This window comes from Cebidichthys violaceus, unplaced genomic scaffold (assembly GCF_023349555.1).
Source record: "Cebidichthys violaceus isolate CVI_PGR_0920_01 unplaced genomic scaffold, fCebVio1.0.p SCAF_11, whole genome shotgun sequence".
Classification (NCBI taxonomy): Eukaryota; Metazoa; Chordata; class Actinopteri; order Perciformes; family Stichaeidae; genus Cebidichthys; species Cebidichthys violaceus.
Window position 1 is genome coordinate 2722082 of NW_027176274.1, and position 68204 is coordinate 2790285.

The following is a 68204-nucleotide window of genomic DNA, read 5'->3' on the forward strand; positions in this document are numbered from 1 at the left end:
AAGCCAGAGAGCGTCAGTGCCTCACCAGAGACAACAGCATCAGGCTCTCTCTGAGTCTGTTTTGCTGGCTGATTGCTCCTCCGGTCAAACCCAGTGTTGAAACCTGCCAACAACTTGAGTCAGTCCACTGGGTCAGCAGATCAATGATATGTATTAATTAAGTAATATGTGTTCATTTGATATTCCACCTACGAGACTGCTGCACATATTTTTGTTTTCTACAACTTGTCCTGATTTATTAAATATTTTAGTTATACACATATCACAGCAAAACTGTGGTGTGTACTGTAGTGCGTAATTATGTTGTAAATGTACCATAAAGTACAACAAATAAACTGTAAACACATTTGTAAAAACATAGACCAATACAAATATTATAGGAACCTTAAACTGCTGTTATCACAACAACAATCATTTAAATATTAAAAAAATTCAACATATCTTCGGTAATAAAATTGGAATGCTAACACCACCGAGTCACTGCCGGCTCATTTTACAGTAACACAGACACATTCAGCGGAGCGACAGTGATACAATAGGAATATTAAAGTGAGTCTTTGTTTGGGTTATCCACAGATTAACCTTGCTGCTCCCTCAGTCGCTCTCTTGCCGACAGCGTAGCATTTAGCCATTATGTTTGGAGAGCGGTGCCAAGTTTGCTCTAGATTTGAACTAGGCTTAAAGATTAATGCCGTTTCTCTTTTTAGGCTAATTGCTGGCCATGCCATTAATACACACACTCATAATTCAATCACTTTGTCCCTGCAGGCTCTCGCTGACGTTGAGAGAAATTAGCCGGCAAGAACCACTCAACACTGATCTTCATTAGGAGAGGTGTTTGCTTTGTCCACTTTATATGGAAATTACTATTCTGTTATGTTAATCGGTCATATAAGTTCCCTTATTCAGAGCTTTGCTGTCCACTCGTGCCAAAAAGGAGATAATGTGACATCATCTGCGGTGCATTTTGTGTGTGTTTGAATCATGAGGTCAGAGGTTATAGGGTAAAGGTTACATTTACAGTCAAGGATAAGGTTAAAGGCCATGTTATCAATATAAAAGTATTATAGTTTAGTGATACAGCCCTGGTTTTGTGTGCATATAAGCTCTGCACACTACTGTATGTGATGTGCCGCCACATACTGTAACTAAAACAGCACTCAGGGACAGAGGCACAGAGAGCATGTAGAGCTATAAAGAGCAGACATGGCATTCTTTGAATCTAAAATGCAGCAGTGTCTCTGTTTTACCACTTTGTAATGTGACAAAAGCAATCCGCAGATAATGATAATATATAATTAGGGTTGATTGTCACTGAACAGTGGGACTTCCATTTCAAGTGCAATCCTCCTCTTTATTGTAGCAGATTTTATTGACCCTGTTTTTAGCATGCAGCTCGAAATAATTATTGTGTGTGTGTGTGTACTGTATATGTGTGTGTGTGTGTGTGTGTGTGTGTGTGTGTGTGTGTGTGTGTGTGTGTGTGTGTGTGTATGTGTGTGTGTGTGAGTGTAGAAACTGGTACACATACAGTGCAGACAGTCTAAAGGGATGTGCCCGGCAGTTATCGTGTGCACCCTCTGTTTTTTTTGACAAACATCGTAAACACATGAGCCAGCCCAGGGGATACGACCAGACAAAAGCAATCAAGTCCTATCATTGAATTAACAACATATTGCTGTGTTGTATTGCAAAAGCAATTATCCCATGTCTCATGATACAAAGCCAAGCACATGCGAGCACTATCCCGCTCAATTAAAGTAGTGATGGCAGCGCTCTGCTGTGAAAATGATTGCATTTCAATTGGCAGGACTCTTGGAGTCCACAGAGCGGTATTATGTATGCTAATGCAAGCTGTAAAGACGGATCTGGGGTTCAGGGGGGGCCGCCGGAGCAATTACACTGCCTCAGATTTCGGACAAGACACTGTGTCCCTGGGCATGCAAGGCACTTTTATGTGCTTTTCCATTTTAAAAATATATTTTTGGAACATCATAGGAGGAAAAATGTGAAGCCTGACACATAGTGACACATAGGGTCGGACTGATGCAAAGGGGCAATATGGAATCATCTCTGAGACAGTTCTCTATGTTCATATTTACAACATTTTCCCAAATGTCAAGGGTCGGTCAAGAGCAGTAAACCTAGAGGCTGGAAGCAGGACTGACGTGTTTTGCTCAGAGGCACTTTGGCAGAGTTACAGCAAGGCAAATTATCTCAGAATTTAGTTAGATTATTATTGTAATTATTATAATTAAACAATCAGTGCTACAGTAATTGCAAAAAAAAAGAAGCTTTTAAAGACACAATTCATTATCCAAATGTACAAAATGTGTAGCTGCTCCACCGACTCATAAAAGGTAAAATCGCCCCAAATCAGAAAAACACATTTCCTCACCCTGTCGTGGATTGTTTCGGTTGTATGTGCCAATGTTTTGATCCAGTTGGACCTCACTGTCAACAGCAACGGCAGCAATGACGGTCATGATTTGGGCGCACTGATCCTTTAAAAAGAGGAGGACTGGAACTTGTAGTCGCTTCTCAAATCATTTGATGGTGGCATCAATACCTTCTCATGCTTCTCATGAATTAAAGGGATCATTAGGTTGATTCAAAATAGATGAACTATGGTAATCAAAACCATGCAATGCTAAATACAACAAGTGCATGTAAGAGGCTAAACGGTACCGCTGTAGTACGGGACACACTCTAACTAAAGCAACATGATTGTTCATTGTTCAATTGTTTATGATGTTTCTAATTAAGTTTAATAATCTTCTTACTAAAATAAACTTACTTAGAGTCATGACACTTCATTTCAGGAGTTTCCTGTTCTACTGATCCAGTCCAGTTTCCTGTTCTACTGATCCAGTCCAGCACGTTTGCGTAGTCAGAACCTCATGCGATCGGCATTACCACCGAATCCCTGCAGGGTTTTAATAACTTCTGGTGTTTAAGAGCCTGTAATAGCTTCGTCCGATTATATTTATTAGATTAATTTCTACAGATTTAATTGATACATGAATATTTTAATGTTTACCCCTCACATAGTGTACAAGGCCTTTGGGGCCCCAGGAAACCAGGAGGAGGAGCAGAGTAAATCCTGTTCCCGGGGAGCCCCTTGAAACCCACTTCTTTTTTTTTTTTTTGTAATTGAAACGTATGAAAATGTTTTAATTATTCAATGGATTCATAGTTTAATCAGACTTTTAGATTAGTCTGATTATTCTGGTGCTGAAATATACATGAACTACTGATTATGGTTAAGTAGGTGAGAATAACAGTAGATTAAGTGTGGCAGAGCATTAGAACGTGTTTGAGAATGATGGTGTCATTGTGTTATTCTCCTGGTAATACGCCGCTAAAAGCTACATGCTGTTGTGTGAATGCGTACTTAGTTGTTTATTGAAAAGACAGGTGACTTAGTCTCTCTCTCTCTCTCTCACTCTCTCTCTCTCTCTACCTTTCCTCATCGCGGTACTTTTAATGAACCCAACCTCACAGTGATGTATGCACAACCTCTCGACGGAAACACGGGGCACGACTGGAAGTTGATCGACCCCTTAAACACTTTGAAACGTGCGTCAAAGCCCCCGTCTTTGTATGCTAGCGGCCTCCTTTGCGATCACGATGAATTGCTCTACTGTTAAATAGACTCAGCCTCTATAGGAGTTGAATACATTAACACAGTCCCTGATACTGATGTTTGACCTCAACTCCCACTCACAGTACACACAACATTCCTTCCAGTATGTGTCTGTGTGTGTGTGTGTGTGTGTGTGTGTGTGTGTGTGTGTGTGTGTGTGTGTGTGTGTGTGCACACAAGGGTTTTTGAAGGCAGATATGGACATCAATATTTCTCATATACTTTCACATTAAATATATTTTATTTGGACCATTTTCATCCATCAAAATATGAAATTGGTTTATTCCAGAGATTTTTAGGAATCATCTACTTCTTCATGAGACAAAAATACGTTGAAGTGGAATCTGACAAAGATGTCCCCCTACAGTCTGTTCAGGATTAGGTCCTCCCATGCTTCATGATAGACAGACAGACAGACAGACAGACAGACAGACAGACAGACAGACAGACAGATGCATTATATGTAGTATAAACTACTGTATGCCAGCTTTGCCTTTGTCTGTCAGTCTTTGTATGTAATGGTAAATGGACTGCACTTGTGTAGCGCCTCTGTAGTCTTCCACTCAAAACACTTTAACACTATGTCATCATTCACCCATTCACACCCATTCATACACTGATGGTGTAGGGGCTACCATGCAAGGTGCCACCTGCCCATCAGGACTCCAACTAATCATTCATACCCGTTCGTACACTGCAGGCACAGCTTGCGGGACCAATTTGGGGTTAAGTGTCTTGCTCAAGGACACATCGGCATGGAGTGGCGGAGCCAGGGATCGAACCGCCGACCCTCTGATAGAAGGAGGACCCTGCTCTGTACACACAGTTCACTTCCATGGGGCAGCAGTGGCCTAAAGGGTAGCCCATGACGAGTTAGCCCCGCCCAGATTTGTGCCCTTGAGCAAGGTCCTCAAACCCTAACTGCATAACATAAAGGCGCAGGTAACCATTTCAGTTAAGGATGCTCTAATGATGACAGAGAAGGCAGAAGGACGGGAATAGAGAGAGGAGAGGAGTCTAACAGGGAGACTATATCTATGAGAGGACCTTCCTCAGCGACCCTGGCGGTGCTGTCATTCCTGCAGCGTTGAGTCATGGGGGATGTTTCTGGGTAGTCTCGAGGCCCAGCAGCCCTTTTTTGGGAATGTCATGTTTTAACAACTCTGATGCCTTTTAATTCCCGCTTCTGAAAGTCTGCCTGGAAGTATTGGAATGTGTGTGAGGCAGCAGGCCAGACGCTTGTGTTTGGAAATAAACTGTCTGTCCGATCTGATTGGCCTCATTCTCAGGGACGTGGGAGCAGCAAGTCTGCGAATACACAACACTGCTCACGCACACACGTGTGCACGAACATGGACGGCCACGCTTACAAACACACCTTACAAGAGGTCGCTTTTACACAGCCAAACATGCACATGCGCCATACTTGCACTCGCATGAACATAGATGAGGAAGTGTGATAAAGAATAATGTGCAAAGACAAAACCACTCATGGCTACAGACGCAACACGAGTACTCTACAGATGTAAGCCAATGATCTACACACACTAAGCAGAGATCCTGGATGAGTGTGTGTGTGTGTGTGAGAGAGAGAGAGAGAGAGAGAGAGAGAGAGAGAGAGAGAGCGAGAGAGAAAGAGGCCAATGGAAAGGCTAATTCTTTTTTTGATATTATTCCCACAGCAGTGCTGATGAGTCTGATGGAATGGCTGCCGTTCAACTGCAGGAGGCTCCTAGGAGACTGGTAGAGTTAATGGACCATGTGTGCTCATATTATCATCTGTTTGTGTGTGTGTGTGTGTGTGTGTGTGTGTGAGTGTGTGTGTGTGTGTGTGTGAGTGCGTGTGAGTATTTCAGTCTAAAAAAGGAGGACCATTGGAGGAGTGTGATGAAATAAGCTACAACAACATAAAAGGAACCTAATTGTTCCCTAAAGGCACAGTGTTGGGAAAGTGACAGGAATAACTCAAACCTCGCACATCCCAGCAGAAACACTGGCAACCGCTTGGATTAAAGATTGCTGTGGAAAAAAATGTCTCGAGGAAAAGTCTGTGACAGACCTTTGAAATCATGGTTTGTGAATTGGGATGTTTGAAATCAATCAATGTATGACCACAAACCATGACTTGTTCCTGGGGATTTAAAAACATTAGATAAGAAATGGGGGAACTTCCTGATATCTTTATATAAATGTCTATACATGTTGTTAATCTCCCAGCCTCTACTGCGTTGACACAGTGGGGTTCCCATGTAAAGGTTTCAGGCAAAGAAGTTGAACATTGTTGCTCAAGTTTTTTCGTCATCCATTGATGCGTTGGCCAATCAAATACATGTAAGTGCTCATTCCTGGTGTATATCGTTATGGTGTCAATGGCAAATGTCTGCTGTTTACCTTAAGCATTGTTAAGACAGACAACCGATGATAGTAGCCATGGTTCTCATGTCAACAGCTGTTTAGTCATCTGTCATTCCTTCCCCATCCAACAGCTCCTCAGTGTATTCCCGCCATTCCCCCGCTGCACTGGTTCTTCATCCAAAACTCCGAAAAGTTTTCAGCAATGACTTTTCAGTCTGTTGCGTAGTGTTTTGGCGTCTGATACGCCTTCAATCTCTTCGGTCTATGACCCATTTTGGACTTCCTGGAATGTGTTGCATCCGTACTTGCAAGTGACCAACAAGACCAACGCAGCATTCTTTAACGCTGTACTATTTTCGGTTGGAGCAACTGCTAACATGGGGGAAGGACTTTATATCTCAGGTTCATGAAGCATTACATTTGGCTTCATGTTCCTCCGTGTGCTCCTTCCAACTTCTGACAACTGCCCTAGAAAGGCCAATGTTTCCCCTCCAGAACCGCTTTGGGTGGCGTGCCATTTGCTTATGACGCACCAATTGGGTTTCCAGAGTCCCTTGCGGCTGTTTCCAGCTAAGCCTCAACACATGTTCCGGGGTGTACCAGGCCTGTCTGATGGCCTCCCCTTCAGTCCGATCCATCTCACCACCAGATGTAGATAAGCTGACATCCAAGCCCGCACTCGTCAGTTGTGTGATGGCCCCAGTTCTGATGAAACAGCTACAAAGTTCGTTGAAACCATCATTCAAGCTGAGATTCTATAATTCATCTAAAAGTTAACGGTATGTATCTGGCATGTATGTGGTCAAAAGATTACTGATTATGCCTTTCATCGTACAAACCGATATATATATCGGTCTTATCCTACTTTTAAAGTGCCAATGGGTCATCGCTGCCAAGCTTCTGTAAGGCCCGTCAAAGCTCATATAAACACATCAAACAAATACCAACACCCTGGGACTGAAAACACAGAGAAACAGCTGTGTGTAATTGTGTGTGTCCATGTCTTAATGTGAATTGAATTTGTAATTTGCTCACATGTGGACACCATACTGTCTTAGTTAGGTACCAAGGCATCTTGGCAAAAACCGTGTTAGCTGGAAGGACCTTTATGAATACTGAGACCAGTAGAAGAATGAGCTTTTCACCAACACATTAGTTCACAGTGTAACTATGAGATAAACACAATGATGACAGAGGAGGACTAGAGGATGGGAAATAAGAGGAAACGTATGAATTCTGAGAGGAGTTTAGGCTTGCAGAATAAGTACCGTTTCTCTAAGCTCAGAATTACGTTTAATACATTTGCAGCAGCCACAGTTAACCACTAGCTCAAGAGGTCGGTGTGTCCCTGAAGGTTGAAACAGGCTGTTCATGGTAGGCATGCTGCAATGGAAGGTTACTGGAGTAACTATCTCTCACAGCTAAAGGCCCCTCTGAACCACATTCCAATCACGTTGAACCAGAGATATCTGCGTCCTAACAGCCCAGTATCCATTCAGTTATGTTCATATTGGGTGATTTCACGCCTCACAAATTAAGTCCGTCGCCAAAACTCAAGTGGCAACGCAGGATGTAGTGGTTCCCTTATGTAGCAATGAGGAAAGTGGAAGCGTAGAGGTTAGGGTGGTGGATGGACATGTTGTCGGACTTTCGTGCAGACGACCGGTGACGGCACAGTCTTGCAATTAACCTTTTTGTTAATCTAAACCACAATGTGCCCTTAACTTTGTGTTTTAGTTGCCCGACCCTAACCGGAGCGTAATCACGGTTGTTTGCATAACCACGATATTTCGCTAACCCATGGCCATTCACAAATATTATAGAAAGTGAGATTTTTTAAAAAGTTGACATAATGCGGGGTTTCGGAGATCGTCCAATGTTTAGTTTTTTGACACTTTGTTTGGCTGTAGGTTGGTCCTACAGGTCTTTGTACTTATGAATATGTAGAAAGTAGAACTGTGCAGCCGGGCTGGATGCTGCTTGCCTTTTTTTCTCTGCAAGGAAGAAAGGCACACTTTTTGGAGTAGTCTAAATTCAAATGACTATGAGTGTGTGAAGAGAACATAATCCTTGCATCATGCAGTTTCTTGGTTCTGGACTGATTTAGCATTAAGTTCTGCTTTCATGTGTATCCAAATACAAAAAAAAAATATACATTTTGTGCTTATCTTGGACAGTTATCTTTACAAATGTGTACATGTGTTGTTGTGTTGCATTTTGTATGGTTAGTGACAAGTTAAAAAGTAAGAGAGGCTTTAAGATAATAAAGCTGATAACGTGGTTTAGATGATTAGTTTGACAGTAGTTAAATAAGGGGGGGGGGGGATTTATGCATCAAGCCATTATGTAAAGTGGAACATTTATTTCTTCAGGAAATGGTCGCAGTGACGTAAAGATTATATAAGTGCTGATTTATAATAATAAAAGACACAAATATGCGTATTTGAGTGTCCTGATTGAGGAAATGGGACATAATGTTGTTGTTTTTTACATTAAGTTTATTTCATCGTGTACATGCTAAGTTTTTATATGGCTAAAATCAAATCAAACTAATAAAATCAAATCAGCGAGTCAGCTACTTGAAACTGTTTAAAACGTGGAAGCCAAAGTGGTCCATTTGGGTAGAAACATGTAACCAAACAGAGGGTCTATTCTCCTCATAGGCCTCATTTGCATTTTCCTTGGTGTTAGCAGCTCTGCTTCACAAACTCTTTCCCTCACTTACACATGCAGAGACACACACACACACACATACACACTCATAGTGAAGGGTGTGCGTGGGCAGAGAGAGGAATCCCTGATAAGCCAGCAGCCTGGCGGAGGGCATAGAGAAAGGAATGGCAGCTATGTCGGGCATTCACAACACTGTGTGGTGTCACCAAACAAAGCCTTCCCTTCTCCCGCCTGTCAAAGACACCATTGTGGCGTGAGGAGAGAGCCTTTATATCACACACACATTCCACGCATGCTCCCCCCCCCCACCACACACACACACACACACACACACACACACACACACACACACACACACACAAACACGTATAAAAAAACCTACCATGTAAACATTTTTACAGATAAAGATGCAAACACGAAAGCATTTATATTCTCCATACAATATTAACAATTCATACGCAGCACATGCATGCACAAAGACAACGTTCATATGGACAGCTACAAACACAACGCAACTATGAGACCATGCACAAGCGGGGTGCAAACACACACACACACACACACACACACACACACACACACACACACACGCACACAAAGGCACGTGTTGACAGGATGGAGACTTCCAGCGGAGAGGCTGGCATTCCCAGCATGGAGCCCCCAGTGAGAGTCACCTGTGAGTGGGTGGGAGCGAGGGGAAGCTTCCCCGCTCACTGGAAGTCTGGGAAGTTAATGACAGCTGACAAACTCACCGGGGGGTTGACAGCGAGAGTGTATGAGGGTTGTTCCTGTAAGAGAGAGGGAAGCTGTCCGTGAGTGTGAGAGCGAGCGAGAGATAGAGCGAGAGAGTGGTGTAGCCTCTTCCTGTTGCTCTGACAAGCTCCTGACTGCTCCTGCCACCTCCACCTCAGCCACAAAGGACTCATGGGAAGGTGGACATGACAGGAGGGCGGGACTCACATATGTCTCGTGTCTGACTTTGCAGAGTGACTCTGCAAACACCTGTCAATCACTGTCGAGAGCTACAGTACAGCTGGAATGCTTGTATGCGGTGTAACAGTGTAGCGTAAAGGAATGGGATCATGTTTATTAAGATTTGAGTGTGAGGAAGGTGGACAACACCAACTTTGTCTCATTAAAAGATATTGGGAAACCAATCTGCCTGAACATCACTTTGCTACCCACATTTCTTGATTGCCGATGTGTGGAGAGGGGTGGGTGGGCAGCAGATGCTGACAGGTTGAGATTATTTGGGGCTGGCTCTCCTGTCAGCCTCGCAGAGAGCTTCCCAGCATGAGGGTAACCGTCACAGAGGAAGCTCCCGACTTCACTTCCCCGTGTTACAGTGACAGGGCCTACCAGGACTCCGGGACTGGACAAGAAGTCATGCTGAGGGGCTTACTGGCTGCAGGGTGCCTGGTTAGATTGGTGGATAAAGACCTAGACGGTAGGGGCTGAGTACAAGGACAATAGAGGGACAGTGGAGGGACAGTAGGGGAGAGGGGAATTACCTGCCAATTAGGCAAAGTTAATGTGAAGAATGATGGATGTCAACCTGTCAGAACCCGGGAGGTGGGGGGATCAACTGGATAAGCACCATGTTATCCCTCAGATTACACTCTCTACTGACATGATCACACGCACCCATGCACGCACAGGCACACTTTCACTTTGTACACCGATAAACAAGGCTACTGCTAGTCTAATTTACATTAGCAATACATTTAATATTGTAGTCCATAACCTAATAAACCTTTTTAATTTTGGAGTTTGGCATAAAGCTACATTTTTATTTGTATTTTATAAAGTTACATCTGGAGAAAAAACTGGAAAAAAAATGTTTTAGTCATTTTTATTTATTATTGGTCAGCAATCATCTATATATATATATATATATATATATATATATATATATATATATATATATATAAGGATATAGGGCTGGAGAGATTTTTGGTCTCTTCAGGATAATCTTTGATATTATTCAAAAGACAAAATCACAAAGGTGACCTCTTTTCAACTTGATATTTTAAAATGGTTGTGGAAGTTCAAAGAATATAATCGGTTTTCTCACAGCAGATGGGTTATGAAGATTGCTATCAAAGAAGAGGAGGTCCTGAATTAATTGCCTTCGGTCCATTTTTGTGATGCCAGTTGGGCTGAACATGAGGTACAAGGCGGTTCAAAAAGTCCCCACAGAGCTCGACATAAACAGGATATCTACAAAAGTAAGGAAGCTGAATTGTGCATGCCTTTCAGTTCATATAGTAAAGTATACTGGAGGCTTATCACTGACCTGAAGAACATTGTGGAGATTATTCCTAATAACACAAGTTTTATGGGAAATGGGACAAATAATGTCCCATTTCAAGCTAAGCTAGTAAAGCTAGTAGCCGGTTAGCTCCTGTCAGAGTGCTCACACAGGCCACGGACATGTAGGCCAGGTGATCTGGAAAATCCAATTTACCACTACCAGACCATTTGATGTGCTATCTTTCTGTTATATTGGGTGTTTCCCTGCCTGTCACCTAATGCATGCTGGGATAGAGGTATAAAAGACAGAGGAAATATACGGATAGATGTGTTTCGATTGGCTTCCAATTAGGCATGAATTTGATAAAGATGATAGTGATGATTATCGCATCTGTTGATTTCCGTTGGGGGTTTATGGATTACTGACAAACAAATTGAACATATGAGGAAACATGGAATCTTGATAAGCTTGGGAAGTTTATTATGTTTTTGACATCACAAAAGTCCAACTAGAAATATTTGATTTGTGGTAAATAAAATGCAGACATCAGATTCAAAATGTCTGCCTTCAAACATCGTACCAGTGGAGCTCTTGTTGACACACAGACTCCCTGCTTTTGTATTATTCTGTAATGCTGCACAGCTTGTAGCTCCACATCTCCCTCGGGACTTTAATTGTTTCAATCCTCAGTGGAAACCTGGTTTCAGTGATAGCGTTAAAGTAAAAAAAAAACAACAAAAAAAAAAAGCAATCTGTGTCAATGGTCCAGGAATGTCCCTCTGTGGCTCTGGTATGTGTGGTATGGTCATTCTGGGCAGCATGGGACAGTAGCAGCAGGTAGGGTCACGAAACACAGGCCGGGATGATTGACAAGCAGGTGCCAGAGCAAGGGATTCCCCACTGCTGAGGAACTGTTCCAGCTGCTTTTCTACTGATTCGGCCCAGAATAACCACAATGTAAGGTTTTATTTTGCCATTTCTCAAACTGTATAGTATTTATATTGTTATTATAGTAGCTCTTTTCCTTCAGATTGATTTCTGCCATTATTTCTACACTGATGGTCGATGTCTTTTATTTAGTACCGCTGAATTAATCTAGTTGATAAACCGAAAAACAGGAAACAAAGCAAGACAGGACAGTGACAGATCATTTTCTTTATGGACAATCAGCACTGATTCAGCCCAATTAATAGACACAGCATAGGTGGCAGAGAGAGTGTGTGTTTCTGTTTGTGTGTGTGAGTGAGGGAGAGAGAATATGAGAGAGAGTGTGAGAGAGAGAGAGTTTTGGGGAGCAGATTTAAATCGGCTGCAGTGTCCTTGAGAAATCCCCTCATCTCGAGGTGCACCGCTCCACCCTGACCTCTGACCTCCCTGTGGGTTGACGAGAGAGAGGCTCAAAAAAAGAACCACACGACATTCTGTCAGTTCGCCATTTGTTCAGCACATTATAAATTGTGGCTTGACTCGGCTTGACAAAACACTGTTATGCACTGAAAAACAAGACACTGGAAAGGAAAAGCTTCTGTTTAGAACACATGAGTAGTTCAATCAGCTGATGGACGCCTTACTAAAAAAGAGGACAGTCAGTCTACCTTTCAAACTAGAGCGCATTCCTCCCTGACCAGTGTAAGCGACTGTGTTTTCATTGAGTTGATATCAGTCTGTGCTAGCAGACAACATCCATAAAACACTGTGTTGTGGAGGAATTTTAAAAATCTGAGTTGAAAACTGCCTCACCCTGGTTTATGGGATTTATTTATTTATTTATTTATTTTTTTAAATGATTCTGTTATGACCCTGAAATTCCAGAAAACAACTCAGCTAAGATTTACTATTTCAAAATATACATTTTACCTGAGACAGAGAGAGAAAGCTATTAAACACTGAACTCTCCCTTTAAGGAGCCACTGAGAATGTCACCTCCGAGAATGTCATACAGCCTCCAGGGGAATGATTGAACATCCTATAAAGATTGAAATGTTGTTGTATTTTTTTGTTGTTGTTGTCATGGCTTGGAGTGGGCCAACTACTGCGATGAATAAAAAAATAAATAAAAAAAAGTCCATTAGCTACATTCCAGAAATAGCGTACTGGCGTAGGAAAAAAAAGTCACAAGAGTTGAATCCCTGCTGCAGGCAGAGCTGTGACGAAGCAGCGCAGTGGAGACTGAGCGGGGGAAACAGGTGTTGGTTGCTAAATGTGCTTTCAGTGAGCAGAGGAATGACAGCTATGTACTGGCCTCCGTGGTTACTGGCACGTTACCCAGAGTGGAGCTGACAGAAAAACCTACTGCTGCTGCAGCTACACTCCGGCCTTTATGAATGGAGTGCCTTTCCCTCCGATGGGAAGAACGGATTGTAGTTTAGTAAATGGACTTGGCGGCAAACAAGAGCAAAAGGAAAAAAAAAATATGAAGTTATTATATTCTGCGTGTATTCATCTTTATTTCCCCCAATTCCAACTGAGCTCCCGGTTTTTTCCCCAGCAGTTTCATTTCATTATTTCCTGTCGTTACCACAGATCTAGTCAGACCTCGATGAGGCGAAAATTCTAAAATCCATCTTCAGAAATCTGGTGAGGGGAGGGGCCGCTCTGTGTGTGGGCAGGCTGAGGAATGTCGCTGGCCTGTGTTACGGGTGGATGTTCTTGCTGTACATTGTAAACAGGCGTAAATGTTGATCTTTTTCCTCCGGTGTGAGTGTGTATTGAATTTTGATTTAACAGCCTGACCCTCAGCTGCAGGAGATCCAGCAGACCTGATCCTTTGCCACGCTCGGGATCGCAACCTGTGCAAATCTTTCCTCCCTCGTGCCGCATGAAACCCTCCTGAAGGGATGCGAGCGGAGCCTATACTCAAGGAGCTGTTCAGTGCGTTCCCTTTTCGGCGAGAGAACAGCTCAGTGAGCGACGCTGATGTCTCTGAAGCACTGAATGTTGGTTATTTTTCAAATTCAGTTACCTTGACTGCAGCAGCTGTGTAGAAATCTAACGGCAAGTAGGAAATAAAGGCAAGGAAGATGAAAGTAAAGCAAAGAAATCTACATTGATACTTCAATAAAACCCCTCCAAAAAAAGCAATTTAAAGCTGCTCTAATCAATATTTTTATATTCACAGCAGATCAAATGACGTGTGATGGGAAAGGATCAAATAAAACATTGCACATATTGGGATTTCCATATCATCGTCTACTCGATGCCTCTGGTTACTGACAAATAGTTTAATGCAGAATTTAGAAAAATCTCTGTCTCAGTTGATCCAACAATGTTTGATGTTATGGAGACGGCGTTAGCAACTTGGTGGAGACCAGCAAAGCCTTTAGCAGCTATAAGGAGACTATATAAGGAGATACATTTCTCCCTCAAGTGTTGAAAAGTAAACAGATATTAAACAACTTCATCTACATAATCACCACTGCTCTTACATTGTTGCTTTAATGTACCTCCATTACATGATTTTGTTCATTAGACCTGCAGCATTAGGTGCATAATCGGTTAGAAAAGAGGACATGTGATGTAATGATACGACTATTATTATAGTTAATAATAACGCTGAGGTTTAACCGGTCGCCTCCTCTCCCTGGGTGTTCCGAGTCCAACGAGCAACCAGGTGTCATTCAACAAAGACGACTTTGCGAATCGAGCGTAATCAGCAGGACGAGTGTTCTCTGACACTCCCAGCACGCTTCATTAGGCTGCCCTGTTGACACAAACAGTGGTGAAAGCTGAGCCCCTCACTAATACCCCTAATACCCCTAATACTCGCACGAGGAGGGCAAATTAGCTCTAATTACCGCAGTGGTTTGTAGGCGGGGAGCTGGCTCTCAGAAGTGAGAACAGGATAGTTTGAAGGGAAAAGGGAAGAAAAGGGAGTGAGGATATGATTGCCATATAGGCCTCTTTAACCTGCCTTTAGTGTTTCCTCTCCTCTCCCCTTCTCTCCTCTCCTCTCCTCGCCGTCTTGATCTCTGTTTTTATATAGGTTTGTGTTCAGACAGCTGGTGTTGTGTTGCTGATTGTGAGACTAATCATCCGCTCAATTACTCTGGAATGTGTAGCTGGGCCGTGTTATGACTGATCAGCTCTCCCTCTCCCTCCCTCTCTCTCTCTCTCTCTCTCTCTCTCTCTCTCTCTCTCTCTCTCTCTCCCACTCTTTCTTTTCATCTGTTTTTGTGGACTCTCTCCACTTTGCAACTCTCTTTCAGCATCTGTTTTCTGTTTTCTGTCTCCTGTTCTCTCAGTGTTTCTTCAGCACTCAGTTCAATTTGGTTCAGTTCAATTCAGTTCAGTTGAGCGGCTGGCCGGTCACAGATAAACTGGATTTTCCCATGGGACCATTAACAAAGCAAATTGTGAAAAAATGAATCACATTCATGGCAGGATCAGCTATCGGATGTGTCATTTCTCACTCGCTTCATGTGAGACAGAGAGATTATGTTGCTCCTTATTGTAGGTAACTTTATGGCTCAACATTTCCTCATACAAAGGCTCATATGATATCTTACGGAGAGTTATTTCTCACATTTTCTTGCGTTTTCCGTCTGAATGTCCAGCAACGTGACAGTGTGCGCTCATCACATGCATACGGTTTTTCAAAATGAACTTCTGTATTCACAGGAAACATTTTTATGAGGTTTAGGCAACGATCGGGTTTGGGTTAAAATAACAACAGAAGTCAAATAATAAACCAATATCAATGAACTTTAGATAAATGAAGGAAAACGCTTGTCTTATCTCCCCTCCAGCTTTCCTCGGCCCTTCTTCTGAATGTGGAAATTACACATATAAAATATATATAAAAAATGAAAGCGATAAGAACCCGGCTGGGGTTTAGAGTGCGGGAAGTTCAGTCTGACTCAGGATCATGAAAGGTTCAAACGAGGCTGTCCAGGTCAGGAGAAAATGTGAATTCCAAGAAAATAAAGAGGAAATAAAGCGATCTCCTTACAATTCTTCAGATTAATGCCATCTTCTGTTACAGAAAAGAAATACATTTTGGTTACAAAAGAGGCAATCATGGCAATGAGGAGATGAGGACCCAAAGCCCCAGATCGGCCTCAGGCTCATCCTTTTTTCATTTGGTGTCTTTTGTGCCTCCAAACATGTGTGTGTGTGTGTGTGTGTGTGTGTGTGTGTGTGTGTGTGTGTGTGTGTGTGTGTGTGTGTGTGTGTGTGTGTGTGCGCATACGGGCGTGTGTGTTTGGGCTTGTAATTGTGTTTCTCTGACGTTTACAAGTGTAAGTTTGAGATTTAAAAAGATAAAATATATCCATTTGGAAAGATTTACCAGACTGTAACACATATTAAATTCATATTGCTTTGTTTACTGGCGTATATATTATCAATTAGTCATATAGGGTTGCTAAATACATATGTATACATACATGACGATGTCAGCAATTATCGTTTTGAAGATCTTAAGTATCAGCACAATGCAACAACAATTTAAACTTTAATTAAAAGCAAATGCTACACATGCAACATTTCCTAAACGTCTGACTGCCCCGTTTTTATTCCCCTTTTTGTATAATTGAAATATGAATTCACTTTCATGCAGCCTCCAGCTCTATATTACTGTATATCTTCTTCCTGCAGTGGAAGTGCCTGTGGTGATGTTCCAAGCCTTCCAGTGGGAGGCCTGTTAGTTAGCATATAAGAACACTACATGCTGATTGCAGAAGCTATATGCTAATGCTAATAAGGAGCTCTGAAGGAGAGGAGAGGAGAGGAGAGGAAAGGGAAGGATACTTAGCAGGAAAGTCTTCTAAAGTCTCCTTTTTTTCCCCTTTGGTCTGGTCTTTTTTTCACCTGGTCTCTTGCTTTTCTTTTCTGTATGAATGTGTAACATTTACATGTAAATTAAAGCCTATTGTTTTACTGCTGAAAGGAACTCAAACAGGGCAAACATGTCCGTATCTCAACACATAAATGAAAGATAAACCCACAACTGGAGGATGTTTAGGAAGAGGTGCAGGGCTCGGTACCATCGTTGAACGATAGTGTGATGACATTACATGGAATAGTACATGAAAAGAATACTAAAAACTCATGTCAATAAGTCTTACTTACTCAGATTTTTCTTAGATAAGGGTGATGTTTTCAGCGGATAAAGGGTTAACACAGTTAAGATTATCAAATGTCTGTAAACATGGCCGTGATTAAAAATCCCTTATCTTTGACAGTTTTAATGGCAAAATCAATGCAAATAAACAATCCATGAATTGATCAATTGTGTGTTTTGTTGTTACACTTCTGTGTCTGATAGTGTTGTTCATACTGAGTGCTGTCCATACAAAGTAATAGACAGCAACGTGCAAGTTGGCAATTACACACTCAGACCACTGAATGCATCACAGTCTCCAGGGCTGTATTGAACAGAGGCTTAAGTGTAGATACTGTATATATATTTATAATGAGATTTATTGATGATAATCATTATTATCAAGCTAGACACTCAACAGCTTGTCCGCGTGGTTCGGATCGCCCTTTGTTGTTAGATTTCAGTAAAATCGTATCATCCACCCGATCCACTTGGTGGATGTGGAAAGTGTTTTTGTTGATAATGACCAAATATCATCAATTCTGAGTGTTGGATTAGCCTTTTCCACTAAGGTTTTTCATTACGATTGATTTGTTGATACTTTGGATGGAAATGCAGCAGCTGAGCTCCAGATATGAAATCCTGATGTTTGGCGGAGAATGGGCGACGTGGGGGAGGAGGGTGGAATGTTAGCGGGCTGCTACTGCTGATCCACCTGGTCAGACTGCTCGCCACACACACACACACACACACACACACACACACACACACACACACACACACACACACACACATATACACAGAGCCACGATGGCACAAGCTCAACCAGCTGTTGATTATGTCAGGGTGGGTTCAAACATTGCTTGTCCTGGCACTGGACCGAGCCTGAAGTAAGTATTTAAAGCAGCATCCAGCTCATACCAATGTCCATTATGATCACTTCTTCAAGAATGTAGATTCAAACACTGATCTCCAGGCTGTGATTTTTTTTTTAATTTCATTTGAATATGCATGAGATCTTTTATAACAGAATGAAACCAAACCAGCGTTGTAACTGTGTACACCTGAAATCTGTCTTTCTGCTTGTGTCTTTGAACGTCTCAGTAATCTGCCACTCTGACAAACTTCCTGTCCAGACAGGAAATGCATTCCTTGGTGTGTGTTTCTCAAGTCTGGGAGTGTGTGTGTGTGTGTGTGTGTGTGTGTGTGTGTTTTCACATGCGTGTTTGTGTGGAGACAGACATGTCATGCTATCTTACAATAACTGTCTGTGGAATGCAACCCACTTCCCTACAGTGGAACTCAGCTCCTGTCTGGTTCAGCTGTGTTTGTACCTGAAGTATTAAAGTTATGCAGTCGTTCTTATTTTGAGCAAGAGCCCAGTTGCCCGATTTTCCTTCTTTTTAGGTGAATGGCAAAAGCACTACATGTTATTGTTGTTTGGTATCTTCCTAAAGGAAACTTTTTTTTCTGATTTGACGTAATGGAAAAGTTATGTATGATCTCTTGGGAGCAGGAATTGAATGAATTGAACACATTTTCGACTGATGTGCTCAATATACCCTCTAATAGAGGATTGGAAGAAAATGTTTGTCTTGGATTCTACATAAGTTTAGTAAATGCATGCCTAAAAAAAAAAAAAAGAACCTTCACGTGCAAATACAGTTCAACAATTTATTACTTAAACATATAATACCAATATTTACACTACACAATCCCTTAAGGCAAAAAGTAAAGAAGCATTCAGGCAAGAATTTTAGCAAAAGTCATCCAGCGAACAACAACGTAGCATGGCAACACTGTACACACACAAAAAACATTTAGAGACATCAACAAACATTTACTGTACAAAACTAAAATGTGGATCAAAATCAAGCCCTTGAAACAGAACCACTTGGTCTCACATTGCATGAAAGAGAAATGCAGTTTTTTTTGTGCCGTCAGAGAAGAAGAGGCTTCCCATTCTTAAAGCTAGTAGTCCGTTTTTTTTTTTTGTTTTTTTTTTAAATCATTCTTCGCGACCCTTGACCTGCAGCCAAAGCAGGAGATCACTGTCATTTAAGTCCAAAGCCTGAGTTCACCTCCATAATAAGTTCTGTTGACAGTGCAAGACTCATAGTCTAAGCTACAGTAAGCCTTCTATCTACATAGTACATTACAGTGCTGGTTTTACATTGATAGAGCCACATAGTAGGTCCTTTTTGGTGTGAATTGATTCTTTTTTTTCCCCCTCAATGTCAGTACATCAGTTAGAACCACACTGACGTCTTTGCTTTGGTCTGATCCAGAGCTGCAGGAGAGAAAGAAAGAAAGGGGGATTACTACTGAGCCGAGTGTCACTTGCTGGGCGAGTTACATGACGGGTGAAGTTTAACAAATGCTTGAAAGTGAATGCATCGCTTTCGTATCTACCTGAGTCATACACCTCCAAGGATCCGTGGAGGGCCGAGGGAGTCCAGGTGACGGAGGTAGCCGTGACGGCGCTGCTGCTGCCGCTGCTGATGCTGCTGCTGCTGCCGGGGTCCATCTCCGTCTTCAACCCCTCGCTGAGTGGGGAACTCCCAGTGCCGGCGGTCGGCTGGCTTTGGGTCCTAACGCCGGGCAGCAGCAGGGGATTAAACCTGGGATCCAACGGCGAGCTGTGGGTCGGGTACGAATGGAGCATGGGGTGGTGGTGCCGGGTGTGGATGTGGGGGTGAGGGTGAGGATGGTAGACGTTGTGGACGTTGGAGTATCCGCTTGAACTCGGGGGGTTCAGGCCGTAGGCCCAGCTGTCGTGGAGGGCAGCCGGAGGGGGGAGGCTGGCCTGGGAGAGCACGTGGTCGGCCCACAGAGCTCCATCTGGGTGGTTGAAGGAAACGGGGCTGGAAGAGAAGTCTGGGTGGACTGAGACAGAGACAGACGGAAGGCAAGGACTGGCCTGGGATGGATAGGTGCTGTTCCACACTGAGCTGCTCTGACCCTCAGAGAGAGACCCATCTGAAACAACCGCATCACAACGACTTGAACACACGGCAACACAATAATTCCAGTGTTTTAAGGAATATAAACATTAACTAAGGGTCTGTCAGCTATGTATTTTGCTGCACCCCTCACCTTTCCATAAGCCAGACATGGCTGAGGCTGACGGCTGAGTCACTCTGATCGGTTTGGTCTCGCTGTTGAAGGTGCTGGACTGACTGAGAGCCCGGGAGAAATGCTCGTCTACCACGTCGCCGATGTCGCCTTGGAAGTAGGTGAACAAAACGCAGCTGGAGCTCAAGTACTCTGCCTCTGCCGGTTGAGTACCATCCTTCAGGTCTGAATCGGATGCGGATCTACGGCCCGATTCGGTTTCTGGTGCCGCAGGACCCTGTCGAAGGCCCTGATCCCTGGAAAGCATCCCCCTTCCTCCTCCTTGCTGCTGCTGCTGCTCCATACACTCCTGCATCTTACTGTAAACACTCAGCCTCCTCTGGAGAGAGAGAGAGAGAGAGAGAGAGAGAGAGAGAGAGAGAGATTCATTTGCAGATCAAAACAGAAGTAAACTACATTTTAATAGAATCAACAAATAGTTAATATGTTAGTAGAGCCTAAATTTAGATGGAGAATAAAGAGTCAAATCTTATTACACATGCTACCGTTGTTTTCCACACAATAAAAACATGTCTGAGTATCATAATCACGGGGAGCTGTGGGAAAATGAGTTACTTTTTTCCCCCCACACTGCATTCCAACTATTTGTAAAGCTCAGTGTGCCCCATCCACATTCCTGAGTGACTGACCGGCTGTCATTACATCACCATTTGACCGCAGGATTAATAGTTCCGTGTCATTACGCCTGACCTGAAGTGAATACCGAACATCAGGCCGGAATTTGAAATCGTTCAAAAACCGAAATTGAAGTTAAGAGGGGTGATCGTGAGGGGTAATGGAAGTTTGAAGTGGCGTCCTGAAGAGAAGTCAGGCAATAGAGTAAAACACTTTAATGAGGAAAAAAACCGAAAAGATACGATTTCGTATTTGTTTTTGTGTTGTGAAAAGTCTACAACATATTCCTTTAGGGGAGGTCACATTCTTAACTTTATGGTAGGCCTATATATATATATATATATATATATATATATATATATATATATATATATATATATATATATATACACACACACACACAAAGTTAACTTACACATTTTCTTCAGCAGCCTATCAAAAATAGTTGTCCTTAATTAGTTATGCCACACACTTCTTTAGTTATCGAGTGAAATGTCCAGCATTCAAAACTAAAAACAGTCAGGTTGTTGTGTCACTCGATAGCTTCTAAAGTTGTATGAATAATATCTCACCTGTTGTTGCTGGTGATGGTGGTTGTAGTACGTCGCCTTGTATGCCGCTGCGGGGAGGTAGTGCGCTCCATAGCTTTGGTGGTACATCACATCCAGGCAACTCATAGCGACGGACCCGAGCGGTTAAATGGAAACGAAACGCGCACAACACGGCCGAGGGCTCCTCACTCCTGGGACTTCAGACGGGCTGTTTCCCCCCGAGCTATCGGTGCCTCCATATATGCCTGAACGCGTACAATGGCCATGTCGTTCCAGTTTGCATACAGACAATGCGCGTCCCGCTGCGCTCTCCACCAGCACCACCCGGGGCCACAAATGGATCAAAACGATATAAGACACACACACACTGTATTCTAACAAAAAAAAAAAAAAAAAAAACTTTTAAGGCCGCCTCCGATTGGGTGAGTTATCCCTTCCCTCCGTCTCTCTCTCTTTCTGTTTTGGAGGGGAGTTATATTTAGAGAGGGCTGGGGCCATATACTCACGCCCACCGAGGGACAGTGTGCATGGAGCACGGGGAGTTTAGCAAGGCACTAACACACAGTCATGAGCGCAATGGTTCAATTCCCTTCTGGTGGCACTCATTAACACGGGTTTGTACTCATACTGTGGGTCTTATACAGATCTTAGATCAGAGGTGTTTGACCTCAGGACTGCTTGTCACAGTTTAGGGTAACTTTGGTATTTTTCAACCTGGACCCTGTTGTTTGTGTCTAAGTGACTGATGGGGACGGCCATTTTTAAAATTGGTCTATTGTTGTGGGCGCACGTTGCAGCCAGACGGGCTGCAAAGCAATCATGTCGGGCAATCGCGCACCATCAATGTAGGTCTACCAAAGTGTTTTTATTTTTATTTTTTTACCACTTTCAGACTGTTGTTAAATGTCTGACTACATTATTGAAATGAAAGTTTTCTCTCTCCGATTGTGTTTGTGTCATAGGACTTGTTGCCGGAACAACAGTTCAACAGTTTCAGAAAGAGATTTCTCAGAGCTCCACACACAACAACAAACAGGACCAAGAGTACGGTAAAGAAACACGTTTTATTTATCTCCAGGGCCCATCCCATAATACTGTCAGACACACTGTAACAGCAGACATGCAGATATCAGACATGGAGGCAAACACAGATGAAATCCAACCATTAACTTTGCAGCGGTATGACCATTAACCATTCAGCTTCCAGGGCACCGTGATTACCACTTATCACTCTTCCTCAGCGTTCCCTCTCTCTGAATGAAGCTTCCTGAGCGACTGAGTGAGTTGAGCTGTTTGCTGCCACCTGTTGGCGAAGCCGATGACATGACGCGGCTGTCAGTTTGACCCTTTGTGAGACCCGCTGTGAGCAACACATCTATAAAAAGAAGCAAATGACCACAAGAAGAATGTGCTGATCTTTAGTGAATATTACACTTTGAAGTCAACAGAAAATACTGAAGATGATCTCAAATGCACAGAATTAATAATGTAATCACACTTTCTTCCCACGTTCACCTTTTCATCTCCGCTCACCTCAGTGTTTTACTAATATATTTTATATGAAATACTTTATTTTGTAATGTGAAGAGCTCTTTAAGGACAGTTAAAACTCTTGAGACGGAATGTCTTCAGCCCATCTTTAATCCATGGGCAGCTTGGTCTTCCTGGGAATAAAGCTAGCCTGTGTGTCGGCATCCCTTCACCCTCCATGGCCGTCAGCTCATGTCGGCACTTTTGTCAAGCTGTACATCATTTTTGCCTGCCAACAACAACGTGTGGTGAAGAGCAACGCACAGCTTCCCGTTATCACGGCTGGCGTTTCTCCAGCCAGCTCCAGGACTTGGGTGCAGAGGTTTTCTCCCTAAAAAGCCTCAAGATGAACTTAAGCGCCGGCGCCACTTGCTCAACATATGGTCGTCTTTCCTGAGCAGCAGAAGGTTTGAGCCCTCCGAGGAAGAAAGTGATTTCACTGCCCAATCTGGCTCAGGCGCTCCTCTTTTTCCTCTGGCTAGATACCTTCAGTCAGATTGAGTCAAGGGAGAAACTTCACCAGATTACACAGTATGAGAAAAAAAAAGTGATCCAAAAAGAACACGCAGGGCAGAATAAGCCGAGGAAGAGCAGGTCATTAAAAAGGGGCTGACATGAAGATATGCAGAATTTGGGGGGCGTGATTACAAAGAGGTTTTAAATATTTAAACATAAGAGCCAATTCCATTTTACAACGCCCAATTTCACAAATAACAAATCACCGCACTCAGCTTTTATTTTCACCCGCCATTGTTTTTCAATTGAGACAGCAGCAGGGTGCTGCAGAGGCAGGCGGCGATGAGATTGATGGCGCCTGGCTTCTTTGCCGTTATCTTGTTCACCAAGACCAAGTACGACGCGAGTAGCAACTGACCTTCTGTCTCACATTCACTAAACTGTAAGACTTAACAACGCAAGTGGCGACTTTCGCCTCTGGAATCTGTAGCAGAGGTGTATAAAACGTGTTTTTATAAAAAGATAATTAGGTTGTAGACGACCCTATAGCGCTGCTGAGCTGCAATCAGTACTGTTGAAGCCTAAACCACACACACACACACACACACACACACACACACACAGAGTATAGTGAAAATATACACGCTGCCATCCCATTTCCATTCCCACACACCAACACCAATCCATCATGTAGTCACAATAATTGGCCTCTCGGCTTGCCCCAATAGGAACAGCACAGGTGTTACTAATAACGCTAACGAGGGCTCCGCTGTATTAAAAAAAAAAAGCGCTCGAGTAATCCACGACGGTGTGACAGTGAGCCAGCGTGTGCAATACCAGGAGCCTGAAACTGAAGAGGCTAAAAGGAATTCAGGCGTCAGTGATAGCATTGTTTCCACCTGTGGACATTGGGACAAGTCTAAATGTGATAAAAGGCTTTTAGGTCACTAACAGTCACTGGTTCACTCCTTTTTTTCCCCCAACATGTGGATGTGTGTGGGGCCCTTTACATCCAAGCTAACAAAATGCAGGCATTAAACACATGTTCAGTCCAAAGAGGCATCTACAAAGTACATTTTTGAGTTTACATTTGAATGGCAAAGAAGCAAAAATAGTTTTGTTATTTATGGACTTGCTTCAGACACGTTTCTCTTACTTTGCGGTTTACTTTTCTCTTCTCGTTCTCAGCTTTTATCAGTGTGCGTTGGCCCCACTGTGGGATCTGGTTAAATGCAAATGTTTAACAAAAACAACAGGAAGATGTATTATTTACATCCTGCACTGCACGCTGGTTTGCCAGGTGCCGCATCTGATGAGACCTCGGAGACGTCGTCGGTGACGAGCGGGAAACAGTCTCATCATTTTCACTCATGTTTCATTCACCTTGATTTTTTTTTACAAAGGGAGCGTGAATTATTCAGTCTCGAGCCGATGATGCGATCAGACGTTAGAAAGTGGGGCAGCATTTTTAACTTATACACCAATCACAAAAAAAAAAAACAGTTGGAGTTTTGTTTATTCAGAGGAGCTCAGCCTCGCCCATGATGAGAAAATGCGATATTAATATTAATATTGGCAAAATCTTGACAGATGATTCGAGTTGAAAGTGTATTTTTGTGTAACCTTTTAATAAAATGTCTTAATTTTCAAAAAAGCAAGTGCTCATTGTGTCCTCCTGGATTTAAATTGTATTTAAAGAACAGTAATAGTAACAGCCAATGTGTGTTCAATTCTACAAAGAATAAGCAATTCAAAATCAATCACAACAAAGTTGGAGACCGGTTGCCAGATTTGAATAAACCGGCGTCAGCATCACCCCCCATAAATCATTCAAATACTTTACTGCCACCTGGATGTCTTGACTGACAGATCGCTCACCGCGACAACAGCGGCAGACGAAGAGACTGATGATAACATTGTGCAGAGATGGCAGTTAGTCCGTGTCTCCATCTAGTGTTTTCACAGAGGGAATCGTGTCCCTCGCTGCCTCCGCCTGCTGTGTAAGTGGGGCAGTGGAACATTCAGAGTGATGCCTGGAGACAGTGCAGGAAGTATCGAACGCACACATTTTTAGCGGCGTCACACACACACACACACACACACACACACACACACACACACACACACACACACACTTGATAGTGCGTATTACAACAGACAGATACACGCTATAGCTCTCTGACACAGACGCCAGACCTCAGGGTTTTTTTTTTTCTTCCACCAAACATCTGGAGCAGCCTGCGCCTCTACTCTGCTTCTTAATGAGGCTCAGAGATGATTATTAGTGGATGTTTTTTAGAGGGGGGAAACGGAGGGAGGAGAAGGGAAGGGACAGAAATTAAAGTGGAGTTGGAGAATTGTTTGCTTTTCCTGCTGGTTTAAACTCTTCAAAGAACGAAGGGCACCTCCAGTGCTTTAGATCTAAAGAAGTCTCTCACGCTGACTAAACTTCCACTACTTTAGATCACAGGCGCATTTCAGAGGAGCGTTCCTCTCTGGGAGGGAGGATGTTTTAAGGGATATATCCCAAGAAACCCCCCCCCCCAAAAAAAAAAACAGATCACAAGTGTTGTGTCCCAGATCTGAGTCTCAGAGGAAAAAGAAAGTTCGACCCTCGAACTTTTGAGACATTGAGGATGACAATTAAAAACATAATTTGTCAAACTAATTTTCATCAAAAAAACAACCGCAGCATCTTTTGCCATATTAAAGAGATCTACCTTTTTTTTCAACCTTACAGTGCCCTCCTGATGGGGCAGGTGTGTGATAACGCTGAGCGCTGTTGATGATGATACCTCGCATTAAGCAGACTGCAGCATCATGAGTTTTGCGTTTGCGTTTGCTCTCGTTCTTTTTTTGCCCCCCCCCCCCCCCCCCCCCCCCCCCCCCCCCCCCCCGGGGGGGGAGGGTCTATAGAAAGGCACACCTGCCTGAGCTGACTCTCTCTCCGGACGCTCTGAAGATGATGACGGTGATGATGATTATAATGACGACGTTGATGATGAGGATAATAATAAGGCCAACGACGTATCGAGCCGCAAGATGTTTTATTCTTGTAAAATCCTACAAAATAACACCATCATTTTGAGTTTAACATTGTGAATCATGTTTTCCATAATATCATGGTCAAGGGAAACATATCTAAAATGCTAATGGTTGGCATATTGGTCCATTATTTTGCACATACACACTTATTAAATGGTGTTTGTGTACTTTCATGCAGTTGCTACTTTAGTGTTGCGTGTGTGAGAGGTGGGGGGAGGAGTGCGAACTATACAATCTAATTAAAGAACCATTAGTGCACCTTCAAGAGCATGGGGGTGATGCAATATCAGAGGATTTTGGTCTTATTCAGAAAAAAACCCAAACACTTCTTGCTATGTATACAAGCGGAATTGGCCTCTAATTCAAAACTAGGACATGTGTCTCGATGTGTAATATAGTTTAAATGAGACACAAAAACAACACGGTTGGATCATTAGCGCTGTAGCACCAATGTGTTTTCTAATGAGCAAAAGACAGTCATTTGTAAGTTAATGGAAATGGAATTTCCATGTTAAGCCAAAAGAAGAAAAAAAAACATTTATTCTGTGAAACAAAAGTGCCGTGCATTTGCCTTTTCATTATCTCAGTAATCTCACATATTCAGATTTAATTGCTCCAGCCATTATTGCGCATTTTACAAATGGAGATGGGAGGTTTAATTGCAAAGACTAGACAAAGAAAAGCACTCCACAGCGTGCACAGTGTGTGTGTGTGTGTGTGTGTGTGAGACAGCCTGCGCCCGCACTGTCTGTCTGCTAACAAAGTGACCAGAGGATACTGGCTTCCCTTCAAGAGTCGCCGTGCTGACCTCGCTTAAGAAGCAGATAATTGCTCATACTCTATCCTGCAGTTTTTTTTTTACTCCTATTCTGCTCGTGTAGCGATAAAGGAAGCTGCACAGGCTGCCCGGCAAGAAGTTAATGACATGATGGAGACTCAAAGACAGGGTCGTGTTGACGGAGGGCGAATCCACTTGACAGATGTGTGTGTGTCCCTTTGGAGGGTGAAACTGGGTGGAATTTTCCTTTTAAACAAAAGCTGGACATCAATTTAAATGTTAAATCTGAAAATCCACAGCTAATTGGAAAAAAATAAATACTGCATGTGTTGGACATACTTCATACTTTGGATATGTGTGAAATTAAGCATAGACCGGTTCCTTTCCATACGATTCTGCTCTATTGCCTTTTTGGAGCTATTTTGATGTCTGGTTTAAACACTGACATTGGGGAAGAATGTAGATTTGATTCCTATTATCTGTGACAGTAGTACAATGCTCTCCAGTGGAGAAAAGACGGAGCATGAATGCAACGACACAAAGGAATAAGTGGAGACACAGGAAGCTTTTTTTTTGCTGTTCTGGCACCTTGAGCGAAAATGTGGAATACACGGCCAATCTCAGCCTTTATTTTGCTTTGGGGGGGGGCCGCCCCTCCATATAGAACTACTGATATCACTCCAACACAATGAACACTGCTTCAAAACAGAATGTGAGTTTTCTTTTTCTAAGACAAGCTCAAATCTACTGCATATCCTCTTCTGTTTTCAGTCTCTTGTGTTTTCATTTGTAAGAGAATGTCGTGTTAGCTCTGTGTGCTCATATTTTCACACACTAAGCTATTTATAAAAGGCCATAAATACTTGAAAAGGGGGAGGCTTCGATTTTTATATCACCGAAGACATGAAGATACATGATTTAATCTTAAAAAGTTACAAAAAAAGAACATTCCGTGTAATATGTGTCACCTGGAGCATGTCCAGTGTGTTTTCAACAAGAACAAGAAGAGCCTTCTTATTATAGCATGTCATTATTTATTCCACAACACTAACACCAAAATAGAAACTGGTGTAAAAGGTGTAAAACTGCTGAAGGTGATTGTCTGCCGTTCCACTTTGATGGTTCTCAGTTGACACACTCCTTACCTGTCCCGCTGTCATTACAAATGACACTGCTCTAATCATAAAGACTTCCGTCTCAAATGTGATACCTACTGTAAAACGCACTCATTAAACACACATTATGTGTGACATTCAGAAACAGGACAATCTACAAACGCATACATATGTGTTATTATCACAAAAACGTGAATGTACTACAACTATCTGATTATTAAAGCTTCCAACTTTGTCTGTTTCCTCCCTCACACAACTCAACGAAGCCTGTTCGCACTCGTCCTCTGTTGCCCTTCCACTTGTAATAACTCTAATTCCCTCATGCTAATGGTGCGTCGTCTGTGCCTCGGCTCCTGCTGGGACCACCAGCCTACTTCTTGTGGTCGCAGCCTGGCCCCGGGGCGAGGAGGACCACGGACTGGAGAGACAGAAGAGGGAGGGAGGGAGAGAGAGAGAGAGAGAGAGAGAGAGAGAGAGAGAGAGAGAGAGAGAGAGAGAGAGAAAGTGGGAGAAAGGGCGGAACAGGGTTCTGGTTTGATGCGTGTGTAGGGTCTACCCTCAGACAGATTGTCCTCCTCAGGCAAAAACAGGACCTGTGGGTAAAAGAGGGTGTCATTGAACCGTGTGTGTGCCTCACTGAGTGTGACGCCCAAAATTGGCGCCAGCAGCAGATTTAAACAATAACACCTCGCTGTTTGACCTTACTCACAAAACCACCATCAGTCCGTAAGGTTTGTGTGTGTGTGTGTGTGTGTGTGTGTGTGTGTGTGTGTGTGTGTCTGCACGTGTTTGCATTTATACCCCACACCTGCATCTATGCTAAATCTCAGTGTTAGAGGTGTGTGTGTGTGTGTGTGTGTGTGTGTGTGCGTGTGTGTGCTCCGTTGGAGGATGGGGAGGTTGTGAGTGGCAATGATGATGAGCAAACACTACAGGGGAGAATAATCCCTCATTACCCATAATTCCCCGATGCTGCGCTGCGCCGGTGAGCGCGGCTACATTCGTCCCACGGGCAGAGTCGGGTGGAGGCACTCACTCGATTTATTAGACCATCCCAAACTCCCTGCCCCCTGCCTCCCCGCTGATTAGCATCTCCTCGTCTCCTCCCGCTCTCCCAGCCACCTGCTGTCTTCCATGTGTCCTAAATCCTCTGCACTATACTTACACACTTTGTTTCTACGCTGATCAAAAATGTCAAGTGAGGGATAATTCCTCTTACAAGTCCTCCATCATGTCGAAAGTGGATAAACCCAATTAGCTCGTATCTTATCTTTAAAGGAACAGTTCGACATTTTGGTGAATAAGATAATTCATAATTAGATGAGAAGATCAATGCCACTCTTATGTCTGTCTGTTTTTCGAAGCCACAACCAGAAGCCTGTTAGCTTAGCTTAGCATCAAGACTGGAAACAGCTATAGCCTGACTTTGTTCGAAGGTAAAAAAAAAAATTCAGCCTGCCAGCTCCTCTAAAGCTCTCTGATTAAACATGTTCGCTTTTGTTTTATTCACACAAAAACCCGAGCAGCGCACTGACCGCCTGGTGTCTCGTCGTCACGGTGAGGTTACTAGGCTCACAGACTAACCATGTTTACTGTTACTGTGGCCAAGAAATAGTATGGCATAGCACCAACCCCACCATAACTAAAACATGTGGAATAAACAAACAAAATACATTATTATACTGAGTCAAGATAATCGTCAGCTTCATGTCTAGCAGACAGACTTAATAAGAGTTGTGTAATTTGTGTCATTTGATTTATGGCAACAACTAAAAAGAAGTGAATAAGCACATTTCCACATTTCCACGGGTGACCATGGCTAAGTGGAGAGCAGGGCTGCCTTTCAATCAGAGGGTCGGAGGTTTGATCCCCGGCTCCAGCTAGTCTCATGTCAATGTGTCCTTGAGCAAGACACTTAAACCCAAAATTGCTCCTGTGGCTGTGTCTACGGTGCGTAGATAGATTCTGAACTGTAAGTCGCTTTGGATAAAAGTGTCTGCTAAATGACCGTAATGTTCATAAAATGTCAAGCTATTCCTTTATAAAGGGGACCACAGAGTCCACGGTATTTGTGAAAGATCCAGTTTTCCAAGTGGTTCCAGACTTTCTGACGATCTTGTATATAACTTCTCCTCTTCTCCCTGCTCTTCTCTATCTTTGATTCTTCCCTGAATTTGCCCTCTGTTCTCCTCTTCCTCTAATCCCCCTGGTACTCTCTGTGTCCTCTCTGCCTCCTTCTATCTATCTCTCCCTCCATCTGTGTAGCGGTGAAGCATCCATCCATCAGAGCGACGAAGTAGTGTTGAAATCCCGCGCCTCCCATCACAGCTCCTCATCTCTCCGCGTTAACATATAAACATATTTCAGCCTGCTTCCATGTCACAGGCACAAGGAAGAATGCAGCATATCCCGTATCCTATTATCATTCATGATTTACGCTGGATAAATATGGGGAATGAGATGTACATCCTGAGGAGGCCCGAGGGAGCTTTGTTGAAATTCTATTGCAAATGACAAAATAGGAAGAAAAAAAAATAAAATAATGGAATCTGTGGTTTAGATCCCGCATCGCCGGACCCAACAATTGGCTTCACCTTTGGATGTCCATGAATGGGTTTATCTGTGAAGAGGAGAAAAACACAGTTGTTTGCAAGAAGAACTCCGCGGTCATCAAGTGAACGGATCTGTGAGATTTGTTCCATGATACCTTAAAGCTGGGAAGCTCGATGTGCTTTATGGCTGCGACTCCCACTGATTGAGCAGAGATCTCATTTCACACATGAATGTCTCTCTCTGCTGTGTGTGTGTGTGTGTGTGTGTGTGTGTCCATACACTCTGTAGTTAGTGCCTTAACATTACATGTATGCTTGCCCCGGGCTATATTACATCGAGGAGGAGGAGGAGAATGGGAGAGATAGATAGTATAAGAAAGTAGAGACAAAAATGGAAGAATGTGATAAGAGAATGAAAACGAGAAGAGAGGCTTTTTCTCTGCATTTTCCTTATTTGTCGTTTAATTTTTAAGATAATAAATGCCCAATATATATATATATATATATATATACATCACATGCTCCTACTACCGGACACAGATACAGGCTTGGTACCTGCAGGCCCTCTGGGTGCTTGGGGCTAGATTTATCACCACTGGGGCCCTCTGATGATGAGGCCGTTTAGTGGGGGTCCCTGTAGTCCTCCACTGATTAGCGCCAAACATCTCCCCTAATAACCTTAACAAGAACAACGCCTCAGGACGACATGCTGATGCACACAGGCAAGTGCACACACACACACACACACACACACACACACACACACACACACACACACACACCTACACACACACACCTCTTTGGAGATAGAGAAAAGAGCTGAAGGCTACCCATCCTCCTCCCCTTCTCCTCAAAGTCACCCCTCTCTCCTCTGTTCCAGCCAAAACTTGGCATCTCTTCCTATTTCCCCCAGCTCATATCTTCTGCGCTACACACACACACACACACACACACACACACACACACACACACACACACACACACACACACACACACACACACACACACGCATGCACCAAATTGAGTTGGTTATGGTTCAAGAGTCCCACCACAGCATATAAAGTTGCTCTCAGCATCAACATGAAATAAAACAATACGAATATATGAATACATGCTGGAGTGCATGAAAACCCTCGCCTCTGGTCTAAAGAGATGAGGAAGGAAATTGAGAAGAACAGAATTTATGATGCTGTGAGAAGCTGTGGGGGTCATTTTATAGACAGGAACTCCCTCTGTGGATTGTTTCCTTACAACAGATTGCACATGTGTGTGTGTGTGTGTGTGTGTGTGTGTGTGTGTGTGTGTGTGTGTGTGTGTGTGTGTGTGTGTGTGCGCTATGGCCAGGTGCATACACACACAGTCCTAGCTAAAAGACTGAGAGGAAGGGAGAACAAAATAAGATTAAATATCCTAGAAATGTGAAAATTAAAATCCATGCAAACTCAATATGACTTATTTTGCTTACCAAGCCGTAGCATTAAGCAATAATAACAAATGTCTTTGTTGCCAATGGACTTTTTTGTTAGCTCCTTTGCCTTTATGCTGCCTTCACAGACTGCATGGAATATTGCAACTCTATGTTCAATGGACTAAAAAACTGGTTAATAGGATTTAGGTCCTAATCTAATATCTTAATTTACTGTAACACAATTAATTGTATCTATTTTGGTAATTGCAGTGGCCACTTGTCTATGACAGTCGGGCTACCATGACTTTTCCCGGTCCAACCCCTGTTCATAGTCCTCTCGGTGTGGACTGGGCGCAATCATTACACCTCAGCATTCAGATGACATTCTTCTATAATCCAGACATTCATATGGTTTTACAATCAGAACATTCATAGGTGACAGCGCTGCCATTTGTTTTTCTATCATTTGCCATTATCTGGACGAGTTTAGACACACTTTTCCGATCACGATGGGACATTTTACGAGCTACACGCGAAGGCGGCATGAGAGTCCCGCCGTGACGTCACGGGGAGCAGTTGAGTCAGTCAGCTGAAGGAGGAACTCCGACAACAGAAAGTCAACCAGGAAACCGAAGCTACTAAACTGGCCCACCGCCTCGGTTGACGGCGGCTTTTAGTGTAACAGTACAGGGTTTGTCTTTTTTTTTTATATATTAGTCGACACAAAGCAGCGACTATGGCTTCCCTTTTCAAGAAGAAGACTGTCGACGGTAAGTTTGTTCTGTGTGGAATAAAGCTAGCTAACTTGTTTTTAGCCCGGGTGTTCAGACTGCTGTGTTTGTTCCCATATTAACTCAGCTATTCCCGTTGAACGCGAACTTGTTCAACCTGTTCTGGGTCTAGCCGAGTCACCAGTCACACTGCAGACCGACGCCTAAAAAAAAAACAGCGTTAATGTAAAACTTAATGTAGCTTATACGTGACATAAATTAGCCGCATTAACGTTACAATGTAGCTGTGAGCAACAATACGTGGTGTTACGTGTTACGTGGGGTCATTTAGGTTCGTTTCCGCACACTGCTGTGATCGTTAGCTCTCCGCTAACGTGAGGTCTATAAAGGAAGAAGGTGACTTCATTACACAGGAGCTGAGCTTTAGTTCTGGTCTATAATGTCTGAACAGAACCGGTCACTTAAACCCTAATAATCATCAAATGTGTGTCAAAACGTTTAATATGTGACGTCAAATAGATACTAGCAGTTATACTATTTGTTGACTTTTATCATTTTAATAATTGGATATTATTTATTGAAACGATCCCAAAAGGTTACAGGTCCAACTGTCATATTTCCTGTCTGGAGAAGACATTAATAAATGTAATAAAGATAATAATAATTACATTGCTGACCGTTTGTGTAAAATAAAAACAACCTTATTACCAACGGTGTGATACCACTCTGTAATAGAAAGGATGTTAAAATATGACATCATATCATTCTGTCTTTGCACTTGGACGGTGTAATTGTCCAAATTGTCTAAATTTTGAGAACCCTTTTAAATTGAAGTATTTCCCTATTTTGTCTCCAGGCGAGGTAATCAGCCTCACAAGGTCAACATGGAAACCCAGCCTCTCCTCAATCATATTTAATGAATCAATTATTCTATTTCAAATACTGATTATATTGACTCATAGGGCTCGATTGGGGGGGGGGCACATTCAAAGCTCACCTACTCTGGACACCCCCCCCCCACACACACACTTATTCATGAGAGAATTCCATAAACATCTCCTAGTTTATTGTCTTCTTGTTTGAAACTATGCTCTGTTGTTTAAGGTAAATCTCTCCACAGACCCGCCTCCCTACTCCTCCCATCATTGTCCTCCCAGTCTCACCCTCTCACCCTTCGCCTGCATACTGTACTCACTGTGCCGCGGCGCCTCCCCTCCAGTCCAAGCCGTTGTCGGGTCTTCTCGTTGACATTTCTCAGTTTCCATCTCATCTCATCGTTGTCGTTAAATTCTCTCGTCTCTCCTTCGATGGACCGAGTTCGGTTTTTCTCCGTTGTAGCCCTGGGTAGGGTGGCTGAAGTGGTTTCTGGTTATTTGGCGAATAGAGTAGGAGGGGGGGGGGGGTAGATCGCACATATTTGTAGGACGATATCCCTCCCACTTTGAAACGTTGGCGGCACGTCACCGTGTACGTGAACACGCGTGGATCCCACAAGTGGTCCGACGCACTGACGTTGTTTCACCGAGTTCATGCCGGCTGAACTTTTCAGAAAGAATAAAGCAATGGTTTGCTTTTTACCATGAAGTGATATCTTTAGTATCTTTATTTATTATATTACAACTTATGAATATGGAGCTGAATCAATTGTTTTGAATTTAGTGCATCCTTTTTTTAAATGTATTCTTTTTCGACAATATACTGTCTCAACTCTAATGTCTTTACCAGGAACTGATTTATTGATCTGATGATCTGTGCTCTTCTATTGACATCCGTTCGTCCTCTTTCGCTCTTTTTGTTTAAACGTTATGAAGGTTTCTTCATTTATTTGACCTGTTGAAGGGTATTTTGGGAGTTAATTTATGCTGATTCTTAACTTTACTTACTGCTGGATGATTCGTTATGGATTCAAAATTCCTTAAAAGCTGTTCTGTATGTATTATGCTGCACATTGTGACATCTTAAAGCGCCTCTGAATTTAAACTGCATCTGGTTTAAGTTACATCAGGTGATTTCTGATACATTTTAAGACTGTATTATGTGTGTGTGTGTGTGTGTGTGTGTGTGTGTGTGTGTGTGTGTGTGTGTGTGTGTGACAGTGATTACACTTGTCCCTCACTCAGAAGTAGTGTGTGAGTGTGTGACTTCAGGTCATACATTAGCTCACATGATGCCACTCTGTGTGCGTGGTTGAGCGCTGACTCAATGTTGGTGTGAGCTGTTCAGTGTCGGTATGATTCTCAACGCGCTGCTCGTTACTCTGGTATTTTACGCGCATGTGGACACTCACACATGCTCACCATTAATCCACTGAATACATGTTTTAGCAGCTGGCTCCCCTTTCTAACATAATATCACACACAGTGACGTCCAAATGGAAAGAAAAATATGCATCTTAACAGATTTTCAGTCCATTCTTTACCACTGTGGGCGATCCATAATTAAACCACATAGAAGAAGAACAAAAGATTGTTCTCCACATTCTTTTGCTTTTTGTTCAGCTTCCAACCTCTGATTATTTCGGACAAACGGGTCGTGAGTGAAGCCGGATTTTGAGACTGGACTTGTGAAATTGTACATAATACACGTTATCACGTAAACTGAGAGAGCGTGCGTTTGCATTTTGATATGTGAAAAGGGCACTTATGTGTTTATAAGTGATTTAGTTATTGCAGCTTTCACAAAGTGTGACCTGTCTCCCCTTCTGTCTCTCTCTAAAGACATCATCAAGGAACAGTCTAAGGAGCTGCGAGGCACCCAGAGACAGATCACCAGGGACAGAGCAGCGCTGGAGAAACAAGAGAAACAAATGGTGGGACCACACACACACACACACACACACACACACACACACACACACACACACACACACACACACACACACACACACACACACACACACACACACACACACACACAAGTCTGGGGAAACAAAAGTATCTCTAAGGCATTTTCCATAGATTTCTATATATTGCATCACTGCTTTACCGACACATAGAGATGCATATTACATCCTTTTTCCTACAATCTGGGATTGAGTCTGATTGGCTAATGGGCCTAAATTAAAAGCAAGAATGATCTGGTGTGGTGGCTTTGCTTCAGGCAAGGCAGACTCCTCTCTCTCTCTCTCTCTCTCTCTCTCTCTCTCTCTCTCTCTCTCTCCCTCCCTCTCTCTCTCTCTCACACACACACACTCTCACACACACACACACACACACACACACACACACACACATACATACTCACACTCACACACACACACTCAGAATTACACGCTGCGGCTATATTCACAGACACACACACAACATTTCCCCTCTCTGAAAGATGAAAGAATCTGTTTCCTCTCCCCTCTATTGTTTTAAGTAAATATCATACAGGACATAATTACCTCCCCGGGGAACCAGATTATTGTTCCTCATTAATGCTTTCCGCTAATTAGTCGAGTTATTCTTTTTTAATTATTTTTTAAAGCTTTGTTGCACGTTTTGAATAAAAGACACTTTCACTAAGAAATGGAAATGACCTATATTAGCACTTTAGCACAATCATAATTGTCTGCCCCCCCCCCCCCCCACAGACACACACATCATGTGAGTGTAAGCACACACATTCATACTGTATAACAGTGGCATAGGGCAGAATTTATCCCCCAGAAACGACTTCATAGTTTCAATAAATCGGGTTCATAAAAGTTTGTTTCTCTTTACTTTAATTGTTGGTTTTAGGTACATTTTAGAACGTGCAGAAAACATATAAAATTGTGTGAAATGTAGCTTCCCTAATACAAAAAAAAAATAATTTAAAGCACAAGTTAATTACATGTTTTTAGTCATGTGTCAACTTCACAGGAGAGTTTGATTACAGCTGCTGTTGCAACACATTGTCCCTCGTTTATACGTTAGTTTATACGTTAGCATTCCCAGCAGTTAGCATTACGCGTTAGCATTCCCAGCTCCTGTACCAGGACAAGTCCTCACAGCCTCACATTTGTGAGCTGCACTCCTTCATGTCTAGGAGAACACTCTCTATCCATCACCCCCCCCCCCCTTTCCTGACAGGACAGTAAATAAGACATTCTACGCTTCACATCAGGAGAAGTCCCTCTGCTCTCATCTGTATCTTTTTCCCCCGTTAAAGCATTCATAGTTTTCCAGATGACAGTGCAGTTGACATTATTATTGTCACTGTGCTCCTTTTTTTTTTTTCCTCACACAGCTCTACAATTTTTCTCCCCCTCTCCACGGCATTCATTTGAATTTTTACTGCTCACAAAAGCAAGTAAATCCAGACTGAACCTAATGCACGTGTGTGTGTGTGTGTGTGTGTGTGTGTGTGTGTGTGTGTGTGTGTGTGTGTGTGTGTGTGTGAGTGAGTGTGTGTGAGACACACACTGAGCTGATTGGGGGGATGTCTGTTGCTTCATCAAACATTAATAATTGATTGTTGTTTCCTGAAGATGCTTTTAGCTCTCACACACACAAGAAATAAACAACACGTACTGCAGCTGTGCTGAGAGGCCTTTCTAGCCGGCTGTAACCTGCAGCTCCGCTCGTGTCTCTACGGGATGCTCACACACACACACACACACACACACACACACACACACACACACACACACACACACACACACACACACACACACACACTCGTGCCCACACACAGGTTCCCCGTGGGCATTAGTGTATTTTCTGATGTTTACCAAAGCTCAAAGCGTGCATTTGCTTGCCAGTGTGTGTGGTCTGATCCAGATGACGTTATTTACTATGTCTATATTTATATAAACACAGTGGTCTCTCGGGAGCATCATGGATGTACTGTTTGTTTATCAATGCAGTGTGTGTGTGTGTGTGTGTGTGTGTGTGTGTGTGTGTGTGTGTGTGTGTGTGTGAGAGAGACTACACGTTTGTGGGCAGCCTCAAAATCCCTATTTGTCTCAATGTATGTGCTTATACACACAGTAAGGGTTAGGCGTTAGTGGCTGCTCCATCTGCTTCTTTCTCTGTCGTAAAACTGACACACTACCCCCCCCCCCCCCCCTTTCTCTCTCTCTTTCAGGAGGCTGAAATCAAGAAAATGGCTAAGAGCGGCAACAAGGAGGCCTGCAAGATACTCGCCAAGCAGCTGGTCCAGCTGAGGAAGCAGAAGAACCGCACGTACGCCGTCAGCTCTAAGGTCACCTCCATGTCCACGCAGACGAAAGTCATGAACTCCCAGATGAAGATGGCCGGCGCCATGTCCACCTCAGCCAAGGTAAGACCCTGGACCCTGGACCCCCGTCCTTCAGTTCAGCTACGGTCAATAGGAAGTAGCTTCAGTGATGTCTCAGTGTTGTGATTAAAGTATTAATGTGTGATCTGTTCATGTTTAAAGTCTGGTGTAAATGAAGTGTGAAAAGCTGGTAATTGGCCCGGAGCGATGTACTGTACTGAGACTTCACACACACACACACACACACACACACACACACACACACACACACACACACACACACACACACACACACAGGTCAAATATAATTAGGCAGCAGATTAATGGAGTGTTATGAGGTGTGTGTGTGTGTGTGTGTGTGTGTGTGTGTGTGTGTGTGTGTGTGTGTGTGTGTGTGTGTGTGTGTGTGGAGCGAAAGAGAGAAAACGTGTTCATTGTTTCATGTCAGACATGCACAAAGTTTGTTTAGACCCAGGTTTTCCTAGAGAATCCGTTTATCATGTGAGCAGTGCAGCGCTGTCCTCTCACACAGCTGAGGCTTTAGAGCGGTATGTCAACAGTTAAGTGAATAGACGGGGATAATGTGTTGAGTCAGGTTAAGCTGTGGAAGAAACATGCCACTGATCCCTCACGGGAAGGAATGGAGATGCATCATTTAGATTTAGTCTTCTCTGTACTTCTATTGTCCTCACTAGAGTCTTTCACCAATATCTCAGATTTGTAATAAGAGCTTCTTGGGAAACTGCCTCGTCTGTAATATGCAAGATGATTCACCGAGAGCATGTGCTGTGAGAATTAAGGTTCTCTATATGACAACCATGTGATTCAAATCTGCTTAATTAGAAGCTTTACAAATATCTTCTCAACCGAAGAAGAAGGCAGTATGAAGGTCTTGATCATTCGCTACGTTCGTTCCCTTAACGGCCATGTTGTTTGTTTGCTGCTTCTCCTCAGTCCCAGCTGACAACCTGGAGATCAACCCTCTCACCTTTTTCCTTTTAATCATGTGTGCAGACTATGCAAGCGGTAAATAAGAAGATGGATCCACAGAAGACCCTGAAGACCATGCAGGACTTCCAGAAGGAGAACATGAAGATGGACATGACCGAGGAGATGAGTAAGGACTCTACAATACACACAATCAACTCTGGTATTTACAGGCTTGCCTGAACCAGATTGTCAGGATCTACGTGAACGGTGTTTCAGGGTGGTGTGTGTGTGTGTGTGTGTGTGTGTGTGTGTGTGTGTGTGTGTGTGTGTGTGTGTGTCGCAAGAAAGAGAAACATGAAAGCACGATTGTGACAACGATGCAGACTGATAGCACACAAGCATCCATTTCTCACTCTACAGTCCAAACTGTGACCGGATATCAATGCGTTTTTGATTTAATGTACCCGTCTGTCCTCGTCTCCTCACCTCCTGTCTCACTATCTGTCCAGTCAACGACACTTTAGATGAGATCTTCGATGCGTCCGGGGACGAAGAGGAATCTCAGGACATCGTCAACCAGGTTCTGGACGAGATCGGCATTGAGATCTCAGGAAAGGTAAGAGATTCAGAGATTCAGAGATTCAGAGAGAGAGAGAGAGAGAGAGAGAGAGAGAGAGAGAGAGAGAGAGAGAACCATAACTTTATACTGTGTTCTGTTTGAAGAACTTTAAGCCCATGGGCCAATGCCTTTCTCATTTCTTTAAGTGTTCTCACTATTCATGCAGAAATGAGAGTAAAGGCACATTTGACACATGTAAATGATCCCCCAGCAACGTGAAGCGAACACTAAATGTTCCACATGGCTTTTACTCGACTGTTAGGAATGTGCTCCAGCTGCCACATGGTGGGGCTAGCCTTCAGCTCTTCTGTACTTCAGTCCCTGTAACTGCCGGGCCGCCCATCTGCCGCGTGTCTGGCTCCCCCTGGGGGGCTTCGTGAGTTATTACCTCTCATAACACAATGTACAAACCCACAAACTGTCCCATAAACAAGCCCCACAGCTGGAGAGAACAAACAGACAAGATTCATAAAACCCTGCAAAACGTTTTTGTTTTTTTTAAATGTAGAGGGGGGGGGGCTTTCTTTCTTGCTCATCACAGTAAAAGGCTGAGCGGAGAATTCTCCGAATGCTCTCGCTGTGTTCACTCTCCAAACAATAAAGCTTTCTCAATCAACCCGAAGTTACAAGACTCATAAACTTATGTCAGCGAATCAGCAGCCATATGTGTTGTTGTCATATTCCGTGGAGTTGTCGTTCAATATATAATGCTGTGACAAATCACAGGTGCTGACAAAAAATGGCTTCAGTTATTCCAGCGAAGGCAATTCAACAATAGTTTGAATTAAGAGCCACGTCGTTTAATTATGCCTTCTGGGTGGTGAGCGCCAGGTTGTTGTAACACTTTTATTACACCGGTTTAAAAAAAAAAAGCCTTAAGCACAGAAGACAGTCAACCATTAACCAACGAAAAAACCTGCACACAGCCAAGTTATCAAGGGACGGGTTAAAGAAGGCGGAGACGCTGTCAGGAACGACGCTCGTGTAACCGACGCCCACTTGCATTAACGCTGTGGTGGGCGTACGTCATTTAAAGGGACATCGCGACGTATTCATGCAGTACGAATAGTTTCCTGGAGTTATCAATATAGTTGCGATCAGAATTGAACGGCTCTTTATACGTTTTGTATTTGTAGTGGCAGCTGTTCACAGCAGCCAATCCTACGACGAGCACCGGGCGTTTTGCTTGTGTGTGTGTGTGTGTTAAGTTTGAATTGAGTGTGCCTGCTAATGGGGACATTTTCTGCCCGTGTGTGTGTGTGTGTGTGTGTGTGTGTGTGTGTGTGTGTTTCCAGATGGTGAGAGCTCCAGCTGCAGGAAAGAGCCTCCCCAGCGCCGCCTCCTCTAAACAGGCCACCATCTCCGACGACGAGATCGAGAGACAGCTCCGAGCTCTGGGAGTGGACTAACGGGCTTCTCTGTGTTAATGTTCACATTGTGAAAGTTGTGCAACATTAATGCCGATTGATACGGACTCTTCTAGACACACACACACACACACACACACACACACACACACACACACACACACACACACACACTCGTTAAGACATTCAGACAGACATGTTTATTAACACATAATCACACTTTTCTTCGGCAGGTCGCCTTACAGATCATTTAAGGCAGAACGTCTGATCTATTTATGCGAAAAAATGATATTTATTAACATACTGGAGTGGCCACAGCCTAAAGGTGGACCAACAATAAGAGTCCTGAACCACCTCTGCTGTCCTTACCGTACCACCCATCTCCGTCTGTGTGAGGGCTACCATGGAAACGCAGTCGTTAATCTATCAGCTGTTACGTGGCTGAAGATGGATGGTCTTTCCCCAGCAAAGTTCTAATAAGTAAAACGCTGTAATTAACAAGAGCTTAGGTGTTGTCAGTAACCAGATGGAACTTGTATAGAGAAGCAACAACTGGGGCAACTTCCCTACAAAAACGAATCAACTTCTCAACTAGCTAATATTAATGATGATGTTTTTGAAACCCTTAGGTTCGCTACCATAGTTACTGGAGGTGATGTAACTCAGACATATGCATGTGAGGTGTATAACTGACGAGGGTAAGGCCTTCACTTTACTTACATAAGGAAACACCGTTTACATAATGCATGAAATGGTGAGGTGGACCGATCTGAGGGGGGGGGGGGGCAGTTAATCAAACACAAATTAGGACTAATGTAAGAGTGGCATATGGAAGAGTTTTTGAATAGGTTATTTGACGCTACTGAGTAATCAAATCATTTAGTTTTTCTTTCGGTTGGTCTGGTCGTGTATCTTGTGTTGGACATGGGGTTTTACAGCGATTGTGGGACGGCACTGGTCCTGCAGTCCCTCCTCTCTTTCAGCTGCTGTGCAGTTACTGTCATGTGTTATTTAAGCTGCCTCACTCAAAAACACACACACACACTACACCATTCAAATAACAACTACACTGTGATCCTTCCTCAGCGCTGAAGCTTCTCTGCAGTGATTTGTTGACGTCCAGCCAGCGTCCTGAGAAAGACACCGATATGTTAAGTTACATTGACTCTTTGTGTTTCTCTCGCGCTCTCTGGTCTTTTCGTTTCCCACATTGACTTCCGTTGCCAAAAACAAAATTGAAAATGTTTCTGTTCCTTGCATGCGTCTGACATGTTCGACATACGACTCTTTGCATTTTTTGAAAATCATTCTCTCCGCTCCCCTTTTAACATCTTTTCGTCTTTTGCGATTGCGAGCGGAATCGATGTTTTAACAGATTCCGACATTGTCTGAGTGCAGTTCCATGCTTAGGAATTTTTTTTTTTTTTTTTTTATAAAGGTGTATGTATGCTCCTCTTTATTCGTTCGGTCATTATAAAGTGACTGTAAAGGGTTGATGGCTTTTATAAATGAATAAAGTTTCTTCAGGTACGTGTTGTTGAGCCTTTATTTACATCTCTACAGACCATTTTATCTCTGTTTTATTATTATTATTTATTTGTATTAGTTTTCATTCTTCTCCATATGATTGGCGAGCTCTTGAAGCTCGCTCAAGTTTAATCACAACAAGCATCAGTCTGCTAATCAATTTTAATAAACAGAAATATAATGACGTCAACAGATGGATCCAAATGTATAAGAGACACCAGCATGGTCACTAAAGCACCAGCCGTCATGTAAACTGTAGTATATAGAAGAAATGGAATACAAACATCTTTCCAGTAATATTGCATTAGCTATATGGATTTCAGTTATAGACGGAATTAAATAAGCGGTAAAGGCCCCAATGTTCTCTGAACACATACAACGTAAAGACATAAAAACCAGGAATATACATTATGAGGTGAACCTTCAAGAGCTGCAGTGTCAAAGCATCTGTGAGACCAGCACTAAGAAGCCTTTTGATGGCCTTGTCTCGTTCGGCGGATCATCATGACTATAACTTTCCGGGCCTCAGAAATGTGTCGGCAGTCGACGACCGCGCTGCATTTATTTCCCCCGACGGCGCTCCGGCGAGACGGCCGTGCGTGAATCACAGTCTTCTAGATGTGTTAATGAATCACCAGTGGCGCTCCCATGAATCGCACAGTCCACGCCGTACACACAACCCGACTCTCTCTTCTAACGTGTGCGTTATATGGGTCGTATGATGACATTAAAAGTGAGAGATGGCACACAGTAGCTCTGCATGAAACACAGTTCTCCTTTATTACCAGAAATGAATTAAAAAAACTGATTCACCTTTCAGTGTCTGGGAACAGAGAGACAATAGATCAGTACAAGTACAGGCTTCCCAATGACCTGCTGTGTCTCTGGCATATTTACTGTATGTTTTCAATCAGGTTGAACTTACATAGCATCGTTCCCTTGCACTTTGATAAAGTGGCACTCTAATTTATATGTCTTCCAGGCACCACTTAATGGTACCTGATGTAAGGCGAACATAAAAGCCTAGATTTAGATTGTGTCCGAGAGGAAATGTGTGTTTGCTTGTTTTATTTAACGTCACTTTATTAAGACGTTTCACATCAGTCATCTCAACCAGGTCAGAGCCGTGACTGGCTGATGTGCCTCTTCGTATGACACTTTGTCAAGGGAACAACAACAAAAGCGCGACGTCAACAAATATGAAAAATGAAGTCTGCACAGAAAAGCGTTAGCCTATCCCTGACTTCATAACCATAAATCAAAGAGGTTGTACTCAGCAAAGTAGTTCAACGTAATATATTAGATATCAAATAAATAGGTTGTGAAACTTTCAATATATTACTTCTTTTTTTTTTTTTTTGACCCTGGCTATATTACTTTAAATAAAACCATGTAAGACAGGTAATTAACACATCGTAATTCACAATAATCACAAAGACACAAACAAAACGACAACACGAAGAGTCCAGCTGTTAAATGCAGATGTGAAATGTTGAACGTTCATCAACGGTAAAGTTTCCCTTCTTTCTTGAAAATAAAAGAGCTGAGCTGACGTCTGTTAGAGGCACAGGTCTGATCTATGCGAGTGTTCATCTGCATTTGGTCTGAGTGACTTTCAGTGTAGCGAACAAGGCACAGCTGTGGTTCAGCGTGTTAAAATGTCAGGTCACGGAGGAAGAAGAAGCTGCTGCTGCGTCAAAACCAGCGTACGAGGCAAATGAAAAGCTTTTATCTTCAATGTTTCAACTTACGGAATGTTAGACTGGCTTTCACCGTATCTATAAATCATAATCAAATGCATCAGCAGCTGCTTAATGCAGAAGGAGGACAGTTTTTTTTTTGATTTCACAATAACACTATTTCACTAGCTGCGGTCGTGAGCGAGCCTCCATCAGGAGACTCCGGCTGAACCTCCTAACTACGCCATTGGTCTTTGCGCTTTACTCATCTGTGCAATGCAGTGCGGGCCGAGTTTGTTCAAACAGGAGCTGAGGTTGAGACTGGTTTTGACCCGTTTCTCTCTTTGGCGTCTGTTGCAGAACCAGACTCTGACAACCTCCTTCTCCAGATGGAGGCCTTTGGCTATCCGGGCTATTTCCTGGGACGATGGCTTACTTTTTTCCACAAAGCTGTGCTCCAGGGCCTCCTTAGCTCCAAGGCTGCGGCGGGGGAACAAGGGAGAGAGAAGGAAAAGATGAACTCTATCAAATCAAAATGTCACCGTATGATATGCATTGTAATCTTCGCTCCTTATAGTTTAGGGGTCTCCAACAAGTAGGGCGCGAGCTTCCAGTTTACGAGTGGCTTGCTAAAGGTTCAAAGAACATGTACATGAATTTGATAACACAAAACTCACAGAGACTCCGCCCCCTTCTGACACAACAACTCCAAATGAGCTCTAGGAGGGAAAAAAGGTCGGCGACCCCTGTTATGGTTGGTACCTGATAGTTGTTCTCCTTTTCCTCTTGCGCTCATTCATTCCTATTTTATCGTTGTACAAGGCTGCAGGAAGGAAGAATAACATGTTGTTAGTGTTGATACTGAGAGGAATGACTGTCTGCATGTAAGGCAAACAGGTTGGTTTTTTAGCTCATAGAAATTAGACATCCAGGTCAAAAATTACGTTTCAATAAACGCTCTAAATTGGGATTGATGGAGCGGAGTGATATGTGCGCGCGACTCACCACCGGCCAGCTCGGCTTCGTCGAGCCATTTAGCCAGAATGGCTTTGAGTTTGCAGGCGTTCTTAAAGCTCAGCTGCAAGTTTTCAAAGCGGCAGATTGTGGTCTGGCTGAACTCTGAGCCGTGCACCGCAGCGAGAGCCTCGCCGACATTAGTCTGCGTGTAGCCTGGGGGGGGGGGGTCAAAGGAAACCGAAAACACTTCATGGAATACCCTCGAGCAAAGAAGCAGCAAGGCAAGTGCAAAGACAGAAACAGTCATGGTGAGGTCTCTAATTGGTGCAGTTGGGTTGTGGGCTAATTTCCAGCTGTAATTATTCTCATCACTTGGTGACGATGCTCACCCAGTTTGATCCTCCTTATTTTGAAGTCATTGGCAAACATCTCCAACTCTCGTATCTGCGGGGAGTCCATGGCAGGGGCGTCTTCTGGGTCCCGCATGGTCTTCCTTTGGCCATCGGTTTTCATCTCTCCAATACTATGGCCCCCAGGGGCCTCATCAGTGGAGAGGAGGGCCGGGGGCAGCGAGGAGAAACCGTGGCTTAATGCACAGGATCCACTACTTAGACCGTGATCCGGAAACTTGTACAGGCAAGGGGTAAGAGACCCTGGGAGGGAGGGAGGGAGGGAGAGAGAGAGAGAAAGAGAGAGAGAGAGAGAGAGAGAGAGAGAGAGAGAGAGAGAGAGAACATTTGTTGGAAGGTGTCTCAAGGGAGACCCTCAAGCTGTCAGGAGGGTGTTGAAAGCAGCATGGCTCCTATTCCCACATGTATCCTGACAGCCTTTATTTCCACAGCACAGAGAAAGTTTGACAAGCCCCCTTCAAGACACCCTGAACTACTGAGAACAAAAAAAAAACCACCGGAACCTGCAGGCTGATATTTTTTATATCATTGTTAGAATTTTGCTAATGTAGCCCATATATAGTATTTTTTAATTAATGCGACGACTCACACCTCATCCTGAAAACGAAAAGGTATGCCTAGTGAGATCTTCCGCTCCATATTTTAATATTTTGTAAGTGAGAAAATACACTTATTAAACCCGATTATGTAGCCTGAGGCGGCTCCATTCCTGTGCGATGAATCTAATAATTACAAAAAAACAAATTATTTGAAAGTGTTGATTAATAGGCCCTAAACATAATACATTTCAGATATTCATCTCTGCAGTTTACCTGTAATGTAACACACTTATTCACACTTACACCAACTCCACTCCTTTGATTTCAATGCTCTCTATTATGAGGGGAAAAATACAAACAAACATTGAGCAAAACTTTTTTTAAACAGGTTGGTGACTATAACCTTAAAGATGCAAAATAAGGAGATTAAGAGCACTCGAGCCTCTCAGCGGCTCTCTACATGGCGGCGCCTGTGCCGGATGGTTTGGAGCCAATGATGCTAACAGCGCTAACAGTGCTAACAGCGCAAACAGCGCAATCGACTTCAAACGTGCCGACGGGGCGAACAGCGTTTAGCTGTCGGGGGAACCGGAGGATCAGTGCTACGTCGGTCGAGACGGCGCTATTAGTTGTCACCGGCAAAGTGCAGCACTGTCCAAAGAAGAACCCATCACATCTGGAGGGGGTCCAAATGTACACATTATGTTTCACTTGTGTCAGAGCACACTCTCTGAGTGGCCTTCTAGTTCCTACGAGTGGCTGTTAACGTTAAGTGGGTTAGCTGCAGTGGAGCTTGCAATCACTCATTTGTTTCCCTTCTGTTCGTATTAATGACAGATTACTGCCAGAGTACCAGATGGGCGGATGGCTTAACTGTTTGAATATGATGCTTCTCATCGCATCAACACTCTGCACACAATAGCCAGTACCTGATTTGTGATTTCAGTGTTGTCTTCAGTCCACTCTGACCTTTCCCACCAACATTCTTTGCTTTTGATAGCATCAACGCAGCTGGAAGAAGAATCTTAGATCAGCTATGCAACACTCCCCTCTTGTGTTATGGAGATTGTAGTGCAGGGAAGACTATATAACACAATTGACTGAACGGACTGACTCTACAGATCCAGTGATGAGGGGAGATACAAGACAGGACAAATCCTACCTGAAGGCTGTAATGTGCGACGCTGGTATTGTTTTCACTTTGTGAATTTGTTGTCATCATGGCAAAATGTGGTCCTGGAGACACCTTCTGAAGCGGGAACTACCACAGAGACACTCCTGAGTACCTTGACAGGTGTTTACACGCCTGTGGACAGATGTTCTAATGACGGAAGTGACGTCAACGTGCAGGACGCAGTTGCAAGATGGCCTCTGGTTGCTCAGCGTAATGATGTTTATATCTATCTACTCGGACAATGAGGAATGCGCCGGTGCAATATCCTAGAACTCCTCCTCCAAATTGAGTACATGTTGCACAAATACTTCTTTCTATAACACTGAGAAAACATTGCCATTAAAAGCTTCATCTGAAACTCTGAAATAGCTACAGTAACTAGAGATGGGATTACGATCAGCCCAGATGCCAAATCGGGCCGATGGCCCCTTCCCCACTTCCTGCCGTCGTGCCTCTGGCCCCCCCTTTGCTCGGACCGAACCCCTCTCCGACCTCGACCTTCATGTTGATCCCAACTACACACCTGTGATGTTTTGCGAGCGCATCTCGCACGGTTGCGACGCTAAAACGGTGACAAAAATACGAACATCTGGCAAAGTAGTTCCTGTTACAGTGGGTGTCTCCAGGACCGCATTATGCCAACATAACACACACACACACACACAGACAGACAGACTTACACTGACTCACAAAGAGAAAACAATATCAGCGGCGGAGGAATACTGGGGCATTCTGTTCGCCTCACCACGTTGGAGAAAGAGAGAAGACTTTGCCTCGTTTGTGCCTGATGCCTGCACTCGTGTTCCCTGGAGGGCGTACACAGAGAGCTATCCTTGAGCGCACACAGCGGTTTGTTTGGCGCTCTGCGGAGACACGCTGGACAACAAGCACCTTTGAAAACGCACGTGGGCTCAGAGGGTGTGTGAAAGCTCCCCGCAAGCCTTTGTGTATTTGGCCGTGGACCCTCCAGCTGCATGTGCGCTGCAACATGTGCAACCATCCGAAGAGCGCGTTAACATCAGCCGCTTTACGCTGAGCGAAAATAGAAAGCTAACTCTTGACAACTTCAGACTTCTTAACAACCAGTTGGCTTTTTACACGTCCAGCAGAAAGGCAGCGCCATTAGCTGTTGTGAAGGAGTTGAGTTCCTTTGAGCTCTGTCTGTCTGGTCTCCAACAAAGACTAGTATACTAGTACATCTGGCTCTGCAGCTGAGAAATTGCTAATACTCTCTGTGGGCTCATAAAGCGACACCTTTCATATTACACTGAAATGAAAGGGCTAATTTCTTTTGTGACCTTGTCCCATCCAGAGTTTTGTTTAACGCTAATAACTCTGTTAATGAAGATCCCTCGTCTGCGCGCTGCTGTTGACCACTTTCAGCAAGGTTTCATTTAGAGTTGATCTCCTGATGGTAATACTACATGTGGCCAGCTGTCTACTTTTAATCCTAATGTATTTCAGCACTGCCTGGGACACTTTTATTAGACCACACACAATGAGTGGGTAGATGTCTCCAAGTCCACACTCCAGTGGTTCAAATCCTATCAGCCTCGTCTGTTCAAAGACAAGCAGCGATCTTAAATCCTCTGCAAATGTTAATTGTTCTGTGCCAGCAGGGTTACTTTTAATGTCACATTATCTTTAGTCAGTATTTGAACCTTGCATAGAATAATGTCTTCAATTATGATTTGGTGCGAGATGTGCCGGCCCCTGAAAACTTATTTTTAATGTGCGGCCTGGCATTGTGCTTGTCATTGTTAATAAAGGTTTTTCAATATCAGCAATTGCTCTGATATGTAAGCTTTTATATGAAATGTTGCATACTTAATATGGCTAATCAATATAAGTAGAGAGAGCCTTTTGAGCAATTACATACACAAATTGGCATTGTTCGCTCAATCTTTCTAGAGCTACATGTCGACTGTCAAAACATATTTTCTGGCAGGTACAAACAGACTTTTGATTGACTTGAAATTGGCACCAAAATGTCTTGGCATGAAAAAAATAGAATATCCCTGAACAGCAATACCATTCTCTCCCCCCCTCGACAGCTTTCACACAACCACTTCTATATTCATGTTGCTGCTCTCTGCGCTGCATTGGGAGGAAGTGGCAAGTCGTCTTTGACGGTTATGTTTAACAAGTGCGCTAAAGAGCTCAAGCGTTCGGCGAAGTAATCAAGTCTGAAATTGATTTTAACTGGTAGCAAATTTTAAATTAAATTGGAATAAACAAATTGCCCAATTTAATGGATTTAACTGCAGGCCAGGGAATGATTACGTGTGTGTGTGTGTGTGTGTGTGTGTGTGTGTGTGTGTGTGTGAAAAGACTGATAGTGAGAGTGGGTATCTGATCATTACCTTGCAATGGATTTGCACTGCCTACCATGTTGGGGTGAGGTACACCACATGTCTGCAGGATACGAGTCTGAGAAATGCTGGCAGAGAGCATCTCCTGAGCTACAGAGAGAGAGAGAGAGGGAGAGAGAGAGAGAGAGAGAGAGAAAGAGAGGGAGAGAGAGAGAGAGAGAGAGAGAGAGAGGGAGAGAGAAAGAGAGAGGGAGAGACAGAGAGAGAGAAAGAGAGAGAGACAGAGACAGAGAGAGAGACAGAGAGAGAGAGAGAGAGAGAGAGAGAGAGAGAGAGAGACAGAGAGAGAGAGAGAGAGACAGAGAGAGAGACAGAGAGAGACAGACAGACAGACAGACAGAGAGACAGAGAGACAGAGAGACCTTTTTTATTGTCTGCACAATAATCAGCGTTCTCAAGCGAATCATAATCATAATCATCATCGCATGAGTCTTAATAAATAAATTCATTATCTCTGCCACCTTCACCATTAGGCCACTACTTCATTTCCATTGCAGCATCGTTTGTTTAATTGGTGAATTGACCAGATTAAAATGATTAAATGTTTGTCGATTTGACTTACATATTAATTACAGCCCTGCAATAGTTGTCACAAATGCCATCACCGCCACTCACCTGCCATCATGCCATAGGTGGCCTGCTGGTTGCCGTAGTGACAGGGGGCGACTGGGTAATGCAGGCCCGGGGGGCCGTTGCCGAGAGCGTTCCCGAGGGTGGAGGTGGACAGGTGCATGTGGGAGCGCTTGGAGGGCTGACCCAGGGACAGCCCAGACGAGACTGATGGAGACAGAATGTGGGATTACAATCTGACCGGAGTACAAAAGATCAGCTGATTAAGAGCCGGAGAGCGTTGTACTGGGAGTAACAGGTCAGCTGTGAATACAGTTCAGACTAGAGTTTGACTAATATTGACTATGTTATATTGTCAAACTGGAACAGGTGCTATGTGTTGTCTTTACATGTAAAGTGGGTTCCTCTGGACTAGCATTGCTCACGCTCACTAAACTTTCCACTGAAAGCCCATTAAACACTTTTTAATAAAATCGATGAGTTATACTGCTAATATTTGACTTTTTGCAAATATCATCATGTCGGTCTGGTGCTAGTGCTGACAGAGCAGAGAGAGAGAGACGTGAGTACAGCTTTAGTCTGGAACATGTATTCTTTAAACTAGACACCGGAGAGTCAGGACATGTGCTTCTAAAACCAGGGAAATGACCTTTTAGATGACAACCAGTATCATTTATTGTCACTCCTCTTTAAAACATTTACTTCTTTTTGTTGATGCTCTTGTCTGATTTCTTGTATTTGAATATAGCCGAACACTGCTCTGGTCAATGTCCTTTGCTAATTACATAATTATTCATGTGTTCATCTTTTTTATCCAGCTCGGTGTTCAATTCAGGCACCGACGCGTTGAGATGCACTCCAACGTAGAGACATGTATGATGACCTTATGTATGACGGCTTATGAGGCCGTCTTAAACATCAATAAAAATACACAATTGAAAATTTGACTTCTTTCCTTATTGCATACTGTACTTATTTTAGATTTAAATCAGATGACATCTTTTCACGTTTAGTCCGTAGACTCATTGAAAGACAGAAATCAAATACAGGCCAGCAACATTCCACAAGTACAGTAACTGTCTGAGCCAAAAAAAAATCTATTCTCAAGAGACATTTGTCTGGCTGCTCCAGTATATACATACATTTTATGGCTGATGTTCTGCATGACGTAATCCGGTCTATTCTGAGCTCCAACAATCAGCACAGACTAAAACCTGCAGGAAGTTTTATCCACAATGCTCCATAGGAAGAAAAAAAAAAAAAACCCACAAAGACCTTGGGGAGTTTGCTATACTGATAACATATCCTCAAAGCAATTATCCACTGAGTAGAGACAGCTGGGCCAAAGCAGATGATTAGATACATTTACATAACTTCAGTTGGCTTTGAATAAATGTATTTTTAAATCCAATTAATCTGCATTCTTGCTCAGCTTGGGTAAATTAGAGGCCTCTAGGAGCGACTTGTGGCCCTACATGACACATCACTCACCTGCGGCGCCCATGAGACTCGCTGTCTGTATCATCGCTCACTGTCAACGCGAGCGAATCTCACTTCGTCGCAGCAACGGGATGGCAACGCGCCAAAACCCTTATAGCCTCGAAGAGGCTGAAGCGGAAGACTGAAGTAGTGCAGGGCTTGCCTTCTTGCAGCTGGGCTTTAATATCACAACAGCGCTAAGTGTAAACTTGTCTCCGACAGCGAAAGCCTCATTTTTGCAGAACAATACGATATATATATATATATATATATAAAAGAAGAGCATATACTCAACATTACAGGACAAGTTTACCTGCAGAAACCATGCTGTGAGCGTGGGAGCCGGCTGGCAGGCAGTCACCGGTAGAGGCGTGGTGCATGAGGATCGGCAAGGGAGAATCTCCTGCAAGCGGGGCGAAAGAGTCGGCGCTGAACACCTGGCAGGCCATCCTTCTCCGGCCTCACTCGAAGGGCGCGCTGACGTTTCAACTCTTAACTTAAGTGGGTTTCTTAGCGTCGCCTTCTACTCGCTTTAATTAGTGTCTGCCATTGCTGCTGTCCTCGTCCCGTGTCTTTTTTTTGTTTTGTCTTCCCCTTCGTCTTCTTCGGCCTTCTCTAGCTCTGCCTTTCTCTTGTCTTCTTTTCCTTGTCCTGTTCTCCCTAATTCAGCCAAGCACAGTTCTCACTTCAGTCACTTGGGAACGCGCAGTGAGAAAACTGCGAACGGTTACCTTTTTCTCTTTTTGTTTTTCTCCCTCAAAGGGAAAACGGACGTCAGCCAGAACTCTCCACGGTTTGCGGCACATCTGTAGCCTCGGTCAAGACTCTGGAAAATGATTAGTGACGAGCCTCAGGTTGAAGTCACTATCACAGAAGTGTCTGCTGGAAGCTGTTACTCAATGATTGTGCTTTCTCTCACTGAGGCCTCTGCGATGTCTCCCTTGTCTCGACTACAGATGCAGGTAGGCCCGGCGTGCGTCTCTCTCGTACCCTCAGCATTTCGCCGTCCCTTGTCTACTGCAGGTATTTATATGCCACCCACCGACAACTAACCACCCCTCTCTCTACCTGTGAGGCCCCCTATTTCCTATCGAGCTGCTGCTCGCCCCCCCACCTACCAATCCCATGTCAGTGTTGTTATTACTTGTGTTTGTCCCTACCTGCATTCTCCTCATCTCGTTACCAAATCCAGGATTAAGGGTGCAGAGCGGCTGAGAAACCCGATCCCCTCCTCTCCTCTCCTCTCCCCCCTTCTCACTATCTGTCTCTCCCTCTCCCTGATTGCAGGGTTGTGTTGTTGTAGTTGCAACGGGAAAGTAAGAACACTTAAAAGCGCTCGTTAAAATAACAAAGACCGGTTTTCATGTGATGGTTGCCAACAAATTGTCTCAAACCAATCGCGACCAATGCGGCGCACGACTTTCGGGGGGGGGGGGGGGGGGGGGGGGGGGGAAGCACACTTTTATTTCACCACAGACGTTTATTAATTGCCTCGCGGGAGCTTTTAGGTGCGATCGCGGAGCCTTGTTCATTGACATTGTTTTTCCGTACGGCGTCCACATTGCGCTGAACGCTGAGCTCTCGGAGCAAAGACAACGGTTCTCATCGGGGAGGATAAAGGTTAATCTGAAGAGCGTGGCCACCGTGTGCACTCTGTTGTGTCTCTGTGTGTGTGTGTGTGTGTGTGTGTGTGTGTGTGTGTTTGTCCTGGGCTCTGCTTCACTATTGTTAATGTAGGTGGGCAGCAGGTGGAAAATACGCTTGTGGGTGGCAGGCACGATTCAACTTGTTAAAAGCAGGCAGTGTGTACATTTTTGTCTGGATGCACTTAGTCCTTTTGGACAATGTCTCTCCTCAAAACGTTCTATTTGTGTTCATTCACGAAAGGCCCGAGTTGAAAAGGTCAGTTTGTCCCGTATCGAAGACGTCTTCGGAGAATCGTCTGTTAAATGCGTCTGCCGTGTGCTGTCGTGGATATTTACCTAAAGTGTCACATTCGTAGGCATCAAAATTAAACCATGAATCCGCATGCGGATGACATCTCCTCCGTCTCCCCTTCAATCTGCAACCTTGCGATACGCGAGTCTTTAATCCGTCGTTTGATTAAACGCAACGCAACGAGAACGAGCGCTGATGAATGAAGCCTTTGTGACAAATTGCAAAGCAAATCAAAACGGACTTTGACAAATCTCATTTCACCGGAGCAAGGTTTGAAATAAACACACACACACACACACACACACACACACACACACCGAATCGCCAATATTGAGAACACAACTGAAAGTAATGGTGTGTGACAATAACAAAAAAAAACAAAAAACAATGTAATAACTCGCCAGCGCCATATCCTCCTTAAAATATTTCTCTCTCTTCTTTTCATTTCAGCCAACGACTCCCACTCAGGGTAAAGACCATCTTCCCAGCTGGCGAATGCAGGTTTATTTTTGCACACAGAGACTGAACCACCTCTGTTTCACATCAATATGTGCACTGGTGTGAATCTCCCCAAAAAAAAATTATTTTTTTTTAGCGGCAGATATTTAAAAAAACGATTCTTCAGTCATTTCGATTACTAAATGAAAAGATCAGACTGATAATTCTTCATAATTCATAATAATCACAGATTATCAGTCGATGGTGAAACAGCCTGCTGAGATGAAACAAGGTCGACACAACATAAAGACAAAACATGACTGTGATTGAGAAAATCTACCTTTGAAATATCACATTTATATCACAATGTTTTATATTTTTAAATACCAGCAAAATGGAAGTTCCACAGAGCTTGGATCAGACTCCTGTGGACTGAATATGCTTTTAGAGGAGTAAAAAGTAGATGATCAACGGATAGATGGAAAAGGCAAAGCTTTCCCATGGATAGATAAGTAGACGCACACACACACACACACACACACACACACACACACACATACACACACACATACACACACACATACATATGCACATAAAGAGCCTAAACTTAATTAGCGAAGAGACCATGAGTCAAAGGGTTCTCTTAAAGCACCTGTCCTAGATCCCCTTCCTCATCCTCCCTCCCCTTCACACACACACACACACACACACACACACACACACACACACAAGTATAATAAAAACTCTTGTTGAAACAAGCACAGATATACACTTGTTGAAACAATCACATACAGATATATTCCCTTCCCCATATATATATATATATATATACACACACACACACACACACACACACACACACACACACACACACACACACACACCAGTGATCCATCCACCGGCGCAGTGGGAACAGAGTGTGGTGATACATTCTCACAGGTATCACATGCGTACATACAGTGTACCAGGTGTTTGTGTGAAAAAGGAGCTGGCCCATCTCAGCTATCATCACCCAGTCAACAATGAGTGCAAGGAGCAACATGTTTACAGTCACCTTATGATGCACATTTTAAGCAAACTTTTGAAATGACACAAAAACAAAAAGAAGAGAATTAAGAGCATTCCCATCAACTATAGATTGAAACAATTAAAGTCGGCTGCAGCGTATAGTTTCATCAAAGGTTGGCGCAGTAGGCTACGCATGGCTGCGATCCGCCAGAGTAGAAGAAGTAGAAGAAGAGAGGTCTACAGGAATTACTTTCAACCGTCCGGCTAGCAGCGTTCATATAGTTTCATCAACAATCATTCGCACTTTATGGGAATATCTGGGAAGACGGCAACAGCAGAAACAGCTGATCAGTCATGTGAGTTAAACGTTCAAGTGAGCATACTTTCTTCTTCTTTTTTTTTGCATTTAACATACAGCTTTTCTAATGTGCATACAAATATGTCAATGAGCATTGTACATAGATACCATGTATATAGCATTGAGATAATAATCAAAACCCTGTGCATAGAGTGCATCTTTAATAATGCAGGTATTGTTCAATTTCTCTGAAGATTGAATTTGCTGTGGACAATTAGTTACACTAATATAATTGATTATTTGATCATTAATTTAGTCTCTTACAAACTGTTACATCACTTTTTAATAAACCTCACAACCTTACAACGCTCATTAGTGATTATAGTGAGTGAGTACATAGAATGGACAGGGCGTTATTGAGTGGATTGCACCAGAACTATTCACAAACAAGAGTTGGGCTTTCCGCAGATAATGCAGTGTGAAGTGTTTTCCAGATGTCAAAGGTCTCTCTCAGCCAGCAGCTTTGTGCCGCTCTATTCTCCGAGAGGTTTACTTGGGAAAGATTTGCATGGCTGAGTGTGGGTGTGCGCATGTTCTTGTATTAATACACACTGAACTTTGTTGATTGACCCTGCTTGCACCTCAGAAAAAGAAAAAAAAAAATCTTCATAAAACCAACCTTGAATAAAGCAATCAGCGCCGGAGTTTGTTGATTCTAAATAAACATCGAAGCTGAATTTTGTCAGAATATCCCTGTTTTCACCCGAACCAAAACGGCGAGAAGAGAGGGGAAGTGGCTGTGAAACTGAGAGCTGAAAAAAAAAAAGGCTTTTGTCTTGTTTTTTTTTTATTTCTGCACCCGTTCATTATGCAGGGATGAACTCTGAGTGAGGTCTGTCGGATGCTTGAATCCATCGTGGCAGAGGTCAGCGCTCCTGATGAATATCAAGCCTCATGCGCCACTCTGACCACCATCTGCCCAGAGCTGCGCCTGACTCACCGACCGCTGCACAAACACCGGCCCGAACGCATCCGAGGAGAGGCTAATTTCATCAACATATTCAACAAACCCCGTTCGAACAGCAAAGGTTAACCGTCCAGAGGAGGAAACAAGAACGTTCTGAATCTCTTCTCTGGCAGATTACTATCTCTCTTCATTAAGTAAATGTCAAACGTCAGATAGTTGTTGGTTAAATGGCATTATCCCCACGTTCATTTACAGCCCCTCGGTTCAGTATAAATGGACCACTTCACCTTGCATGTGGAGTTCTCCTGAGATCCCGTTTTGTCAGGAAATGTTGATTTATTTTTCAGGGTTTTTTTTTGTTGTTGTTGTTGTCGTAGAAGAGCAGATGCACTCATACACAAATCAAGAGATACTCGTCTGTCGTGTAGAAAAGGTGGACGCAGAGCAATCATATAGCTCCTTTCAACAAGTTTTTATTAAATAAAATGTGATTAACTTTCCCAATAGCTCCATTTGAACCAGGCTAACTAATCTTTGATTCCCAATAAGCGCACCCAGTCTTACCTCCTCCCCACTCATCTCGCGCTGCAAGACACGTTTCCATATAAGGTAACGCAAAGTGAATAAACCATCCAATTTACCATCAGAGGTTTTCACATGTCCTTGGCAAACACCCCCGTGCAAGCGCAACAACAAAAACATCCATCTCCGATCACTTTAATATCATCATAAAGAGTAAGCAATGACTGCAGTAAAAGAAAAAAATATATATATAACTAAATAAAAGAATCGCATAAACCTACTGTGAACTTCCAGCTGGGATCTCAGTTTCCTGCGTTTCTCTTGAATCCAACCGCCACCTTTCAGCCACTGAGCCTCAGCCTTGAGCACACACTGACCCTTTCCTCCTTCTGGCAAAAAAAAAACACAGCAACAGTATTGGACTTGCTAAATATATTTATTGCACAGCATGCTGAATGTTTAAAGAGACTTTTTTCTTTTTTATTTTACAATCCATATACAACCGTGGCACCGGGACGAGTTCTTTTTTCGTCCCTCTGTCTTTACATAGTCAACGCTGCTGCTGGCACTCCTCACGCTCTCTGCAGCGCTCACAGTCCGAAGGACACATACACTGAATGACAAGATGTCGCAGAAAGGATAAGTACATCTAACGGATAGATGAGTTTGTTGAAACGCACTGCCGGCAGTGGAAGTGCTGGCTGTATGGGGGGGGGGGGGGGGGGGGGGGGGGGGGTAAACGCTGCTTTAGATTCAAGACACATTTCAAGGCACTTGTTGATGCGTTAGCCTCTGAAGAGGCAGTTGAATCCTTAAAACCGGTCTTCCCAGACTGCTGCGCACTTGCGTAATAGTTTTTTTTCCACTGTGAGAAACGACTGTCTCAATACATTGAGTTCAAAATCATTAGCCTCATGTGCATTGCACCATGCAAGTAGTCCACTAAAAAAGCTGCACAATGCCGTCTCCATCTAAGAGTTGTGATGCAGAACGTTCGAATAAAGTGTAGCGAGCGGAACAAAGAATCGCAAAAGTAGGGAAAGAGTAAAAGTAGCGAGATGAAGCACACGCGCTCGTATGCACGTGATGTAACCTGCTTCATTCAAGTCTTCTCTCTGCACTGGCAAAAGAAAATGAGAAAAAAAAAGAAAAAGAGCTAAATAGAATAACAATCATACAGGATGGATGTAGGCGGTAGCTAGGCAACAGGCATCAAGGCAGGGCAGTTTACTCATGTGCCTTGTAAGTCTACAAGCTTTATTTCCATCTATCCCCTCATTTGCTAAACGAGGGCCGTGCCCTATGGGCGTCCACAAATGAAAGCTTATGGGGGTGGATAACCCTGTTTATCTGCATTGCAGGCTCGGTTACTGTGTGTGTGTGTGTGTGTGTGTGTGTGCGTTTCCATTAAAATGGTACAAGCATTTTTGGTTACAGGGATGACTACTGCCCCATCACAACGTAATTCCAAACATTCTAGCTGTGAGCTTTCTTCTGCTTGGAAAAAGCAAATTTGCCCAAAAGTGCCAGAAGGGATCGTCGCTTGATAAGATCTCTGAAGCTACGACAGAGTGTCCAGCTACCAAAAAGGTATTACTCTAGTATTCAATGGAATGTGACAGGTGGAAAAGAAAGTCATGCAAACACAGTCCAAACCTTGAAAGTTGATATTCTGCCACAATATGAAGTTGAAAATAAACCCAAAGCCAGAAGACTAAAACTTGAAAATGAGTCAAGAAACTTAAGAGCTTCAAATAATTGTCAAAGTACATTGCAGGTCCTGTAACATGTCTCTTGTGTCTTGCTAATCACAACCACATATATGATCAAATTGCTAATTAAGACACTTGATTTAAGTCAAACAGCCTTGCACAGTGAGCATACAATAATCCAATCCATACTCAAAAGCAAGTCAGGCTTTGTTTCAAATCTAAATATCTAACTTACTTAGAAATATGAAACATTGAAGACTGAAGCCTGAAATCCATAAAATACCCTGAGTAAAGGAATTTAACTTTCTGTTGCCACTTGAACTTCTAAACATGCTGGAGAACCTGCAGCTGCAGTTTTTGTCCTTTTCCTAATCTAATATTCACGGCTTGCTTGTCAGTGGAGCCTACATTGTGCTTTTGCCTCACCAGACCACAAGGAGGCTACAGAACAACGAGCACCGAGAGAACCACAAACAAAAAAAAAAAAAAACCCTCTCCCTGGAGTCCTTTAACCACAGCCCCATGTTTCCGCCTTGTTCTTCGCCACGGCCACAAATTCAGCAGGGACACCATTCTGCTGTCGACAGGCTCCCTGTGTGTGCAGAGCAATTAATGAACTTGGTTGGTGTTTGAGGGGGAAACGTCGTTACACGGGACCAGGGTGTAGTTGTTGACTGACTCGAGCTAAATGCATTTCAGATGATGACTGGCTCCTCACGGTCTGCCTTCGCGTTGGGTTTATTTATTTATCTAGATCCACTCAAGCTCGTAACTTACTGACAGCTGGACACATACAATAAAAGACGATGTAATACAGTACGGTGCAGGTACGACCTCATCAAGCTCTCAGGCCTGCTTTTCCCTCCCTGGCAGACCGTATTTCATACTATATATTGTATTTTTGATGTAAAAAAACACGTACTTGTTCCATTCTGTTGCGCTACAAAGCAATGTGTGAGTGTGTGAAACACATGCGTTTGGATTTAAGGATTACTTTGAACATTGTAACTTTTTGTTTTGGAGCGCACAGTCGACACTGCAGGCAGAGAGTGGGCAACACAAACTGATCGACTCATCCTTTTTCACAGTCTCTAGAATTGTATGGGATAACATTTTTGTGATGTAATACCTGCAATAACTTTTTTTTTTTCTTTCTTTGCAACGGACCAATTGCACACGTATCGTTGATGTGTCATCACCACGGTTACTTGTTTACATATCCAGCAGATATGAAGCAACATTCTCTCTTTCGGGCCACCTGGTTAAAGTCCAATATCCACTCCTCTTTTAGCTCGGTTTTGGTCTCCTCCAAGTCCCCGAAATATCTTGCTCTTTAACTGCTAAACACACCATGTTTACCAGCTTCTTGAGGTTTCAAGGGTTGCTCTGTGTAATGAAGCTAAATGAATTATCATCCGAACCTGCAGCTCCATTTGGCTTTATAACAAGTTTCAGCTCATTTTGTAACTGGTTTGGTTCATTCTCACCACTCTCAGTTAGCTGGCAGCTGTTTTCAGTCAACGCAGTCTGCTTCAATGGGGTGACAAATATAAAACTGTGATTGATTAAAAGATCATAACACAAAGATTGTGTTTGCAGTTCCTGTTTTCATGTCAACAGTTTTACAGATGTCTTTTTTTATAATGGTGGACGATGAGAAAAAATGCTTTTCTTTCGTTTTTTTTATTAATTTTACCATGTGATAATATGCCATTATTGTTTATGTATCTTATTATCGCCAAGTGGCAAAAAAAAGATATATATTAATACCGCTTGACTTAAGCTTTTGTGCCTTTTATGTTTTACTTTTTAAAGGTTTAATGTGCATAATCTGTTTGTCTAATTCAGAAGTTAATCTTCACCAAGCATTAGACCAAGCCAATTGTTTTGTTCCCTGAAAAGTCAAAGTTTTGGGACTCAAGCTTTTTAATAACTGACAGTGTCAATATAAGAACCAGCCATGGATTCAAAGGAAACGGTCACCACTGAATTAAATCACCGTATGTTATCATAATCTGAAGCCGATAGTCCCGCCGATTAAGCTGCTTTATTTGACGCGTTGGTGTGAGAATGAGTTGCATATTTGCACGACTGTCTTCGGCGGTTCATTGGGGCAGATTAAACATGAAAGGTTGACACTGAGTGGGCGTGTCACCGGTAAACCGATAAGCACCGGGCAAAGGCGGAGTGGTACGGCAGCGCCGCAGACGAGGCCGAGTCCTGTCTGCAGCGACAGGAAGACAGGAAGTGTGACAAAGCGTTACATTTCAGCGCGCCTGTGGCCTTTTCTCTCCGAAACACAAAGAGCTCGTCTGATAAAAGCAACGTGACATGGAAATTAAGAGGAGTGATAATTGCACAAATATCAGAAGAAGATGGGCAGTGCAGTACAATTTGAAAAACAATATGTCTTCCCTCCCTTGTTGTCAGTGTGCTTCTGTGTTGTAAAGACCAGAGCTCAGAGGTTCAGATCAAACGGCCGCGGTGATGAAAAGAGCAGGTCTCAGATGGCCGATAGAGAATGGAAGTGACGAGACACGCAGATCACAGGCAAGGACCCAAATGAAGGCTAATTTGTCCCGACGATCCGGACTGTAACTAAAAAGCTTCAAAGAGCAGCGGCACAAACTCAAGATCATTGGCCAGATTATGCGACTGTGCGCATCGTCCCAACGCATCAGAAAAAGGGCCCGGTCAGCAGGAATGTATCTTATTCCTCATCGTTTTACCTTTGAAGATGCTTTCATAAAAGTCACAAGCTTACATAATCGACCTCTGATACTTTATCTGTCGCTGTTGCCGACTTGAAGGCCACCTCCGCAAAGCTGTATTTGAAAGCTGATGGTCTGCATGCACTCAAGCTGCTTCAACAGATATAACTGTATTGTACCGAATTGTGGATTTAGACACTTCAGTTCAGGACTTTTGGGCAGGCCTGACATCACAGAGCTAGTGTCAAGGTGGGACATTCTACATGTGTTTTATTCACGTGATCCCAATATGTGCATGTTTTAATTCATTACCACGTTTGGGTTTTATCTGTAGTTATATATTTGACGTTTTGGTCTCCCACACAGGAGGACTTGCAGTGCTTTTTTTTTGGTAAGGGTGGATTGGGGACAGGTGTGGGAGAGAAGAACAGACAGGGAGGCTGGAGACACTGGAGAGACCCGCACGCCACAGAGTTTGGACCGCAGAGTTAAAGCTGTTCCGCTGGGGACATTTGCTGACCGCCCGAGACGAGGAACCCGGACGGACGACCGAGGACGAGTCGGACGTGATGTGGAGGAGGCGAGACTTGGTTCAACGGCCTGCTGTAAGATAACGGCAGCAGGACCGTGGTGAGGACGAGAGACGAGACGCAGAGGATCCGGAAGCAGAGAAGCCAGACAGGAAAACGTTCACACGGAACCTCCCCCGCTGTTCTGGAACATATACAATACAAGTAGACTACTCCCCTTCCTCAACGGTTGTATGACCCAGTAGAGATATTTGGGTAAACTTTTGTTTTATCTATTGAGTTATTTATTTATATATATATATATATATATTTTTTTTTTTTTCCTTTTCTTTTTAAGTGACTGTCTTTTTATTTATTTTAGCTTCGGACTGTTTTTTATTTATTTTTATTTTATTCTTTGGTATTTTTATTTTATATTTATAAGTCCTCCCGTGGCGCTAACAGTGAAATTACCTTTTTATTGCTGGTATAAAACAAGAACCTCACACCGCAAATGCAAGTTGCCTCAAGCCAGAATTTACACAAAGACAGTCATGTAATATCCTACTAAATGAAACTCATATTACTAATACTACTACCGAATAAGTACAAGTACCTCAAAATTGTACTGAACTACAGCACATACTTGAATAAATATACTTATGTTCCACCACGTAAAATACGTGAATAATAACTATTGAAAACTAAGAGACAGCACAATTTACTGGATATATTCCGGCAAATACAAAGTCTGGGAAACCTACTGAAACCAACAAAACAAAGACGCGTGGTTTTTCAGTGTGCTTCACTTGGTTTATGTGTATTAGGAGAGAATTATCCTAATTCCCACTTGATGTATTACCTCGGGAAAACATTGTAAACAAGCATTTATGGTCTGTAGTTTCAAGCCGTCTCCCACACAGCATGATGTCTGTTTTGTAAAATGTTGGTCCCATTATAACGCGGTGATTTACAGGAATGGTACCACGGTGTTGTCCGTGTTTTCGTCTTCGAACTTTAAGCTAATGTTGGCCGGTACATTTTTCTGCCATAATTACATTACCAACACCCACCCATCTGACTTGACCTCCTCCTTTAAGAGGGTTGGCAGTTCTAGGTCACTGTTCAGGACGATGTTACCATCTCAAGCCTTTGAATAAAGACCACTGCTGTAGATTTTATTGCAAGGACAGTCTGATTGTTTAGGCCTGTATGAGTTGCAGTCACATACGTGTGTTGCGCGGCGGTGTCTCGCTGTCGTGTTTCGTATGGCACGAATGCAAAACGTGCTTTAATGCTTTCTAAAAGCTTTGGATTGCAGCCCCTGTTGTGCTATCACACCTCTGTGCAGACACGTCCCTGATGTCTTATAGCATTTGCCAAATTGACCAATAAAATGCTTCACTGGGGTGAAATAAGACTAATGCAAAAAAAAAAAAAAAAAAAGTGTGAGTCACCATGGCAACAACAGATAGCGCCGCAGCAGATGACTTGTCAATCAAAACATCTCATGGAGGGAGGCTTGTGGTTCTACAGGAGAGCTCTACGAGCCTCCCTATGCTAAAATAAGAGGATTTAATGATTGGAAATACTTTAATTCCTCTGCTAGGAGTCAGTTTTTTTACTGATTTTCCAAGTTGAATTCACTTCTTTATTTGGTCTGACATGTTTGTGTTAGCTGTTTAGAGCTAACGCAATATGTCAACAAAGACGCTGCACCTGCGGTTGCTGGTTCTGGTTCCTGTGTGTGAGTCCTTGAGTGAGTGTGCGCCTCTGTGTCTGTCCACGGCTAATCCCACATTCTGCAAACTTAGTAATATTTGTGGTCCTGTACCTCTTGCTGCTTTTACTGGTTTGGATGGTGTGTGTGGCTAACTGCTAACAGCTAACACAACTAGTACACACACTGCTGTATCTCACCAGTACATACTGTACATACTGCACATGTTGCCCATCAAGCAAGTGCAACAAGCCTGAAAGCACAGATTTGCCTGTTGAGGTAAGAAGGAGATGTTGCTCCTGTCTCTTCAAGTGTTGACATTTGAGGGAAAACTGTGCAAGTGATGGGATGTAACGATGGCATTTTAAGCATTCCACTGGATTTACCAATGTTCATGTGATGTATGTGGTTAAGGTGGGGATTAATATCTTCTCATCAAATTCTTCATGTACAGTGGAACGTTGTATTCTTATAAGCTAGCACCTCTTTTGATAAAACACAAAACATACCAAGCATTTGAAAAAGGTTGAAGGTTCCGATCCTGTGTTTGGGTTACATTTTGTAAAAAAAAAAAAAAAATTACATTAGACGCAAATACACTAAGAGTGTGGTCCTGCTGCAAATTGAATGGGTATAATTGAACATTTTGAGCCTGTAAATATGATTAAGTAGCTGATAGACTCAAGTAAACCGACTGTGACGAGGCTTCATTGTGTCTAGCTTATCTAGACAAGGGTCAGAAACGCTTGAGAGCACTTGATTTACGAAAGGAGAACAAAGCTCATGGCGGATAGAGCAGGAGACTTTGAAGTGTGAACGAGGAGTGGGAGAGGAAGAGGAAAGATCATTTTGAAGTTGGACAAAATTTGAAGAGACAAAGAATGAGGAGAGGTGAGCTGATGCAACGTTGAGAAGGAAGCAAAGTCAGCCAAAGGAAGGAATCCAAGAGCAGATCATTAGAGCAATGGACTGATGGAAATTGAAGGAATGTCACAAGCAGTTTGTAAAAAAAACACCTTGGAACACTTTCATGTGAATGCAACCAGAACTTTTCTTACATTTCCACAAACACCACAGATGAAAATGAACAGCAGCAATACTACTACGTTTAATTATCCACTCCAATACGCATCATATTGAGTTGAATGCAAGCCACACCATTAACGAACATGTATTGCCATGAGCTTCATGAGGTTAACGTTGGCGATCCCACCTCAAGGCTATCTGGGCTTCCCGCCATTACATTTTGGACCCAATAAAGCAACCGGTCCACAGGTCAAGTGTGCTGTGACACGTCAGTTCATCATCTAGCTTCTTCTCCGAGTCTAATTGAGTATGATTGACTGTTGCCATGCCATTCTGTCCTCTACCGCAACTGTCAAAGCAACATCCTTCAAACGTTCATAAAACTGGGGGGGAAAAAAAAGCGACATTTGTTCGTTCTGCCTGCTGTTCTGCTGCAGTGTTCAAATGTTGCAACCCCAACCAGTCAATACGCCCCTCGGCGTCTGATGCCAACGCGCCGGGACACCTGTCGAGCGCCCGAAAGGGTCGATCGTTATTAAACCGTCGGAGCGATCAATATAGTGTGAAAAGCTGAGAAGGTCAGGTGGGAGGGCAGTAGTAGAATTAAAATGTTAGTAGAGGGTAAACGTTTAATGTGCTTGTGTAATTGTACCAGGACCATCGCCCCCGCTGTAGCAGCCGCCACAGTTATGTGGTTGCAAACTGCTGCATTTCCCGAGGCGTTGCCGGTACGATGCCGAAATGTGTCGACAATGAAAGGAAATGACAAAACCAGCTGTCCTTCGCGGCAAAAAACGCTTGCACATTCTCCATCAGATGCGATCTTGAGATGTGGTTTCTCCGGCTGCCGTGCTGTGACAGGATGTCACTCGCTCCCTTGGTTATCGTCTTTTGAGTGAAATGAGGACGCTCGGGGGAGGACGGACAGAGATCGAGATTGATTAAGGCTTTCTTCATTTGGTGCTGCTGTGAAATACCTCCAGTTATCTTTGCGCAAAATAGTTTTAATACACATAATTTAGACCAAGGCGCGTAGGAAGCACCCTAGATGGCACTGGGTTTCTTCACTGGACGGGCATCCTAGAGGGACGTTCATCATATTTTATCCACCGTAGGGGCATCCAAGAGGGCACTGCTGTGGTTTGTTTGACCCTATTTTGAAACCTGTATTGTGTAAATCAATATTCCCCAGCTTGCAGTGCTGCTGCAGCGCATTGCAGCCCATTACTACACCACCGGCAACAGTCAATCAGCAGAACAGCGTGACATGGCAGCAGGAATGTCCACGTGTGTCCTCGTGCACGCACACGATACAAACCGGGGGACCTTAAACCTTCCAATTTTACAAGTAAAGCTGGTAAAAAAAAAAAATCAAAAATCAAAAAAAGACTCTGCCTGGCGGTTTGACCTCTTGCTGATGTCACACAACGGAAAATGATCACAGTTGGTGTTAGAAATAGAGTCAGTCGCCGTTGAGCTCCAGCAGCGCAGATACAGTACACAGCGACACACTCTCTATTCCCGGCCCAGCTTGATGATGAACACACACTTACAAACACACACTGACTGTGGCGTTTGTTGCTTCTGCAGCGACAGAACGCGAGAACGACGGAAAGAAACCAGTAAGTCTGTCCTCTTCTTCTCTACGGCGGACACAAATGCATCAGCGTCTCCTCCTTTTGGCCTCTCGCTGACAGTGTGCATCATTTTCTCACTATGATTCAAAAGCGACCACCATCTGCTTTAGTCCATCTTTAAGAAGCCTGGATCACTAGAACATTGCATCTCATTCACATTTGGTCGTGAAAATCCACATCACTGTACGGTGATAGACATTCACTGTATCTGCTCCATTCAAGCCGTATCTCTTCACTTAGCCACGTTGTGATTTTGTTTCTACTTCACTACAATCTTATATTTCATATTTTTCATAGACAGTACCACTACAATTATTCGAACACATTTGGCATCTGTGAAAACTTGGGGATTTTCGCCACTGTGCTTTTGATTGAAAGTTAAATCTATCTTGAGTTACCATCTGTCTGGGGATTACTTTATCAGGGGGGCGCCTTCCCTTCACTGCTGTTACAGAGAAAACAGGCCAAGAGTAAGTCCTGGTGTCCCACAAAGCACAACTCTTTGCATCTGCTACATCACATAACCTTAGGTAGACCTGCACAGTTCACTGTGACTTTCTAGATTATTGATTATTGATTTTGTACAAGTTGTCAATGTTGTGTCACGGTTGAAAGGATGGCAGAGTGTGAAAAAGAGATGGTTTTTTTGTCATCTTGCAGATATTACACAAGCAGTGTTTATTTAGGATCTGAAATATTTAAATAAAAAATGGCAGCTGGTGCATTTATTACACATGGTCTTGTAACATATGGTGTAGAGACCACATATTGCAGCAGGTTTCAAGTCGAGATGAAATGAAAAATGCGTTTTTAATCATTTTAGATCACATTCCCGGTTAATTGTGGACCTATTTAACGATATATATTAAAAAACATACTGAAAATCAATTTCTTTGACTTTAAATCAAAATCCAATCATCTTTTCTTCCTTTAAAACAAAAACATGTGTGTCTATGTAAGCTAGTACCAACCAATTTCACCCAATAATATGAAGACATGCATCCATTAATCAAGCGACAAGGACAGTCCTCTGTAGCTCCGTGTTGCACTACATTCTAAACCTTTTTAGGCTGCAATCAAATGCGGAGGACTCGATTTAATTAAATCCCCGTCATAACTACACTGCTCAAACGGTCCGTTTCACTGGGGAATACGTCACAGTGCAGAAGCTAAAGACGCTCTAACTTGTGTTTGAGTGGGACTTAGTGAGATCGTCTCTCTCTCATGTGACGCCCATATATTCAAGACCCTACACTTGGTTAAAAAAACTATTCTACAGCTGATATTTGTTATGCTTGACTGATTTATGTTCATTGCCGGTTTGAAAATGTATCTTTGCGATCCGCCGTACTTTGAATTCACACGACAACTCTCTGTTTGCTGGGGAAATGAGAATTTTTTTTGAGGGCTAAAAATTAGGTCATGAGCCAGAAACGACTGGGAATCTGTTCAAGTGTTAATACGGAGCCTCGAAACCAGCGTCTTCTGGGAACTTCTGATGCTTATGTGACACTTAAGTGCACCGTAAACATCGCAGTTCTCTACACAGTAAATAGGACATAATGGATAACTTCAGTTTTTTTTTGTCATGAACTAAATTTGCATGTTCTGGATTCCACATGTCCCTTCCTTAAAGCCGGAGCCACCGACTGCTTTTCGTTGGCTGCTTCAGAAGTTGTAATCCCGACCATGAATCCCCCAAACTCCCTGAGTAAACTGGTGGTGCATGAGGCTACAAATCCATGGCAACAAGCCTCCACACGCAGCACAGCCTCGGCCCCAACTGTTCCTTTTTTTTGTGCATCTTTCGTCCATATGTCTCATCTGCATCTTCCAGAGTCGCAGCTAGTGATCAGTCCACAGAGCATTGGATCAAAATATCACATCAGGTCAGAGTGGTGCTGACTTGCTCTGACAGCAAGTTGCTATTCTCTCCCTGATGTATTGTTTTTTTTGTTTTTTTTCCAAGCAGCAGATTCACCAATGTGAGAAAACAAGATAAAGGG

At 43.3% G+C, this 68204-nt stretch overlaps 3 protein-coding genes across 4 annotated transcripts; 1 reads left to right on the plus strand and 2 right to left on the minus strand.

Annotated features, from left to right (window-relative positions):
• Window positions 1–18628: 18628 nt before the first annotated feature.
• On the minus strand, window positions 18629–21623 carry vgll3 (vestigial-like family member 3). Its single transcript, XM_068734411.1, has 4 exons — window positions 21291–21623; window positions 20065–20422; window positions 19381–19947; window positions 18629–19258 (listed from the first exon to the last, which is right to left on the minus strand). The coding sequence occupies exons 1-4, from the start codon at window positions 21393–21395 to the stop codon at window positions 19218–19220; spliced, it is 1071 nt and encodes a 356-aa protein (XP_068590512.1). The 5' UTR covers window positions 21396–21623; the 3' UTR covers window positions 18629–19217.
• An 11120-nt stretch (window positions 21624–32743) lies between these two features.
• Window positions 32744–42535, plus strand: chmp2ba (charged multivesicular body protein 2Ba). Its single transcript, XM_068737469.1, has 6 exons — window positions 32744–32923; window positions 35602–35693; window positions 37937–38131; window positions 39104–39206; window positions 39529–39635; window positions 40934–42535. Exons 1-6 carry the CDS (start codon window positions 32890–32892, stop codon window positions 41045–41047), a joined length of 645 nt encoding a protein of 214 aa, XP_068593570.1. The 5' UTR covers window positions 32744–32889; the 3' UTR covers window positions 41048–42535.
• Window positions 42536–43287: 752 nt separating this feature from the next.
• pou1f1 (POU class 1 homeobox 1) lies at window positions 43288–52959 on the minus strand. Of its 2 annotated transcripts, XM_068734428.1 has the most exons (8): window positions 52873–52959; window positions 52026–52115; window positions 50279–50440; window positions 49655–49753; window positions 45558–45821; window positions 45217–45381; window positions 44974–45034; window positions 43288–44691 (listed from the first exon to the last, which is right to left on the minus strand). In XM_068734428.1, the coding sequence occupies exons 2-8, from the start codon at window positions 52090–52092 to the stop codon at window positions 44451–44453; spliced, it is 1059 nt and encodes a 352-aa protein (XP_068590529.1). In that variant the 5' UTR covers window positions 52093–52115; window positions 52873–52959; the 3' UTR covers window positions 43288–44450. The 2 variants fall into 2 exon arrangements, with proteins under 2 accessions (XP_068590529.1, XP_068590522.1); XM_068734421.1 differs by lacking the exon at window positions 52873–52959 and having other exon boundaries at window positions 52026–52428.
• Between the last annotated feature and the right edge of the window lie 15245 nt (window positions 52960–68204).

Bases quoted from the DNA above. Each gene is read 5' to 3' on its own strand.
- chmp2ba (XM_068737469.1), top strand. From the start codon at position 32,890: ATGGCTTCCCTTTTCAAGAAGAAGACTGTCGACG. The intron at 38,132-39,103 runs GTAAGACCCTGG...TCATGTGTGCAG, and splicing joins CCATGTCCACCTCAGCCAAG to ACTATGCAAGCGGTAAATAA. The intron at 39,636-40,933 runs GTAAGAGATTCA...GTGTGTTTCCAG, and splicing joins GCATTGAGATCTCAGGAAAG to ATGGTGAGAGCTCCAGCTGC.
- vgll3 (XM_068734411.1), bottom strand. From the start codon at position 21,395: ATGAGTTGCCTGGATGTGATGTACCACCAAAGCTATGGAGCGCACTAC. The intron at 19,948-20,064 runs GTGAGGGGTGCA...CGGTTGTTTCAG, and splicing joins CATGTCTGGCTTATGGAAAG to ATGGGTCTCTCTCTGAGGGT. The intron at 19,259-19,380 runs GTAGATACGAAA...TCTCTCCTGCAG, and splicing joins CTTGGAGGTGTATGACTCAG to CTCTGGATCAGACCAAAGCA.
- pou1f1 (XM_068734421.1), bottom strand. From the start codon at position 52,161: ATGGCCTGCCAGGTGTTCAGCGCCGACTCTTTCGCCCCGCTTGCAGGA. The intron at 45,382-45,557 runs GTGAGCATCGTC...CCCCCCCCCCAG, and splicing joins AATAAGGAGGATCAAACTGG to GCTACACGCAGACTAATGTC. The intron at 44,692-44,973 runs GTACCAACCATA...CCCCCGCCGCAG, and splicing joins AAAAGGAGAACAACTATCAG to CCTTGGAGCTAAGGAGGCCC.